Source organism: Desmodus rotundus, chromosome 9 (assembly GCF_022682495.2).
Source record: "Desmodus rotundus isolate HL8 chromosome 9, HLdesRot8A.1, whole genome shotgun sequence".
In the NCBI taxonomy this organism is placed as follows: domain Eukaryota; kingdom Metazoa; phylum Chordata; class Mammalia; order Chiroptera; family Phyllostomidae; genus Desmodus; species Desmodus rotundus.
Window position 1 is genome coordinate 69,165,026 of NC_071395.1, and position 71,430 is coordinate 69,236,455.

The 71,430-nt window shown below is 48.5% G+C and overlaps 2 protein-coding genes and 1 non-coding gene across 4 annotated transcripts in view; all 3 read left to right on the forward strand.

The window, feature by feature from the left end:
* The first annotated feature begins 21,572 nt into the window (after nt 1-21,572).
* LOC112308971 (U6 spliceosomal RNA) lies at nt 21,573-21,679 on the forward strand. The gene has a single exon (XR_002975182.2). It is a non-coding gene; the product is annotated as a U6 spliceosomal RNA (small nuclear RNA).
* A 9,735-nt stretch (nt 21,680-31,414) lies between these two features.
* Nucleotides 31,415-46,849, forward strand: PIRT (phosphoinositide interacting regulator of transient receptor potential channels). 2 transcript variants are annotated; one of them, XM_024565210.3, is made up of 2 exons: nt 31,415-31,541; nt 43,343-46,849. In XM_024565210.3, the coding sequence occupies exon 2, from the start codon at nt 43,485-43,487 to the stop codon at nt 43,893-43,895; it is 411 nt and encodes a 136-aa protein (XP_024420978.1). In that variant the 5' UTR covers nt 31,415-31,541; nt 43,343-43,484; the 3' UTR covers nt 43,896-46,849. The 2 variants fall into 2 exon arrangements, with proteins under 2 accessions (XP_024420978.1, XP_053767918.1); XM_053911943.1 differs by lacking the exon at nt 31,415-31,541 and adding an exon at nt 41,825-41,920.
* A 17,886-nt stretch (nt 46,850-64,735) lies between these two features.
* TMEM238L (transmembrane protein 238 like) overlaps nt 64,736-71,430 on the forward strand; it is a 7,826-nt gene continuing 1,131 nt past the window's right edge. Inside the window, exon 1 of the mRNA XM_045199261.3 lies at nt 64,736-65,306. Within this exon, the coding sequence (XP_045055196.1) occupies nt 64,951-65,190 (240 nt within the window). The 5' untranslated portion in view covers nt 64,736-64,950 and the 3' untranslated portion in view covers nt 65,191-65,306. The remainder of the gene's footprint in view (nt 65,307-71,430) is intronic.

Sequence of the window (71,430 nt, forward strand, 5' to 3'; positions counted from 1 at the left end):
CCCCAGCTCCCTCTGTCCGCAGCTTCTGGGCCTCTCTCCAGTACCTTGGAGAGCTCCTGGACTCCCCAAGTGGGCGATGGGAAACTTCACAATAGGCAAAAGGCCAGAGAATGTTGAGGTCAACATTCAAGCTGGGTGACCTTGGGTAAGTCACTTAATTTCTCTGGGCCTTAATTCCCTTATCAGCAAAAAGGAGGCTGTTAATAATAGCACTTGCCTTATGAGGTTATTGTGAGGGTTGAGTGGGGTTATATGAAGCACCTAGTTTATAACGTATGTTAAACCCTCCATGTATTTATTACCAGCTGTGGTCTGCCAAAGTCCTCTTGGCTCTTCATGAGATCTGGATCCAATTTTGCAGACTTTTAGGCACTTTCTATTATTAAAATTTGGTTCAACCCCATTTAAAACTCCACTGTCATAGAAGATGCGGCCCCCTTTACCTGCCCACTCAGGGCACTGGGAACTGAGGTGAAGATGGAGAAACCTAGTTCACTCTTTTTTTTTTTCCCCCTTGAATTTTCTCCTCCAGCATCCTCTGTGATTCTAAATTCTAAAAGGGCCTCCTCCGGGCCTGTGTTCAGACAGCAAGGACAGAGGAAGGGAGTTTCCACTCACATTCCACCCTGGGTGTGGTCTGACTCCTCTGATGCTGCTGGTCTCTGAGTGAGGATCTTCATAGAGACAGTGTTCCTGCCTTCCATGGGGGGGCAGCTAAACCTCATACCGCCCAAGCCCAACTCCTTCCCAAAGGACGTCTCTGAAGGCAGCCATGCAGCCCTCCGAGCCCCAGTCTGAGCCTCACCTCTGTCTCCACCTCGCCATCCTACCACCCACCCCACTTGCCAGACCATGCAGTCCCCTCAGGTGGGGCTCCTTCACCACTGCGGCAGCATCGCTTCTGGGCCTGGTGCCGGCATACATGGGTCTTCGTGGTGCTTGCCACACTCTTCCCTTCTCAGGAACGAGATGCAGATGATGTTAATATTTGTAACCCCTGTCTGATGTCCTCAGACCAAGTAACCAAAGGGGCCTGCCCACGCTCCACAAGGTGCACTGTGCGTCTCCCAAGGGCAGGAGCACATGCCACCTGCAAGTCCCTGTGCAGGGCTTCAGTGCTCAGAGAGGGTCAGCTGCTCTTTTGATAAATATGCCTCTAAAAATACGGAGAAATTAATTTCTTTGTACCTTGATGAAGCACAGCAAAGTGGACCAGGTTATTAAAATGAGACTTTTCCTGTCACACAGTGCCCACCGAGGGCTCACAACTGAGAACCATGGGTGCCAAGTAGACCCATGCTGAGGTGCAGGCCACTGGTGCAGGCCTGCAAAGGCCTTTGACCACAGCTCCTGCAGCTTCTGTGAGGCCACTGTCCACCATCAAGCTATGTAGGAGAAAGCTGGGGTTGCAGGGGGAGGAGGAAACAAGACATGAGGAGGCCTTTGAGGAGAGGGATTGGTATTCTGTGTGGGTTGCTCTCCACACACTGGTGAGATAAAGGAGAGAGGTGCTTGGTGGCCACCACCTCAAGAAAAACGAAGAGCAAAGGCTTTAGAAAAACAACTAGGGGGCATGGAATACAAGCTCTATGAGGGCTGATAGGAGCCAGGATCATATTTAAAGAGTCTCCAGTTAAGAGGTTAAAGCTGAATCAAGAGGGCTGCCTTCAGAGTAAACTGCACTTCTGCTGAGGGCAAGGCAGCGAGCCTGTGGCCTGTGGTCCAGATGGGAGTCTGGAAGCAGGAGCCAGCTGTGAACCTTCTAGAAGAAGACTCTATAGGAATATGTCAGATGATAAGAATTTTTAATAGTTTTATTCAGATATAATTGACATGAACGAGTGACACATATTTAAAGGATACAATTGGATGTACCCATGAAATCACCTCACAATCAAGGTAATGGATCCATCCGTCATCCATGATTGCTTCCTTCTGCTGCTTTGTAACACACCCCTTACTTCCTGATTGGAAAGAATCGCTGATCCGCTTCCTGTCACTATGAATTAGTTTGTATGTCTGACTATTTTATACAAATGGAACCCCACAGTATGTACTCTTTTGTTGTCTTCTTTCACTTGGCATAATCTGTTTTAGATTCATTCCTGTTGTGTGGGTATCAATGGTTCACTGCTTTTTATTGTTGAGTCTAGTCCAGCATATGGATGTCCCACCATTTGTTTCTTCTTCCATCTATTTATGAATATTTGGGTTGTAGGTGACAGGAATTTGTCTAGTTATCTTCTGCTCCATTATTTTTAGAAATATCCTGTTGTCATGTGTATTGCTTTTATAATTGGGATACAGGTAAATGTGTTTAACAATGAAGAGGAAGACAAGGAAGCTCGGTCGGGCAGGCTTCCCAGCAGGGGTGACGTGATCTCAGCAGAGGGGTTGGGGATGTGCCATTGGGCACACAGGTGTTGAGAGAAACGAATCACAAGTGGCCGGCTGAGATGGCTTCACCCACTTTGGTGACTTCAGCCAGAGGGCTCACAGAGGAGTTCACAGAAGTGCAACGTGGAGAATGTCATCTGTGCACATCCATGACAGCAAATTCAACTGCCAAGAGACCCCTGGCCTATTTGCCCACGCCTCCTCAATACAGGAGAGCCCTACCATGCCTGCCAGAGAGTCAGGGAGGGCGGGGGGTGCGAGAGAAGAAGCAATCACAGCGCCTCCCCCACTGCTGATTCCCGAACCTAAATCTGACCAGAGCGCTGCAAGGAGAGGCTGCAGCTTATATGTCAGACTGGATGAGATTTTCAACATATAGATTCTCAGTATAGAATGGGACAGAAGACCCATAGCTTATCATCCTTCCTCGTCTGATGGCTGCCTCTCCGTCGCAGGACAATCCTGGCACTGTTTGTTAATCCCTTTTGTGTCATCCTTGCGACAGCCCGGTGACGAATCCCATGCCACCAGTGGAGAAATTGGTGTTCGGAAATGTTAAGTTCCACACCCAAGATCATGTAGATAGAAAGCGGCAGAGAAGTAACCAAACCGAGGTCTGTTTGGTGCTGAATCCCAGAATCTCTCCACCACACGATGCTGTCACTACGGGCTGTTACTGAGGGAGATGAAGAGTTCAGTTAGTGCTCCCTCTTCTGAAGTGCCAGCTGGTCATCACTAGAAGGAAAGGCCAGCAGAATGTCTTACGAGATGTCTCAGACAACTATTACTTACCCTGGGGAATTTCCGTGACTTTCGCTCTGATATCTGAAGCTTTCACGAGACCCGTCTCTCAGTACAGACCTTTAACCAAGCACGAGCACTGAGGTATAGAACCTAGACGCCAATTCCTTCATTCACAGGGAGAAATTACCGGCACTGAGACCTAAAATCTCAAGTTCCATTGGATCAGCCCCTTCGACCGCTGTATGTGAACTCCAAGAGAAGCCTTATCACCGGCGGAATGTTTCTGGAGTGCCTGGAAGGAGAACAAGGGGGATTTGTAACCCGGTGCCCAAGGCATCCCACTGAGATAGCCGAGTATTTCTGTTTCCCGAGAAGGACAGTCTTACCAACGGGACCAGAGACATTTAAAGAGTGTGGGCTCCACTCTCGGGCCCCATGGAACGGGGAGCACTTCAGTCTCAGTCGCCCGTGAGGCTTCCTCTTCCCTGGACCACGCTGGGAGGCACTCGGGGCCCTTTCCTCATGGTAACTTATTCTTCTGAGACCGAGGCCTGCCCACCTGGAAACTGTGCCTTTCCTTTCAGCTGCCTGCCTGTTTTTACTGTGCTCCACTGTGTGCTCCTGCAGCTCAACTCCCCAAGGGCGCTCTTCCTTCTTCAGTTTCAAATCCGGAAAGGCACCCAGGTGTCTAGTGCCCCCAGGGAAGAATGATGGAGAAAAAGGTGGGTACCGTCTTTGTCTGAGAAGGACATTCTGTAATTAAATATTAGATTATTAAAAGGGGGAACTAATTCTAATTAAGGCACATACACCCATTGGGTGCAGAGAACCCAAAAAGGAAGAAATGGATATTAATTCCCAAGTGCTTCATCAGGGTCTGATTCTATGCAAGGAGATTTTTAACCAGCACAACAATCCTAGGAAATAGCTCTTAGTAAGCACCCCATTTTACAGTGCAGAGAACTGAAGCTCAGGTTAGGTGACCGCTACTTTCAGGAGAACTGGGATTTACATACTAGCGTATCTGCCTCTGAGATTCTGTGGGAACCCAAGTGTCAGGAAAAAAGCACTAATGCATGGGGTGATGTTTTCTGAGCTGCCAGTGAGGTTCCATGCGGGCTGTGTCTGAAGCGGAAAAGAAAAGAACGCTTAAAAGGAACCATCCTTCCAAGGGAGCAGACTGCTCTTGCAGAGAAAATTCCTTCTAGAATGTTTCATAAAGAGGCTCTGACATTTGCACTGGTTGCATTTCCGGAGGGACACCATTTAAATCCAGCCAGACTGAGTCTTCCTCCCACCAACCAGTTTAACAACTCCCTCACTTCATCCCATCCTGTATCACTAGGGTGAGGAGGCCAAGGCTCTGAAGCTCCTTCAGACATGAAAAAGTGTTCCTGTCAGCAGCCCATGACCATGGTCACAGGCATGTGCAGAGCTCACCCACACTTGTACCGTGCAGCCTTTAAAGAAATAACAACCTGCTCAAAGGGACAGGGAGGAGCTTGCTCTGGGCCAAGGCCTGAGTGCAGGCTGGTGAGGGGGGTGGATTCTCCAGCTCCTGCCATCACGCAGGCCCTGAAAACCACCACCCTGGCAGCTCCTACTTGGCAGCACCCACACATCCCATACTTGGCTCCGTGGCCCTCGTCATTTTGTGTTGCAAGAAAAGAAAGACAAAGAGAAACCCTGTGGGGGTTCACACTCCCAGAGACAAAAAAAAAAAAGTCCAAAATATGGTGGAGAAGAAGCAAGAGAAGATTAAAGAGAAGATTACGGACCAGACCGTCGTCATGGTGTGATGCTGGTTTCACACCCCCGGCAGCAGGTCGCTTCTGGAGCCAGGACAAGCCCTCTCACCCAGAGCAGTGCGGGTGCCCTCGGTCCATGCCTCCAGGCTGTGAGGGCCTGACAGGGAAGAGAGAGGAAAGAAGAAAGGCAAGGAAGTAGGCATTTATCATGTTTTTAAAACGCATATTTGATTTTCATTTAAATCCTCCAAATGGTACAATTATTATCTACATTTTATAGTGAAGGAAACTTAAATGCTACGAGAAGTTTAATGTACCTCAGGTTGTAGCTCACTAAAACGTGGATTCAGGTCTTAAAGTGCCAGTCAGGGAAAGAAAATGTGTGAGCCTATTTATTTTGCTCCGAAGTTTCTGAAGCCAAAATGCCTATTTTTAAAGAACGTACATGTCAATATTTTGTTCTTTCTCCCCTTTAGCAAGGCTACATCTGGTAGGCAGTGTGTTGCCCCCCACCCCCGGCCAAAGATGCCCATCCTCTAATGCCTGGAACCTGTGAATTGTTAGGTTACATGGAAAAGGGGAGTTAAGGTTGCAGATGAAATTAATGTTACTGATCAGCTGGCCTAGAAATGAGGAAATCAGCCTGGCTTATCCAGCTGGGCCCATTGCAATCCCAGGAGGCCTTAAAAGAGGCAGGAGAGGAAGTCGGGGATCAAGAGATGCCAACGGAAAGCTGCTGTGTTGCTGACTTTGAATATGGGAAACAGGGCCCGAGACGTGGAATGTGAGCAGCCCCTAGAAGCTGGAACAGGACCAGAAGGTGGATTCCTCCCTAGGGCCACCAGAAGGAATGCAGCTCAGCCAACCCCTTCATTTCAGCTCCATGAGACCCACATAGAACTTCCGCCCTGTAAAACTGCAAGTAGAAGATTCCTACAGTTTTATACCACTAAAGTGGCATTAATTTGTTTCAGGAGCAATAGAAAACTAATATCGCACAGGGGGAACCAAATCCTGCAACAAGGTGCTAGCGTTCATGGCTCTGGAGGGCAGGGGGAGGCCACGAATTTTAGAGGCAGACCCGGGCTGGCAGCCTCTGTCTGCCTGGGATAGCCTGACCCATCCATCTCATTCACAGTGGGATGAGCTTGCTGAGGAAAACCGAAATAGTCAGGTCTGTTGTAGGGTAAGTGGAGGTAGTCTGGCTTCCTTCCCTTAGTTACCCAGCTACCCATGTGTCTGGGTAACTAAGGGGGGCAGTGTTCCCATAGCCTTGGAGGGCCTGATGACTAGTGTTCTCATAGCCTTGAGGCTGGGTCTGATAAACTGTTCCCATATATGAAGTGGGCTCGCATGTGCAGAATTATGTAATGTAATGTTCTGGAAGTTTTCCAGCTTTGTTCCCCTCTAGTACTTAAACAGGTAGGGTCTCCTGCTGGGGGTGATGATGATGAGAGACATACAAGGGGGCAGGTGCCACGATGGGTGCCACGCTGGGGAGCAGGGGCCATGACATGAGACATGCAGATACACATACTGCTTGTATCATGCGTGGCTTGCCCACCCATGAATAAAGTCATGCCAGACGTCCCAACGGCTCTGTGAATATTTCTGTCTGCATGAATACCATGAACCTGCCTGGCCTTGATCAGTTGCAACACATTTGTTAGCTACAATTCTTTCTGTCTTAGAGATGGTTTAGTTACATGGAACAAACACATACCTACTCACTGAAGTGTAAGGAAAAAAGGAAGGCTGTTTAGAAGCAGAGCAAGACTGAGGAACCAGAAAAACTAGTGCAGCTGCCTCCCTCTCCCTAGCCTCCATTCCCTCCCCTCCTGTTCCTCTCGGCTTTTCCATTGGTCTCATCTATCCTTGTCTTCTTGCAGACGTTGTTTGCTTACTCCTCTGCTTGCACAAGCCTTCAGTGTGGCCACTTGTACATGGTGGCCTCTGTCCCAGAGACCTTCGAACCTTCCAGCATGGTGACCCCCCCACAGCTACCTGACTCAGTCTCCCCATCCCTGATCCAAATACTGAGAGAAACTGATCAGCCAGCCTTCTTCTGCCGTTCACTCCTGACTCTTGGTAGTCCTGGTCGGCATGGAAGTGCTGGGTTGGCATGGAGGGGCACTTGCTACAAAGGCCTGTCACATCTGGGGCTGTGGGTTGGGTGGGATCTTTAGGAAGCTGTCGGGGAGCAGGGAGGAAATGATTGGCATCTCCAGGATGTCTCCATGCCTTGTCTCTGGAAACAGAAGCACATCCCTCCTGCTGGCTGAGCTGCCCTTCTCTCTGCACAGGCCACGTGGAGCCCTCTTTTGCCTCTGTGACAACATTTTCTGTTCCTCCATTCTATGATTGACAGACTCTTTTTTACTATGCTAATATATTCAACCAAGTTGCATTCAAATGTTGCTGGTTTGGAAATCATCCTGTGTATTTCTCGTGACTTTGCATATTTCACAGTTTACCTCTCCAAGGAAAAGGATGCCTGCCTGGCTCCTAAGTGTAGGGCACCTCACTGTGGGCCCCACAGTCTGATGATTATAGCAATCAACAATAATAACAACAACAGCAACTGTACTTAGGATTGTGAAGCTCAGAGAACTCAGTCCTTAAAATAGTTTAATGTGGTCAAGGAGGTAAGTGATGGCATAGATTATTAAAACGAGGCTCATTGAGCTGGAATGAGTCATTCAAGGTCCCATAGCATTGTATAGGTTTTGATCTAAAGAAAATAATGACAGTTTTCATTTATTGAAAAGAAATGCCAGCTATTCTACAGGATATGGCATAAATAATGCCCCTTTTTATTACAAAATCTTTTATTACTAAACCATAAGCATGTAATTCTGTAACATAACAATATCCCACTCAAGCACACCATGTGACATTTTAGGTGAAAATGTTCAAATTAAAACTAGAAATTATTATACCCATATTATTACCCTACCAACCACACTCAAGCAGGCCTTACTTCTGCCAGACCTTGTATATTTGCTATTTCTGATCCTCACACTAGCCCTTTCAAGTAAGATGTTGCATGAAGTCCCACATATATAGGAGCATATTACCTGAAAGCCCAGGTTTGTCCCCACGGACCCTATCCATGTCCCTAAATTGTTGGGAGAGCCTTAGATGAGATCTTCCTGCCTGTCCTTCAAGGCTCAGCTCCAATACCAGCTCCTGAACAAACCTCCACTGGCTCTCTGGGCACTTGGCTTCTCCCTCTCCATGATTCCACCAGAATCAATTCATCCTTAGACAGTTCTGAAGGGCTGTCCATGTGCCAGGTGTGACACCGACAGTAGAGCACACAGCGGGGCTAAAGCGAACATGGCTCCGCCCTCAGGAGCTGAAGTGTGGTGAGAGGGGAGTGCAGGGAATGTCAAAAAGAAATACAGTGCACCCACCAATCGATGAGTGGATAAAAAGCTCTGGTACACACATACAATGGAATATTACTCAGGCATAAGAAAGAATGAAATATTACCATTTGCAACAGCATGGATGGACCTAGAGGATATTTTGCTAAGGGAAATAAGCCAGTCAGAGGAAGATAAGTACTCTATGATCTCACTTATATGTGCAATCAAAAGAATAAACAAAATCAAAACAGACTTATAGGCACAGAAAACAGACTGATGGTGGCCAGAGGGGAGGGGGCTTGGGTGAAAAGGTGAAGGGATTATGTAATTGGTAGTAAATACTGGGGGGAACACTTTGTGAAATATATGATTATCTAACCACTGTGCTGTATACCTGAAACTAATATAAAATGATACTGAATGTAAACTGTTGCCAAAAAATAAAATAAAATAAAATAAACACCAAGTGCCAAGGGAGTGCCCCTTCAGAGGGCGGAAGACCAAGACAGTTGGCTTCCCGAGGAACTGGCATGTACATTGGGACCTGAAGGCAGGGCGAGTGCAGTGTCAGGAGGTGGAGGGGGTCAAAGGGCAGTCTAGAAGGAATGTGGTGAAAGCAGGGACAGAAGACAGGATGGCATGTCTGGGAACTGGAAGTTTTCTGGGGTGACTGGAGCACAGGGACAATGTGGTGAAAGGCCAAAAGGAGGCAAACAAGTTAGGGCCTTTGGGGCTGGACCCTAAAGTCAAGGGGAGCCTGGGGGTGGGGTAGAATTAGTGTGGTCATGCCATGGTGTGAGCCAAAATTATCTGACAATAAGGAATAGAAATCAGCTCAAGAGAGCTTGAGTGAAATGGGGGGATTTCTTATAAGGCTTCCCAGAAATTTAATAAAACCCAAGGGCAGGAATGGCCTAGAGTCAGAATCTGTAAAACCTTCAGAAATCTAAGAGTTGGCCTCTCTCCACATGTTGCTTATGTGGCTGTGTGTCTGCTTCACTTTCTCTTTCTCTCATTGCAAAATTCTCTTTCTCTGCTTCTCCAAGAACAGGGCAGACCATGGTGACCCTGCAGCTCTCAGGTTATGAATGGCAGTTCTAGCCATACAGGGAGACACATGGTGTCTGTGAGTCCCAGATCGAAATTTCTGGACAAGAATTCAATGGAGCTAGCTTGGGTCAGAGAGCTCATCCCTAATTCAGCGACCCATGGACAAGCACACAAAGCTCAGGACCTCATCCCACAAACATGGCTTCCAGGATGGGGCTGGTCTCAGAAAAGGGGGAACATTGGCTCCTAGGCCCAGCAGACCTCAAGTGGTGACTACCGCAGACATGTTAGATCTGAAATGGACACAGGCACCACTTCTCCTGTGGAAGTGTCACAGTAGAGCTAGAGACACTGGAAATTACCTCATCCAGGTGAGAGCAGGTGAGGACTCAGGCTAAGGTGGGTGGTGTCTGTGAGACTGGGGAAATGCCCAAGACGTCTGGAGGAGGTGGAATGAACAAAACTCTGTGGCTTGTTGGATGTGAAGTATAAGGAATAGTAATGCCAGGTGATGGTCAGGATTATGTTTGACTGACCAGTGGACAGCAATGTCATTAATATGATGGGGACATTGTCATACAAGTAGGTGGGGAGGTTCAGAGAACAATGTTTGGGATACATTGAGTTGGAGGCCACCAGTGGGTTGTTGGACGTAGAGGGGTGGAGGAGAGCCCTGCCCCTAAGAGACTGGCCGAGAGGTGGTAATTACAACAACAGAAGTGAAAGGAATGGTCTGAAAAGAGCAGGAAACATGAGAAGAAAAGGTGGCTTAGGACAGATCCCAGGGGATTCCGACTTCTGTCTGAAAAAGAAGCAAGATCTGGAACAGCCCAAGTACCCTCAGTAGGTGAGTGGGGGAAAAAACAGCTGTGGTACATTTACACAATGGAATACTACACAGCCGTGGACTGGCATAGATGGACCTGGAGACTATTATGCTAAGTGAAATAAGCCAGTCAGAGAAAGGCAAATACCATATGATCTCACCGCTATGTGGAATCTAGTGAACAAAATAAACTGACAGACAAAACTGGACCGGAGATGTGGACACGTGGAACAGACTGACAGATCTCCGAGGGGAGTGTGGTGGAAGCAGGGATGGAATTGAGATTTGCCAAAGAACACATATACATACATACATAGCCTATGGACACAGACAACAGGTGGTGAAGGCCAGGGTGGGGGGCAGGAGCTGGGTGGAGGAGGGCAAATGTGGGGGAAAATGGGGGACATTTGTAATGGTATCAACAATTTAAAACAATAAAGAAATTTTTTAAAAAGAAAGAAAAGGAAAAGAAGCCTACAAGTTGAGCGAGACAGAGCAGACTGGGAGATGGGAGGGAACGAGGAGAGTCAGGCTAGGTGGGCATTTCAGAAATAGTGGAAATGTTGTCTTTGACAAACAGGACCAGGAGGCCAGGGGACATGACCGAAAAGTGTCCAACAAAGCGATTTGTTTGCTGTCTTCATGGACACACTTTTTGTTACTGTGTCTGTTTCTCTACTGGACTGGAGGCTCCTTTGGTAAAGATGTTTTGCGATGCCTTCATTCCCAGCAATTAGTTCAGATGCCTGGCACAGAGCAAAGTCTTGATGGCTATTTATTGAATGAATGAGTAAACAGGGCATAGGCATTCAAAGATATTAAACATGGCCTTGGGATGAGACAGAAGACATATTGTGTGTCTTCAGTAATTCACAGTAAGTGAACAGAGATGTCAACAGGGCCTTTGTCCACAGGCATGACAACAAGGATGTGCCTGGCTTTCAGGGACAATCCAGCTGTGATCACTGTCCCCTTGATGGCTGTCATCTAAACAGTGATTTGGGTGCTTGAAAACAATTTTATTTAGGTGTTTTTAGTATTCAAATTGTATTTACATAATTAAACCTAATTATCTCAAAGCCAAGGCCCTCTGCAGTCTAACCCTTGCCTGAATTATCCATTCATGGGATTCTCTTCTATTTATGAAGTACAAGGGCAACTAAGTGTATCTGTCAACACAGCCAGAAATCAGTGCCTGACCCTACTTGGCTAGAAGCAGGGACAAATGGAAAACTCTAAAAATCACTTCTCTTTGCTTGTTGGAAATGAAAATAGCTACTAATTCGTACTGTGGGCAATGCTCTTCCCTGAGTGCATGGCTATCGCCAGGGATAGTAATGAGAACATTTAGCCATAGGCATGTCAGAGCACAAAAGACTCGAAAAGGACCTAACAGTGATGCTGTTGGAAGGCCCTGCGGGACCGGATATTAAACCTTAGTTGATGAATGATGGGGAGATCTAGGTGAAGGAACCTGCAGCCGGAGTAGAAGAGAGACACTGGGCCAGGGGTGTGGGCAAGGGGCTTTGGGTGGCAAATGCCAATCAGTATTTTAATAATTGCAACAGATGTACCTCTGTGTACTTGCTGACTACCAACTCTGGGCAACAGTCAGCTAAGGCTTTTCCAGTCCTCCCTATTTCACAGGTAAAGAAACTGAAGTTTAACGAGACAATGTTTGGATCAAGGCCCATAAGCCAGTGACAGGAGAACTGGTGTTATACCTCAAGTCTCTTTATTCCCCAACCCAGTGTTCAATCCTGTCATCACCCCTAAACTTCACCTGAAACTGCTGTGAAGCACAAACACTGTCACTAACAAGTGTACTAAACCTGAACTGCTTCAGGTATTTCACCATTATAACAACAACCCTATCTTCTTAAATTATGGAAGTAGGGACACATCCTAGCAGAGGCAGTTTCAAAGTTCTCTCAGCAGAGAGACTCTGAAAGATTCTTCTGGGCTGAACCCACTGAAGGAGATCTGTCTGACTGTTTCATGACACCGAGGAGCCTTCTCAGTGACTGTCACATACCAAACACTCTGGGTCTGAGACATGGCGACTGATTGCATGTTCACCCAATCTGGGCGACAGGAAAGCTGAGGCTGCTAAGCACTTCTGAGAACACTCACCTTGTTAGATGTAGTTTTCATATTTGGTGACAATGGTTTGAAAAAGAAGCACATAGTGACTCCTGTGGATGAGGCTCCTGCTAGATATGTTTTAATTATCAACCCAATTCTATGGGTGAAGCACCAGACAGGGAAACTCTGCAGAAGCAACGGAAAGAATTTGCTCAGGAACATAGCCGGCTGCAACAGGTCTTACCACATTGTGTTCCTAGCCTCGTTGACCTGTAACTTCAAGGCAGGAACAGGTTGGAGGGAGGTGGGGAAAAGAGAGGATATGGTTACAGGTCATGACTTGTGTGCACCAGATGCAAAGGACAGGCTGGGTGTGCCAAGCGCAGTGTTCACACGATGCAGTTACCTCGTTCTCAGTTCCAGAAATTTGGGAGGAGGGTGGAAAGGATAAATGATCTGCTTGGACTGGGAGGGTTGTTCTGGACTGCCCACTTAGGAGATGGGAGGGGGGATCCAGGGACTCTATAGTTAATGGTTCTTTCCCTGTTGCCTTTGTAGAGTTTTACATGGTCTTACTTTTCAGCCAGAGCCACTCCTTTTTGCTTAGAATGGTAGTGAAGTCTATGTAACTGTGATAGTTCTCTGACTTACGAGCTCCGAGCTCCTCCCACGTGGGGAGGACCCAGCAGGACGGGAAGGGAAAAAAGGAAAATCATGGGGAGGAGTTGTGACCCTGGGGCTTTTCCCTGAAGCCATGGTTGGGAATGTGGTCAACTTCAAAGGTAATTCAGGGAGCCACATGGGAGCCCATCTTCAAAGCTAGACACTGAAGCCGAGATTGGGAGGTAAGGCTTAATTCTAAACCCAACCAAGTGGAGGTGCTGAAGCTACTGATGTTGTCTATGTTTAATGCCTATGTTTAAAGCTGGTTTTAAAAAATGGGACAGGAAAACATTTGCATCTGTGACTTTTGTAAATATAAACATACACATATGTGTGTCTATTTAGCAAATGTGGATCATTCTGCACTGTCCATTCTTTTGTAAACTGTGTTATTTTTTTTAATTTGACAGTGTATCATGAACCTCTCTCTGTGCTAATGTTTATTTTGTCATTTAGTGGGCACATAGTCTTAAAAGGTACTCTATTAATTTCCCATTGTGGGACATTTGTTTCACAACTTCGCCGTAATAGCAGAGCGGGGCTGAACATGCATCGTCCTCACTGAGCCGATACACTGCTGTGGTCACTACTGCAGTCCCATGTGCACCTGGGTCTGTTCTACTCCACTCACCCCTCAAGCTACGTACCCACCAGTCCCACAATGGTTTCATTATTATGGCTTTCTCAGGTGTGTCTCCACCCCTCCAAACCACTGATTGTATTTTTAACCTTTCTAGGCTTGAGAAGGTCTTTAGCTTGAGAAATTGGATGAAAATTTTGAGGGCTCTTATTGGAATTTCTGTGTATTTATAGGTTAACTTGTCCAGAATTGACCTATTAGCAATATCAGGACTTTCCACCAGGGACATAGCATATCTCTGCATGTTCATGTCTTCCCTTGTGTCCTTCTGAACAATTTTGCAGCTTTTCTTCATACTGAAAGCCTGACATTTTCTAATTGCTTACCCCTAGTATATAAGAATGTCTTGGAATTTTGAATGTTGCTTTTTTGTCATCTCTGTTTTTTTTTTCTATTGGAGTGTTTATCTTCTTCATATTGATTCATGAGTGAATTAGGCTTTCTCAGGCTCCAGAGAAGCAGCCACCTCTGCTGATGGAGTAGGAGGGTCAGAGACAGCCAAAGATTTGGATTTGTGGAAGAAAAGAAACTGACAGAATTCAAAATTCATGGTAACTCAAGTGACGCCATGAAATGGACTTCTCTCAGCGTCAGGTTCAAGCAGTCACAGTCTCACTTGCTGCCACTGTTGGGACTCAGGGGCTCTCTGATGCCACCGGCTCCTCTCTACCTCCAGCACTTGCTACACGTACCTTTAGCTTCCTGTGGCTCTTTCTTCCTACTTAGGCAGGCCCTCCCACTATGATGACTAGGTTTCTCTACGTGTTTTGCATCCATACTCTCAGAGAGTGCTAAGTGTTCTGTTTAATGATGAGTATCCCTTTTAGAGACAGTAGATGCACCACTAGGCTGTTATTCAGCCTACTGATTGGCTGCCCCGAAGCAATCAGCTCTGACCCTTGTACGGGGCTCACGGTATGATGGAGCAGGGCTTCTCAAATGATAAAGCACATACCAATTATCTAGGAATTTTGTGGAAAGGCAGGTTCTGATTGAGTAGGTCCAGCCTGGGGCTTCAGATCCTAAAATTCTCACAAATTCCCAGGCAATGCCTGCAATACTGGTCCAACACCCACACTTTGACTAGCAACACCCACATTTTGAGCTGCTATTGAGTTGAGCAATATTGACACTTGGGACCAGATAATTATTTGTTGTAGGGAGTTGTTTCATGCATTGTAGAATGTTTGTCAGAATCCCTAAACTGTACCCACTAGATGCCAGGAGCACCCCAAGGTGAGACAACTAAAATGTCTCCTGAAATTGCCAAATATCCCCACGGAGCAAAATCACTAATTGGCATAGAGCATAGTGTACCAGAAGTAAGATACACCATAGAAATGGGCTTCAAGCGTGACAGGCATTCTCAGATGACAAAATAGTACCCACCAGACAAGGTGCCTGTCCAGAGTAATCTACTGGAACGCTTTACATGTGCAATATTTTAACTTTGTGTATTACATATACTTCAAATATTTCCCTCTGTTGGATGGTCTGCCTTTCATTTATACAGTGCATTAGTCAAAAGGTTAACAGTTCCTCCCAAAGGCAAGAACAAAATCCCTATTTAACAAGAGATTTTATGGGAAGAAATAGAGATTTATGGGGAAAAATTAACAAATTTATCCCCATAGAACTATCAGTTGTTTGGGAATATAAGGTAGCACAGTGTCTGTAATAGAAAAGCACAACTTTGCCCTGGCTGGTGTAGCTCAGTGGATTGAGCATGGGCCTGAGAACCAAAACATCGCAGGTTAGATTCCCAGTCAGGGCACATGTCTGGGTTGTGGGCCAGGTCCCCAGTAGGGGGTGCTCAGGGCACAATCACACATCGATGTTTCACTCCCCCTCTTTCTCCCTCCATTCCCCTCTCTCTATAAATAAATAAAATATTTTAAATACACACAAATTCTTGCTATTGTCTTTATACAAATTACTGAAAATTACACCCCCTGAGGTAGCCTGGTTGCAGACTATTTTGAAGAGAGATGGGGAACACCCCCTGCAACACAGATTTCAAATCACATGGTGTGCTGGCCACCTGCTGCACCTGCACAGCAGGCAGCTGGAGTGCTGCTTCACCTTTCACCGAATGGCGCTTTCCTCCGTTCCCCTCTCGGAAGGCGGGGAAGCTCAACAGGCACCTGCCTGCTTCATCTACATTGTCCATGCAGTAGGCACTTGGATTAAATAGAAGTTAATGAAAATTAAACAAATGAAAATTTCATATTAGCCACTTTTCAAAGTCCTCATAACCACAGGTGGGTAGTAGCAACGTACTAGACAGCATACGTAAAAGACATTTCTGGTTCCGTAGAAAGTTCTAGGGGCAGCCGTGTTCTCAATGATAAAGCCTGATGCAAATAAACAATGAGTTACATTGTTATTGCCACAGCTGGGTTTGAAACTCATACACACACACAGGAGAGGAATTCCTCACACGTGCCCACACACCAGCATACTTCAGAGTACCGGTCTGCCTAAGAACGCATATTTACCACTGCATCTAATGTAATTACAAAAGCAAGGAAAACATAATTACGTTTTTGAAAAATAGAAGCAAGGGTGAAATAATTATGGCTGCACTGCTTTCAACACATGTCGTTGTCCAGACCACAAATAGATAGTCTCATGAACTTTCTAATTACAGTGGCAAAAATGAGTACTATTTTCCTATAAAATTACTAATTTGGATTAGCCATTTATAAAAAGACATGCTGTCTTCTGGATTCTAATATCCTTTACTCGTCCTGCAAGACTAGGACTCAAGGATGAGAGCAGGAGAGAATGAGAGGCTTCGGGAGCCCTGCTCAGAGATGGGCTGGCTCTGGGTGATGCAAGGAGAGGATGGCTGTGAAGAACATGGACCCCTGAGGACTTGATCAAACAGCAACTGACAGTAATGAGAACAATAGCCAATATTTGTTAAGTGCCAAGACTTACACTCATTGCTTTATATACCTTATTGCCATTACTCTCACCAAAATACCAGTGAAGTAGGTATCTGGCATTATTCCAGCTTTACAGACGCAGAGACTAGACTCAGAGAAGCTAAGTAACATGCCTGAGATTACTCAGTAAATAGGTATCAGAGTCAAGGGTCAAACTTAAGTATGGTAGTGCCCCCTTATTCAGAGGGGATACATTCCAAGACACCCCAGTGGATACCCAGTGAAACCACAGATAGTACTGAACCTTATATGTACTATTTTTTCCTATACATACATATTTATAGTAAAGTTTAATTTATAAATTAGGCACAGTAAAATTAACAATAGCCCTGGCCAGGTGGCTCAGTTGGTTGGAGCATCCTCCCATGTACCAAAAGGTTGCAGGTTCAGTCCCTGGTCAGGGCACATACCTAGGTTTCGGGCTCAATCCCTGGTCGGTGTGTGTATGGGAGGCAACTGATCGATGTTGCTCTCTCACATCAATGTTTCTCTCTCCCTCTCTCTCTCCCTCTCTCTCTCTCTCTCCCTCCCCCACCACCCTTTCCTCTCTAAAATCAATAAATGTATCCTCCGGTGAGGACTAAAAAAAGAGATTAACCATAATAACTAATAGTAAAATAGAGCAGTTATAACAACATACTGTAATATAAGTTTTGTGAATGTGGTCTCTCTCAAAATACAGGGTGAGGCAAAAGTAGGTTTGTTGTGAGTATGCAAAACACAGAGTCTATTCTTGTATTATTTCCCATACGAACAACTGTGGACCTGCTTTTGTCCCACCCTGTACCTTGTACTGTACTCACCTTTTCACCTAAAGGAAGCGCTTTACAGCTTCTCTTCAGCATGTCCGAATGGCCAGCACCACTAGTCTGACACTTTTGAGCCATTATCAAGTAAAATAAGGGTGACTGCGCACAAGCCCCGTGAAACCAAGACAGCCGATACTGAGATGACCCAGAGGGCTTCTGTGACTAGCAGGTAGGGAGTTTCTACAGTGTGCAGACGCTGGACAAGGGTGACTCCTGCCCCAGGCGGCATGCAGCGGGACAGAGGGCTATTTCATCACAGTACTCAGAACTGCATTCAGCAGGAAACACATGAATTGTTTATTTCTGGGATTCTCCATTTAACATTTTCGGACCACAGCTGACCAGGGGTCTCCGGGAAGGTGAAACCACACATAAGGGGGTTTACTGCAAGCCGGCCCCCAGAGCACATGCTCCTTATTGCTTCTGCCCTTGCTCCTGGTCAGGACGGTCCCAAGTGGGGGAAGCAACTCTACCTGCTCCTTTAGGGAAGCAACGTTTGTGCTCTGATCCCAGCCCCTCAGTTCTTCTCAACCCTGGCTCTGTCCCCAGCTGCCAGGGCCTCACACAGTCTATGCATCCATGCATTTGCCTTTTCCGCGCCTCGTGAATAGACGACCTGCAGGCTCTGGAAACCAACTCAAGCTGCTTGGATGAAGAATTCTGAGATCCCAAGTGTGCAGAGCACGGTCTGGGGCAAGGAGGATGGGCCTCTGCCCCACAGACTCTTTGCCTGTGGAGAGGGGCACAACTGGAAGAGGGTCCTCCAAAGAATCATTACTCAAAGGGGTATCCCAGGACCTGCAGCACCAGCACCCCCTGGGAGCTTCTTAAATGTGCAAATCACTGGGCTCCACCCCAGATTGACTGAATCACAAGCTCTGGGCCCATCACCAATGCCCTGTGTTTGAACAAGCCCCGTGGTGATTCTGGAGCTTACGAAGGCTGGAGAACTCGGATCCAGGGCAGCCTTGATAACGCACTGTGGTCCACCGGCCAGCAGCAGCCACCTCCCTGGGAGCTGGGCCCCACACATGCAGGGCTGACTGGACTTGGGGGTTTGCTTCAACCTCCTCTCAGGGCGACTTATGGGCAGGGGAGTTCGAGAAGCATGGCTCTGAGGCAGGGCCTTGGCTCCCTCCCCCACGTCACTGTTGTGTGGTTAGTGAGGGCTGTTTCTGCTCCAAAAGAGGGAAATTCATCTCATGTTGGTTTGAGAGAGAAAAGGGGATTTATTAGCTTACATAACTGAAAAACTTGTGAGTAGATCTGGCACCACTGTATCTAGTGGCAAATTATAGTCCATGGGCCAACCCTGCCCACCGCCTGTTTTTATAAAAAAGAGTGTTATGGAAACAGAGCCTGTCCTTTTCAGATATTGTCTATGGCTGCTCTCACACCACAGCCACTGAGTGGATGGGAGGCCCTGGCACATGTCCCAGTGCCGAGTCCACCTCTGGACCAATGGAACGGGACGGTGTGACAATTGCTGGCTTGGCAAAGGCAGAGATCAGGCTCCCAGACTGTGTCCTCTGTAACTTTAGGGGGGGGGGACCAAGACAATGTACCTATTTAAGTCCATCATTATTCTTAAGTCAGGGGTCCAGGATGCCACAAACACTGGCAGCAATGATGTAATCCAGGTGAGAACCTCATCAGGGAGGGGAATTGAGCACCACAGACCTACAGAGAAATGAGTGCGAAAGGACAAGTGAATGTCATTAAAACAAGCAACTGGTGTCACGGAACTGGGTGGGGGCTGTGTGGCGAGACAGCAAGTGTCCATCCTCTGGGGTAGTAATTCATTGCAACGGTCATCCTCGGAGGTCTTGGTGAAATTCTCAGCAAAACAAATGACCTCATTAATTAAATGCACTGATACTCTTCCCAAGTCTTCCTTAATTGCTATTCTGACTTTTGGGAGAGGCACTTTCAAGCCGAATTGAGTACGCAGAGCCTTCAGAAATCAATGCCAGCATCAGCCCTGTGTGTTTTGAAAGTGGTTACAAACACAACCACGTGGGATGCGCTCCCAGCTTGCCCCCACCTCCTGAGGGCCCTACGTAAGCCCCGTCCCTCAGTGCCCTACCTTGCTCGCTTTGTCTTTCAACCCAACTAGAAATCCGAGAAGTCCATCATCATCTTCTCTCTCCAGGAATTTTCTTTTCATTGGAAGACATGCTTTATTTCCATTTTATGCATTGAAGATTATTATTTGAATACCCTTGGTTCTGTTCTAAGCGCAAGAGATGAAGCAGTAAACGTAAGAGCCCAAACCACGGCTCCATGGGGATTACCTTCTGTTTGTGAGTTTCTCCTGTTACTGTGGGGGAGTGTTGTGTGTTTGTCTGGGGAGCTACCACTTTTCTGTCGCATGCTACCCAGCATTTACCCCTGTCAAACTCGAGGACAGAAATCTTTCCTCATTCCAATTTGTTTCTCCGGTGCCCAGGACAGTACCTGGCGTCAGTTAGCAATTTGGCTGTAATAGAGACACCCCCAGCCCTGCAAATGCACTGGCTCAAAACAGATAATGACTCACTTTTCCCCATTCTTTAGTCCAGAAGTCCAGAAGTCGCAGGCCCGGGGCTGCTGTCACACCTCCACAATATCACCAGAGTTCGAGCTCCTGTTGTTTCTGCCCCAGTCTCTCTCCTGCTCGGTTCTATCCTCACGACACGCTCCTCGCCCCAAGACACAGTGGCAGCCGTCCGCTCACAGTCCAGACAGCCATAACAACAAAGGGGAACTGGCAAACAAGCACATGCGCCTGCCCCTTTAAGAAGCTCTCCTGGAAGTCCTACTACATGTCTTCTCCATATTCATTATCCTGAGCTTTGTCTCGTGACCACACCTTTCTTTTAGGTGTACTAATTTTAAAACACAGGAAGTCCTCACTTAGTGTCATTGAGAGGTCCCGCAGCTTTAAGCAAAATTACATATTTAAAAAAAAAAAACAATCTCAGCATTGGCTAATTGACATACCAATTAAGTTCCTCCGGCACCTCATTGATGTTAAAACAATGTCAAATGAAACAGTGTTATTCAAGGACCTGCTATGTCTACAAATTTTTGGATGCATCTTTTGAGAAAAGAAGCCTGGTTTCTCTTCCCTTGCTTAAGCATGGTCCTTAGGGATTTGTTTAGAATACACAGAACGTGGCAGAAATGAGTGTGGGATTCCTGGGAGGAGGTCATATGTGGGATCCCTCATTGTGGGGGAAGAAAATAGCCCTGTTGTGAGAACACATAAGAGCCCTAAGGAGAGGTCCAAATGTGAAGGAACCAAAGGCTCCAGCCAACACCCAGCATTGCTTTCCCAGATCCTTCAGAGCCAGAAGCAAATCGCTCTGGAAGCGCATCCTCCAGCCTCCGGCAAGCCTTCACCTGACTTGCTGACGTCTTGACCACAGCCTCCTGCAAGGCCTTGAGCCGGAAACATCCAGCTGAACTGTTCCCAAATTCTTGACTCACAGAAACTTTTTATTGTGTTAATCTGCTAGGCTGGGGGATATTTTGTTACCTAGAAATAGATAACTAATACAGAGGGACACCATGAGATAGAGATTTTGGTCAGCACTATAGCAAAGACTGCTTGCGTTCCACTGGAACCTATTTACTACTTCTTTGAGCTCACGGCTAGACTACATTTCTCATCCTTGCGAGCAGTTAGATGCGACTGTGTGACTAAGTGCTCTCCAGCGGAATGTGAAAGGAAGTGATACAAACTTAAGAAGGAAATCTGTCCCAAGGGAATCAATTAATGGAAAGTTTCAGTGGTGTTGTCGCTCGGCAGCCCAGTGAAGCCTGCCCCTGCCACTGCCCTGCAGGATCCAGGGGCCTGGGAGACGGCGGGCACTTTATTTCCACTGAAGTCACAGAAATGCGCTTTTGAATAGCTTAAACAGCAAGGACCTGGAGTGTCTCACAAAAGGAGTCCAGCGGCAGCTTGTCTCCAGGCCAGCATGATCTGCCTCCCTCTCCACGTCTCTGGGAGGCTTGGGCTCTGCTCCTTGGACAAGCTCCTTCTGTGGACACTGACTGGCCCTCACACCTGTAGCACTTTCAAGAGTTACCAAGATCTGAAGTCTTCCCACAGCTAAGATCCTGGTCCGTGGGTTTGTGTGAGTGAAAGAAACTAACACTGTTCCCTTTGCGGATGCAATGCCAGGATGCCCTCAAGTGTGGTGCTGAGGGAGTCTGAGACGAGAGTCCTTGCCATACTCCTACGCGGATGTGCCCTCTTCGACGTGGTGTGTTCATTGTCATTCCTGGTTAAAACCCATCTTGGGTGCTCGCTTCGGCAGCACATATACTAAAATTGGAACGATACAGACAAGATTAGCATGGCCCCTGCGCAAGGACGACGCGCAAATTTGTGAAGCGTTTCATATTTTTAAAGCAGGAGGGATCACAATACCTGATGTCCAACTGTATTACAAGGCCACTGTAATCAAAACAGCCTGGTACTGGCATAAAAACAGGCACATAGACCAATGGAACAGAACAGAGAGCCCAGAAATAAACTCAAGTCTTTACAGTCAATTAATATTTGACGAAGGAGGCAGGAGCATAAAATAGAGCAAAAATAGCCTCTTCAACAAATGATGTTGGGAGATCTGGTCAGCTATGTGCAAAAAAATGAAACTTGATCACCAACTTACACCATACACAAAAATAAATTCAAGGTGGATAAAAGACTTAAATATAAGTCATAACACCATAAAAGTCCTAGAGGAAAACATTGGCAGGAAAATCGCAGACATTCCACACAGCAACATCCTCACAGACATGTCCCCTAAAGCAAGGGACATAAAGGAAAGAATAAACAAATGGGACCTCATCAAAATAAAAAGCTTCTGCATGGCTAAAGAAAACAGCACTAAATTACAAAGAGAACCAACAGTATGGGAAAACATATTTGCCAATGATACCTCAGACAAGGGCCTGATCTCCAAAATATATAAAGAACTCACACGACTCCACTCCAGGAAGACAAACAACCCAATTAAAAAATGGGCAAAGGACTTGAACAGACACTTCTCCAAGGAAGACATACAGCGGGCCCAGAGACATATGAAAAGATGCTCAGCATCACTAGCCATCAGACAGATGCAAATTAAAACCACAGTGAGGTACCATCTCACACCAGTCAGAGTGGCCACCATAAACAAATCCACAAACAAATGTTGGAGAGGATGTGGAGAATAGGGAACCCTAGTGCACTGTTGGTGGGAATGCAGACTACTGCAGCCACTGTGGAAAACAGTATGGAATTTCCTCAGGAAACTAAACATGGAACTGCCCTTTGATCCAGCAATTCCGCTGCTGGGATTATACCCTAAGAACCCTGAAACACCAATCCAAAAGAACCTATGCACCCCAATGTTCATAGCAGCACAATTTACAGTAGCCAAGTACTGGAAGCAACCTAAGTGCCCATCAGCAAGTGAGTGGATCCAAAAACTATGGTATATTTACACAATGGAATTCTACGCAGCAGAGAGAAAGGAGCTTATACCCTTTGCAACAGCATGGATGGAACTGGAGAGCATTATGCTAAGTGAAATAAGCCAGGCGGTGAGGGACAAATACCATATGATCTCACCTTTAACTGGAACATAATCAACAGAAGAAAAAAGGAAACAAAATATAACCAGAGACATTGAAGTTAAGAACAATCTAAGAATAGCCAGAGTGGGGGGGGGGGGGGGGCCGGGGACAGTGGGAAGAGGGGCTTACAGGAACTACTATAAAGGACACATGGACAAAACCAAGGGGGAGGGTGGAGGTGGGGGAGGGAGGTGGGTTTGGCTGGGGTGGGGTGGAGCGGTGGGGAGAAAATGCAGACAACTGTAATTGAACAGCAATTTAAAAAAATCTTTAATTAAAAAAAAACAACCCATCTTGGCTGATCACCTTGGGCCCTGCCTACTGAAAAGCCAGTTTGGACTGGTAGGGGCCTGGTAAGAGCCAAAGGGCATGCCACCTAAATGGTAGAGTTCAGGAGAAATGTCTCCCCCACCCACTGCTATCCACATCACCCGACCACCCCACACTCAATGGCAGAGAAGCATTCCCTGGGTTGAGGGGAAGGAAGAGAATCAAGTGGTGTTATTAGTCTGCTCAGGCTGCCCTAACAAAATACCACAGTGGGGGACTTAAACAACAGATTTTTTTTTTCCTCACAGTTCTGGGGGCTGGATGTCCAAGATCAAGGTCTTGGCAGAGATGGTTTCTTCAGGAAGCCTCTCTTCTTGGCTTGCAGATGGCCGCCTTCTCTCAGTAGCCTCACATGTTCTGTCTTCTGTGTGCAAGTGCTCCTGGTGTCTCCTCCTCTTCTTATGAAGACAACAATCCTATTAGATTAGGGCCCCACCTTTATGACCTCATTTAACCTTTACCTGCTAAAAGGCTCTGTCTCCAAATACAGTCACTCCTGAGGTTAGAGCTTCAACATATGAACTTGGGGATGGGATGGGTACAAGTCAGTTTATAGCACAGGGTAAGGGGGAGAAAACGCAGACATTGATGATTTCCGGGAACAGGAGCCCTGCCCCCCAGTGCCTGGCCTGAGGCCCATGCAGTGGAGAACTCAGCTATGCTGGGGGGGCAGGAAATACAGCAAAGGAGACTGAAGTCCTTCTGCCACATGGAGGTCCAGAGGGCAGGGGGGCGACCAGATGCTAATGAGGGGCGGCTCTTTGTATATCTAGAGGAATATTGCCTCAGACGGCTGCTGGGCAGTTCTTTGTGCCCAGTGGCAGTGTGGAAGCAATAGGCCTTCTGAGGGCCCGAGGGAGAGGAGAAATAGAGATGAGGCCCTGGAACCCAACAGGGCCAAGAAGCTGAACCAGCAAAGGCTCAACAGCGACTTGCTGGGGAGCAGCAGGTCTGGATAAGCTAAATTTCAGATGCCCTCTCTCCAGGCCCTGGCGCCCCCAAACTCAGAGCAACCCCAGGAAAAAATAGAGAGGAAAACTAAATTGACTGAAATTAAATTTCTGTCACCCAAACACAGTAATGGCTCGAAACAGACTTCTGGAACCTATATGTGTATAGTTAATGCTAAAGGCTAACCTGTTTCCAGGGCAGCTGTACCACCTGCACTCCCACCGGCAGTGTTTGCCAGTGCCCACTGCTCTGCATCCTCCTCAGCATTCAGTATGGTCAGCGGCTTCTTCTTTTTTCAGTTTTAGCCAGTCAGACAGGTGCGCAATGGTATCTTCTCATGTTTTTATTTGCATTCCGTCATGGCCAATGATGCTGAATGTCTTTCATGTGGTCATTTGCCATCCGTACATCCTCTTTGGTGAAGTGTCTGCTGATGTCTTGCCCATTTATAAATTGGATGGTTTAGCTTCTCATTGTTGAGTTTTGAGGTTTCTTTATGTATATATTCTGGGTACAAGTCTTTGGTTTGCAAATGTTTTCTTCCAGTTCGTTGCTCACCTTTTTATTCTCTCAAGAAAGTGTTTGTTCTTAAGTCAGGGACAGTGGCCCTCCGTGGTTTTCCATTGCCCATGGACTAATTCCAGCTTCCTTGGCAGGGCATCGAGGACGACCTGTGACTTGCAGCTAATCCACTGGCCTGGGCCTGGACCTCAGTCCTCTCATGGAAGCCAGAGCTATCCCCTCCACCTCTACCACCAAGGCCTCCATCCCCTCCATCTTTTTTTTACTGGATCCTACATCCCTTTTGAGGCTTATCTTTGCCATAACTTTCCTCCACTGCTCTTACCACTCTAGGTCAATCTGTTTTACAATGATCCTCCTTTGTATTCTCAAAGCATAGCACAGACATATCTGTATAGAAGAGTGTTTCCTTCAGGGTGGAAATTGTTAGCTTAGGTGCCTTTCATTTGCCACATGAATTGTACACTTCATAAAGGGCATCACTTTATCCAGTGCCTCGCCTAAAACTGGCTGGCGTTTAATAGATCCACAGTAAATATTTGATGAAGTGATGAATATATGAATTGTTTAAATTATTCAAGAGAATAATTTAATTCTCTGAAATTTTGCAACTGTGGTGACTATTTTTGTGAGATTGTATTTATCAGCAAATATTGTGAAGTTGACTTTTCCAGCTTCAAGTCCAATGTTAATTACCAGGCCAGAGCCCAATTGCTGGGCAAGGAGTGCCCAGGGATAACTGAAGCAACCCCAGATAGCGACACTACCTAAAATTGACCACTAGGTGGCAGCCACACCCAAGGAGCAGGCCATCTCTACCCTGTGACCACACCCCCAGGCCAGGTAGTCTAGGCACTGGACTGAAGACCATCCACCCAGCCCCTGCCCAGCTCCTTTGAGGGACTCAGACCAACTGAAAATGTCCTGGCAGGTATTGCTCACCCTGGGAACCACCCCTCTCAAAGATGTTCCCTCCTCCCCTGCTCCACTCTCATTTGTTCTTGTAAACTCTCCCTGTGCCCAGCTCCCCCACCCCACCCCCACATTATAAGACACCCATCGCCGCCGTAGCACTCCCCATCCCCACGCAGGACCCGGCCCTGCTGCCACCCACACACCCTCCGCTCAATTACTATGTACTGATAGAGAAAGGAGCAGCATCTCCTTGTTGACTCCCCCAAGGAAACTGGCCACCTTGAGAACTGTCATGTCTGTGAAGTAGCAGACAAGGAGGAAGATGGACAGACAGAGATCAGACAAAGAGCATCAGAGAGGTGAGAAGAAGGAGGAAAGCAAAGACTGGAGGCAGCTGGAGGAACTGGCCCTCAGAACCTAGCTGTGGGCCCCACATGGCCTGGAGAGGAACTGCTGGACCCAGCCTGAGAGAACAGGTGGGGGCAGCCCTAATTAACCCAGTTTCTCAAGAGGACCACGTGGCAGACCAGGAGACACTTAGGGCCAGAGAGTCCCATCTCCTTGGCCATGGCACCCTTCCCTGATGGCAAATGAAAGGAAGAGAAGGTGAACACGGGGGAAGAGTGGGTAGAAGGTGGTGTCCCCTCCCTGGGGCTGTCTTACTTGAGTGATTGCTTCACAAGACTCTCCTGGGCCCTGGAAAATAAACAGGCTTCTCATCGCCTCAGAAGGAGCCCAGGCCCTTATGGGCCCAGGGGGCCTCCTCTTGCCCACACCCACTGGAACCAGAGGGGCTGGAGCCCCCCACCCCACAGTCCTGCCTCCCATGATGCTTCTGTCTCTGTACTTTGCCCTGCCCTTGGCTCTGCACAGGCTGGGACAGAAGCATCACTGGGGTGGAAGCAAAGACTCACTCTGAACGTATTCTCCGAGAGTGATGGTGGTTTGGGGCTTTTGTGTTTTATCTTTTGTTTTGGTTTGGTTATTTTTGCTTTTGTTTTTTTAAGATAATGAACTGCCACGGTGGTTTTTAGGCTATGACAGAAAGACATTGGTGCAGATAGCGCGAAAGACCAGGGTGTGGGCACAGACACCTCTTCCTGAGATGCGTAGCCCACGTCCCATAGTGAGGCCTCTACTCACTCCTTTGCTGGCACCCAGCCCCAGACTCCCTCCCCACAGTCAGAACCTACTGCCCCTCCGGGCTGGCCTTGGTGGGAGGAACCCAGGGCCCTGCAGAAACTCCCGCTCAGGGAGGCCTCCTCTGAAGAGGACTCAGAGATCCTAGTTCACCCGGGAGTCCCTGTTTGGGAATCCCCATGGCTTGATGCAGGAGGCTGACAGGGGAGGAGGGGCGTGATCTGCATTTCGGTCCCAGCAGCACAACTGAGAAGCACAGACAAAACGTGGCCCTGCCTATGTCTAACGGCTAGCACGAAGACCAAATGGTGTGCAGGCAAGAGGCCTCTATTCATTGTAAGGTGCCTGGTGGATGTTTACTTGGCAACTTATTCTACATCGACTGGGCACCTCCTCTGGGCAAAGGCACTGCACTAGAATCCCAGGCTACAGCAGAAATCGAGGCCAGACAAGGCCCTTGCAAAAGAGAGAAAATGTGAAATGATCCATGCGCAAGCAGCCAAGTCCAGAATGTGGGAGTTCTCAAGGCAGACATCCTGGCACCACCAAAAACTAAACAGTGTGAACAGAGGCGGGAGTGGCTACTACGGGTAGAATGAAACTTGGCAGACATGGCTACGAAGAGGAAGGGCTGGTACTTGTAAGGATCCTGCTTTATGGGAACTGCCCATAACAAGATGTTTTTGAGACAATAAGGGACATGTGAAAGTGAATGTAGTAACATTGAAGAATGTTAATACCACCACATAATCAGGTAGATTATGCTGGCATTGTGCTTGGTGTCTTTAAAAAGAGAAAAAGAAGAAGAGAAGAAGGAAAAGAGCCCTTATCTGTTAGTGATACAAATCTCCACTGGCAAGGATGAGCTAAAGATGACAGGTCTGGGTTTGTTTTCTGAGGGGAAAAAAGGGACAACTACCAAGGAAGGGCTCCTGATGGCTAACTGGGCTCAATTTTTAAAAACAGAGCCCAGCAGCCATTTCTGCACAGGGCCCTCTCACACAAACTGCGCTTCATGGAAAGACCGGTGTTAAACTGCCCGAAACGCCTACCTCTGCACCAAACTGCTCAACTGCCTGCACTATGTTCCTGCCATCTGAGCCAGCCCTTATAAAGTTTTCCTGGAATCCTATTTCAACCAGTAGGATTGAGGCTTTCCCCATCCAATCACAGCTGTTCAGCTCTGACCAATCAGAGTGGCTCTATTCTAACCAATTAGAACAGTGCCTTTGGGACCAGTCAAACTGTAAGGATCCGGAATCCTCATTTGCATGAGGATAGGCCAATCAGGGACTGGGGGTGGGAGGGGTGGGAAGACTTCTGTCCATATTAGCCAGCTCCCAGTTGGCTAGAAGATCATATTTCCCCTATCCACAGAGTAATGGAGACTGTGTCTCCCTGGCTGAGCTGAAACAGCCCAGAGCAGAATGAAGCAGACCATCAAGGAGCAGGGCAAAGCTGTCTAGCAGGAGAGGTGCCTGGCCCCAGAGCTGTTCTACAGCCATGCTGTTCTCAGAGCTGTGCTGTATCACTATTGAGTTTTTGCACTAAATAAAGTTTCCTTCTTCACTGCACCTTAAATTGGGGATTCCTGTTGGCATTGCATTGGTGCAAATGACCATAGGTTGACACTTGAAAATGCTAAAAAATAAAAATGTGGGAGGCAAACAAACAAGAAAGAATAAGCATTGAGAATTGTTCAAGCTGGACTGTGCCTACATAAAGATTCATTAAGTAATTTGGGAGGCAGTCAGACAATTATCAGGAAGTGCAATAGAGCAGAAGAGCACATGGGAATGACCAGGGAGGAGCACTGAACCCAGCCAGGGCTCCAGGGAGGATGCAGAGGGAGTGAGGCATGATTGGGTGGGCTGGTGAGGCACGCAGGGGGCAGAGAGGGCATTCCAGGCAGGGAGAGCCCGTAAGCCCAGGCACGGAGGCTCCACAGGTTTTTATGAGGGTAGCCAGTTCGTCCACGCCTGCTTGGAACCGGCCTGGTCCTGGCGCTGAAAGTCCTGCATCATGCCCCAGGAAACCCATCAGTCCTGGCCAAGCCTGCGTGGCCAGTCGCCCTATGGCCCCACCGAAGCAACGGGCTAGCCGGTAAGGGGAGCAGAGCTGAGCTGGAGCAGCTGTGGCACTTGGAATAAGAGTGTCTCCCTGGGGGACAGCCTCCCCCAGGCTGTCCTCCTGCTCGCTTACTCCCTTCCAGACTACCACTGCAGCAGTAGCCCTTCCTCCCAGGACATTTAGCATCACTGCCCAGGGACCCAGCTGGCTTCTCATGCCTGCTGCTCAGTGCGGCCCAGGAAGGGGCCTGAAGACACCACAGCTTCTACCCTGGACACTTTCTCCTGGGCCCCAACCCCTAATTTGCATGTATTCTTACATGTCTCCATATAAACACACATGTATACATATGTACATGCATAGTGTATACATACATACATTATATACATAGTTGACCCTTGGTAACCTCCGGGGATTGGCTCCAGGAACCCCTACAGACACAAAAATTCTCAAATGTTCCAGGCCTTTATATAAAGTTGTGTTTACAAATAACCTATATGCATTCTCCTGTATACTTTAAACCCTCTCTAGATTACTTACAATACCTAATGCTATGGAAATGCTATATGAACGTTGTTAAACTGTATCGCTCAGGGAATCATGACAAGGAAAAAAAGTCTGTCCCTGTTCAGCACAGGTGCAATCGTCTGCAAGCATCATAGGCCTAAAGCCACACAGTATGTGTTAGCAACAACGTACCTTTCTTAAAAAATATTTTTCATGTGTGGTTAGATGAATTTACAAATACAGAAAATGTGGATATAAAGGACCAAGTGTATATACTGTATTATGTAATATATAGTATATATACACACTATACATAGCACATGTAATATATATATCACATATACATGTGATGTGTTACGTAATACATAATATATATTACATACATTCATTAAGCACTTGCTATGTGCACTTTATTATTTATTCAATCCTCATAAAAACAATGATCACATCTACTTAATAAAATGAAGAAGCTGAGGTTCAGAGAAGTTACTTTGTTTAAAGCCAAAGTAAATACCACGAGGACAGCAGTATACCTCACACACCTACCTCCCAGAGTTCTCTGGGGAATGAATGAGGTATGATGCACATAACGTACTTAGACCAGGGCCCACCCTGGAGGAAGGGCTACGTAAGGGTTTCTCTTACTGACGATTATTTCTGCACCACACCCTGAAGAGAGTGGGGAAAGTGCAGGGAGGTCTAAACCAAGGGGAAAATAAATGATTTGATTATTTGCATTGCAATAGATTTCACCCCAACTTCACAAGCCAGCCCATTTGGTTTAACTAACTGATAGAGAATAGAAGTGAAGGCAGAGGCACCCACAGTGGAGCAAGCAACACCTCCCAAAGCTTCCAGCCACATTCTCTGGACCTGAGTCCACCGAGCAGAGGACGCTCAGCTCTCACAGAGGAGGACAAAGGGGAAGCCACCAGCTTCACCCCTCATGGCAGCCCCGCGGACAGGCCAGCCCTGTTAGCTGCCTGCTTCCCTAGCCACTTACCACACATCAGCCTCTGCAGAGCTGCCCCAGTCTGGAAGTTTCCTGTTTGTTTCACAAGTACAGAAATCAAGATGCCAGAGATTGGAGAAGCTCCCTCCTTCCTTGGCCCCCAGGGTCCTTGGATCACTCCTGGGAGAGCCTCCCCTGTGGACTGCAGAGGAGGCCCCAGGTAGGTGACCAGCAGCCAGGACCTCCCTCACCCCCTGGCTCACAACCAATGAAAAGCCCAGGGTCTCCCTTTCTCAAGTCACGGTGGAGCAGGGCAGGGTCAGCCTGGCTTTCAGGATCTTGGGCAATTTTGTTGGCATCTTGAGAATGGGCCACTCAACGCCTCACACCCAGCTTCCACGAGCACAATTTGACACCTGCTCATGGAGATAGAAACCCCTTCCCCACCAGTGCGATGGTTTTCATTATTCTCTTATCACCATCATATGAAAAACGACAGGGCCATCATCGGGATAGAAGCGAGAAGCAAGGCTGAGCACACAGCTTTGCCCCCAGTTCAGAGCTGTCTGGGCCTGGTGGGGGCTGGGGCCCTGCATGCTCACCTTACCTTCGACTGTGGGCGCCTTGTATTTTGTCACATGGGGTGCCCACATACAGGCATGGGAAAGTTCTCAGAGGTTGTCATTTCGGAACCGGGGGTGTTAAATACATCTGCACTTGGCCTCTCCAACATCCAGAACAAACAAAATTCCCAGCTCTCATGGTCAAGGCCTGTGCTGGGCAGAGCTAGCATAGCCTCTGAGTAACCCACCCTTCATCAGCCCAACCCCACCACCCTCTCCTTCACACACTCCACCAACCCAGAGACTCTGGGTCTCCTGGTTCCTGCGCCCAGGGTCAGGAAGAGCAGCCCTGTCCAGGCATCGGCCTAATGCACATTCCACCAAAACTCGAAGGCAGACTGCAGAGAAGCTACATTAATTTTTAACAAGATTCATCTAACAGTGGCCGAGCAGAGCTGAGACAAAGCCACATTCCTCGTGCCTGTGCCAGCAGCCTGCAAAGGGTTAACCCATTAGCCCACATCCTGCTGAGCTCATCCCTACTGGAGCCTGCTCAGTGGCTGGGATTCTCAGCACACCAGCTCCCGGACTCTGGCTGGGATGAAGAACTTGGGCACAAACTCATTGCTGGCCTCCTCCCCGCGCAGGCTGTGTGTGACTCCCAGGTCCCCCACCATCCCCCTGGGACCACAGCACAGTAAGTAAAAGGGGATTCATCCCCTCTGCCCTTCCTTCCATCTCCCTGGAGGAACAAGCTGGTTTCAACTTTGCTATGAGTGTGTTGAGTCTTTGAACCAGAGTTGGAAGGCAAAGTGAATGACAGGCAAGGGAGAGGGGGCTGTGCCTTGGGAGGGGGAGAACCAGCTGCCCTCAGGCAGGAGGAGGCTGCCCAGTAACTGTACTGGCAGGGAGTGGTGGCAGGGGAGGGAGGGCTGCTCTGGCTCTGCCCCTGGAAGCAGGGAAGCTGTGTGCCCGTACACCTTCCAGCCTTCACCTTCAGCAGTCATAGGGGGCAAGAGCTGGGCTGGAACACTTCCCCAAACCTGGTCAGAGGTGGGAGCAAAAAAGCCAGACATTAAAGTGCAAGACCACCCTGGCCTCCCAGAGTGCATGGGCGGGACTTCAGACCCAGCCCCTCCCCCTGAGCATCCCCTACCAGACCCCAGCGTCTGCCCGTCCCTCCCCACCGCTTGTGTGACAGCCGCCTGGGGAGGTACGTGGAAAACAGTGCAGCACTCGGGCTGGGGCACTCTTCACCTCAGGAAGGGGAAACGTGTGGGTGACTATGCCTCCGGGCACAGGGTAAGCACAGACCTCATCACCTGAGCTATTCTCCCACCTTGTTACCAAGCAGGGCCTGGGCTCCAGCTGCAGCAGTTGGAGGTGAGTGGTGCTGTCTAGGCTGAGCATGACCTCCAGAGAACTCCCCTTCCAAGGAGGTCTGTGAGCAGGTGACAGATGGTGGCTGTGCCCTGGTGACAGAGGCAGTGTACTCCGAAGTGCTCTGGCCTCTGCTTTATCAGCTCATGCACTGGGCCCCACTCACCTTTATCAGAGAGTGGCGGTCGCCAACTCTGTCCTGTTGAGGGGAGGGCAGAGACCCACACTGGCAGTGTGGTGGGGTGTGGGGCTACAATGGGGAAAGAGCAAGACCCTCCTTGTCTCAGGAATTAGAAAAGAAACACACCTTGGGTCTTTCTCAAGAATAGTAAACCATGGTATTTCCACTTTGCGGACTGTTCCCCACCCCCCCCCCCCACCCAGCTGTCCCTGCTCTCTGAGGCCCAGGCTCCCTTTGGGAGCAGTGCCTACCCTCCCTCTCCTGGGCTCCAGTCCGTGCAATTCCCAGAATAGTGTGCTCCTGTCAGGGAGGAGAAGCCTGGAAGGGGCAGATAACACCAGGCCCAAGCACAGCGGGGCTCTTAGAATATCGGGGTTGCCAGACATGTTACAAAGATGCCAATTAAACTTGAGCTTCTCCTAAACAATAAATAAATGCTTAATATAAGTATGTCCCATGCAACATTTGGAACATTCTTATATGGGAAAAAGCACCTGTTGTTTATCTGAAATGCAAATGTAACCGGGCATCTTGTCATTTTATTGATAAGTCTGGCAACCTATTAATATCGATGGTGTTTTATCAGCTTTCAAGGAGGATGGGGCCGGGGAGGGGCTGGGGAACAGGTGCCAAGGTAAAGGTGTGCAGACAGAGGGGAGGTGGGACAGTGGGTGGGGGGCAGGGAATGAAAACACAGGGGAACCAGCAGAGCGCCATCCTGATGCAGCATGTTAGAAATGGTCTGTAAAAGACCCGGGTTTGGGGTCCAGCTACTCTGAGCCCCGGTTTCCTTATCTCTGAAATGGGGATGATACTGAGAGTACCGCCCCCTTGGAGCCATGAGGATTGAAAGAGACGTTCACATGAAGAAGGCTGCATGGATCAGGCCTTTCGTGCTCCATTGGATGATGATGGGCTGACTTTGTGGCCACTCTGTCACCGGCCTTTTGCTGCTCTTCTGGCCTTGGCCCCGGGCCCCAGGCCCCAGCTGGAGCCCTCATGTCCTCAGAAGCTGCACTTAGCAGTTCTGGGCCTTCCCCGCCCCCCCCCCCCCCCCCCCCCCCCCCCCCCCCCCCGCAACGGCAGCTGCGCTGAGGCTCTGTTCACTGCCAGGGCCCCTTTGCTAGCGTTCTCTCCACTCACTGACTCCCCAGTTTGAACCGAAAATCAAAACTGTCCTTAAGGTGAACTGGATAAACTAGAACAGACAGGCTCCAAACTCCCCTTCAGATCCCAGTTCGCTACGCACTTGCTGAGTAACTTTGGGCAAGTCACTTAAGCTCTGTGATCCTTAATTTCCTCCCTGGCATAATGGGGTACTAATCATCCCTTTCTCAGCACTTCACCTGGAAGAGTAGCCGAGGCCATGCAGGAAAAAGCATGCAGCATGGTCCCCAGCCCATAGTAAGAGCCTGGTAAATGGCAGCTATAATTATTGTGTGAAAAGTGTCAGCCCTCCCCAACACACAGTCTCTTCTGCTTCGGAGAAGCTGCTTGGGGTGGCTTGGTGACTTCAAGAACATCAGCCAGAAGGCAGCCAGCAGCCAGTCTCGGCAAGGCCTTAGAGGCCAAGAAGGAGAAGAGGAGGGGGCTGGCTCCTTATAGCTGCCTCTCATGTCCCCTTGTTGGCTAGTTGCATCCTACCAACTCACTCCATCACCAAAGGGTATCGTTGACAATTGGGTGAGAAGAAACAGGCAGGGTGACTTTGGACAGTTGCCATGATGAACCCTCCTGCTGTGGCTCCATTACTTATTGAATCATTTAACAAGTGCTTGCTGAGCCCTGGCCTCAGAAAGGCACCAAGCTACCTGCGGAGAGCACTGGAATTTGAGGGCCCCAGCCCAGGCCGTCATGGAATCTGGGAGGGGATGAAGGGCTTCTGGTGCTGTGCAGACGCATATGTGGTCTCCTCCAGGGTAGTACTTCACTTGCTTCACTTTCAGCTGCCGGTCCCATTAAGTGGTGCATTTCAGACACTCAAGAATCCATCAGAGGGAAAGTGTTCTGTCCTTATTATTGTGGACACTCATCACTCACCAGCTTGCGTACTCCACACACCACCAAATCCTGTGTTGGGGGTGAGTGTATGAGTGCCTGAGGAAAACCCAAAATTTCTCTGCCAGTTCTCTTCCCTCTCATTTGAAACATCTCTTCACCTCATTTCTCAGAGACACCAGGGAGTGAGTGAATGTGTGTGCTGAGCAAGGAAGCGGGCGTGCCTGGAGCTCCTCTGTGGGGAAGAACACTGTCTTAGTGTCTGTAACTCCCCACCTAGTGGAGGGTGGCACACAGGAGTCACTTGAAAAGTGTTTGTTGCAGTGTTGGTGAATGCTGCTAGCTGAGAGCTGATTAACAAGCTGGTGGATGGAAGGTCAACACAAACACTGAAACAACATAAGGAGGCAGAGTCTCCAAGAAAGCAGCAAATACAAACGTACAGTAGATAAGTGGACCAATGCTAACAGCATTAAGAGACAGTCCCATGGGCTCCTCTTTTGGGATGATATGTTCCTTTGCCTACCAAACCCAGTCTTTGCTCTGCCCAGCCTTTGGCTCCCTGAAAGTCTATGTTTTCCTTCAAGAGATGGCATCTTTCCAAAAACATGGTAGAAAAGGTAAAATTCTTATTATTCTAGCCCCTCCTTCCTCCCTCCTTCTCTCCATTTCCATTCCATCCCCATCCCCATCTCCACCTTATTCCCATCCCCATCTCTCTCTCTATCTCCATCTTTATCCTCTGTCCCCAGTTCACAATTTCTCTAAGAACCACCTTCTCTTTTTTCAAGATCTCTCTTCCTTAGAATCAGTTATACAGCCTTTCCCATAAGAGTCAGGTGACTCCTCACCCTACAGATTTCCCTTTAATGCCTTTACCCTATTCTGGGTCACTTCACCCCTGCCCACACCCTTATTTTGCTTTTCTGGGGTAATGTGTTTCTTGCCCATACCCCTACCCTGGGTCCCTATGTTTCATCATATGGGTTCAACCATTATCAACATTTTGCTATCCTTGGCTTAGCTATACTTCCACCTGCTCCCCACCCTGACTCACTCAACTATTATTAAGATTTTTACAGTTATTTTTTCTTGGCATATAATTTACACACATAGAAATGCAGAAATTTTAGTGTACCATTACTAACAAATGGATCCCTCATATACTCCCCATCAATACCAGGAGATAGAACATTTTTGTCGACCTCAGAAAATCCTGGTGGGTTCCTCCCCACACTTACAATCACTATTTGAGTTTTGTCATCTTAGATTAGTTCTTAGAATATTCTAGAATGGGCAACATGCACTGTATGTACTCCTTTATGTCTCACTTCTTCCATGCAGCATATTTGTGATGCTCACCCACATTATGTATGTCAGAAATCCGTTCCTTTTCGTTGCTTAGTCATATTCCATTGCGTTGTCTTTTCTTTTGCTCATGGACATTTGGGTTGTTTTCTAGTTTGGGCTATTATGGATGAAGCTGCTATGAATATTCATAAACAAGTCACGTATGGATATGGGTTTTCATTTCTCTTGGGCAAAAAGAAATCTAGGAGTGGAATTGCTGGATTAAAGGATAGGTATATGATTAACTTCATAGGAAACTAGCAAACCTTCTTCCAAAGTGGCAGCATCATTACACACTCACACCAATAGTGTATGGGAGCCCTTCTACCACATCTCACTGCTTGGCATTATGAGGTCTTTACATTTTAATCATTCCAGTGGATGTGTGGCTGTATCTATTGTAGTTTTGATTAGCACTTTTTTATGTTGAATATCAACTTCAAGCACTTTTTCATGGGTTTTTTTTTAAAGAAAGATTTTATTTATTTATTTTTTAGAGAAAGTGGAAGGAAGGAAGAAAGAGAGGGAGAGAAACATCAACCTGTGGTTGCTTCTAATGCACCCCCAACTGGGGACCTGGCATGTGCCCTGACTGGGAATTGAACCAGCAACTTTTTGGTTCACAGGCCAGCACTCAATCCACTGACCCACACCAGCTCATGGGTTTCTTGTTCATTATTTGTCTTCCTTTGAAATGGGTCTGTCCAAATCATTTGCCCATTTTTTAAATAAGACTGTTTGTGTTTTTATTAATCAAATGTAATAGTTCATATATATTCCAGGTATGAATCCTTTAACAAATACATATTTTGAAAGTTTTCTCTCAGTCCATAGCTTGCCTATTCATTTTCTTCTTAGTAGGTTTAATGAGCAGGAGTTTTCAGTTATAATGAAATCTAGTTTATTGATTTATTTCTTCTTTCTTGGTTATTGCCTTCTCTGTCCTAAGAAATTTTGCCTGCCTTCAAGTCAACAAAGATATTCTCCTCTATTTTTTTCCTAACAGCTTTATAGTTTCATGTTTATGTTCAAGTTATGTCCACAATTCGTGTTGAATTTATGTTTGCTGATGGTGTGAGGTGGAGTAAAGTCTCATTTTGTTCCCATGTGAACACCCAGTTGTTCTATCACCATTTGTTGAAATGACTTTCCAGTCACCATTAAATCTCTTCGGTGCATTTGTCAAAAGGGAGTTGTCCTTGGTTATTGTCTGGCTTACTGGCAGGTCGGTAGAGATAGCAGTCTGACTCCCTGCAAGTCTGGCTTACAAATAGCTGGTGGGCTTCCTGCTCCAGTAACTGTACAGTGGGAGTTGGTTTCCTGGGCTGGTTGCTGCCAATTGTGGGTTGGACACCCGCTTTTATATATAGTCTGGCCATTGTCTACCTGCATATTCAGCCTTTCACTTATTATATACGTTCACAAACATACATAAAGGCAGAGATAGTAATATAATGAACTTCCATATATCCATCCTCTAGGCACAATAATTTTTATTTTGTCATGTTTGATTTAAAGTTTGATATTTTCCTGTGGATCATGGCATCACAACATTTCATCCCTGGATGTTGTTTCAAGATGCATCTCAATGTCTATAAAGATGTTTTCTTATGTGTCCACAGTATCATTATCATACTAGATACAAATTTCGAATCCTTAATGTCATCGAATACCTGACCCATATTCAAACTTCCCTAAGAATATCCCAAAATGTCTTTGTGCTAATGGTTTGTTCTAGTCAGAATCTAAAGAAAGGAACATAGTGTAGTTATGTAGTTATAACTTTTAATCATCTTTGTTTAAACATTTTACTGATGTTTAATATACACATAGGGAAGTAGTAACATCAAAAGTATGCAGCTCAAGTAGTGCACACCCACACCACCAGGTGTAGTCAGGTCGAGAGCCGGAATACCACCTGCACCCCAAACGTCTCTGTGCACCCCTGCTTTCAGACGCTTCCCCCACCCACCAACGGTAACCACGATCCTAACCACCAATACCATCAGTCGTCTTGCAGGTTTTTGAACTTCATTTAAAGAAGTCTCACTTTATGTGAAAGGAATTCTATGTAAATGAAAATGCACCTGGGTTGTGTCGTCCAGGCTCCTGTGTGGAGATTTGTGCATGTTTTTCTGTGTGCGGTTGTCATTCTTCTCATGGCTACACTGTCTCAGCTGCAGCCCGCCCACTCCTAGAAGTTGTGTGCTACAGATAAGCTCCACCCACTAAATCTGCCCCCTGACACTCCAGACTTGGCCTCCAGGAGAGAAACCTATTGAGTCTCCTTTCTGAAACTGCTTCCCAAAAGGCTGAGCCAACATTCAAATTCATGGTTAGTCCAAGAGGCCCAACGTCTCTGTCTTTCCACTGTCTCTCACCTGGAGATCCTTACCTTAATCACACCTGCAAAGATCCTTATTTTAAATTCAGGTCACACCCTGAGGTTCTGGGTGGGCAACTCAACCCAGACCCGGGGGTTAGGAACACTCTGACACATTCAAACCAACCCCCCAGCAACTGAACCCAAACATGAAATAGTGGCTCTTCTCATGGGACAGGCTCCCCAGGTGTTGCCAGGCCCCTCACAGAGCTGCAACATGCAGGCCAAGTCCTTGGAGCACCTGCTAAGTGCCGGGCTGTGCACCATGGGACACTACTGACTGAAGAGGAGTAAACCCAGCCTGTGCCCAGAGGCAGTTTGCAAGCAAGAAGGGTGGGTAAGGCCAATGTGCAGCAAGGTTCTTCACCAGAATGAGTTTGTCCCCCAGGGCACATTAGGCAATGTCTGGAGACATTTTTTTAAATTATTTTTTTTAATTTTCTTTTCAATTAATTTATTTATTTTTATTCAGTTACAATTGTCTGTATTTTCTCCCCCAGTAGCCACAGGGGAGTGGGGAGGCGATAGTGGGGAGAGGAGTCTATAGGACTGGCTGGGGTGGAGACATTTTTGATAATTAAGACTGAAAGTGAGGAAGTGCTAGTGGTGTCTGGTGGGCAGAGGCCAGGAATGTTACTCAGTATCCAACAATGCACAGGATGGCCCCTATTACAAAGAGCTATTGGGCCCAAAACGTCAACAGTGCCACTACCGAGAAACCCTGGAATCAGAAGAATAGGACCTTAGGATTTTAATTAAAAGTTATAAAACTCATACTGTCCCCTACTTGGGGATTTTCAGGAAGCCTGGAGTCTCAGAATTCACGTTTGATTCACTACCCATAAGCCTATCTAAAACAGCTTTAGAAGTCCCTTAGCCCAACTTCTTTATTCTATAGGTGAGAAAACAGGGACCGAGAAAAAAAACTACCTATAATAGCAACCGGAGCCATTCCTTGAACACCTACAATGTGCCACACAATGCAGTGGTGTTTTGTGGACTTTGATAGTCACTGCAGCCCTGTGAGACAGGTACTCTCTGATCCTCACTTTGTGCGTGGTGCTGGTAGGTCTCGGGGGTGGGTAGGAACCTGCCCAAAGCCCCAGAGCTTAGAGGAGGCAAACTGGGTTCAAACAGCCATCTCTCTCATGTCACAGACCTGCTGTACCTGTAACAGAAGGTGATTTTTCCCACCACAGTGTTCATTCCAAGGCCCTACCCTGCCCGCTCGTTCACTATTCTAAGGACACACCTCTTCCTAAGTAAGTCAACTAAATTAAAGCTTCCCATTCTGTAGGATTTCATAGGCCATTACAATTCAGATGATAGGTTAAATAAACGTAGGTAGATAGGTAGATAGCAGGTAGGTAGGTAGACAGTAGGTAGGTAGACATCTACCCAGGATGGCCAGCCTTTTATCTAAGCAAATACAGAGACTAACAAAACCGATGATCAGCTTCCATCGTGGCCATTTCATAAAAGGAAGCGGTGCCAAGCAAGGAAGGAAGGACATAATCTCAGAGTAAAAATAGTCCTTTAAATAAACAAATGTAACACTATAAAAAACTTTAAAAAATGTTCTTATTTCCCTACTGAGCAATTTTCAACCTTTTTCATTTCATGGCACACATTAATTACTAAAAATCTGCTGCACAGCAAAAAAAATATATTGTATTTTTTGCCAATCTGACAAAAATAGGTATAATTTTGACTCATTCACATCAGATGGCTATTGTTGTGTTGTCTGTTGTCATTTTTTTTTTTGGACAGTCTAAGGGAAAAGAGGTCACTGCCCCTGACTAAATGGTCATGTACTACATGTTTTAAAAATTCTTGCAGCACACCGTTTGAAAATCGCTGCCCCACTGTACTGTGAGCCACTATGCAATTACTTATCTAGGTCATCCCATACACAGTAAGAGGTCAGTTAACTGCAGAATGAAACCCGAAACGTGAAAAATTCGGACATTCTCCTAGCTGACAGACCCTGGGGACTCATCAAAACCAGTGTGCTCTGTGCAAGGAGCTCTGTGTCCAAAGAACTTGGCCTGAACCCCAGCCCAGTAGCATAGGAAACGGGGCGCTTCAGCCCACTCCCAAATCTCCCCAGGCTTCAGTCTCTGTCCTTATAAAACGGGAATAGATGGACGACCTCCTCACAGGACCAAAGAGGTGCTTCCAGAGAGACCCGGTCAGTCCCACCTCGCTCGCTGGCAGTCCAGGAATCCGTGGTCCCTGCAGAGGTCCCGCCGCCTGGGGAACACCTCCTGTCGGTGATGCTGTGGCCACCCACCCCCAGAGGGTAGCTCCGGGCAGCATTCCCTCCTGACTCAGCCCAGCCCTCCTCTGGCACAGCTGCGAACTGACCCCCGCGCCTCCTCCCCACTTCCCCCTGGCAACGCCTGCCAGGTCTGGTCTGGGTCTTCACAGCAAAGCGGTGGAAACGGCGTCCCAGAGACGACCAACGGAAGACGTCCCAACGCCCACCTGAGAAACGTGGCAATAACCCACACCAATTCCGGCTACCCCAGCCCACAGGAGGAAAGGTCACTTTAAAATGACTACTTAGCTTATGCAAATATACCGCAGGCTGAACGGGAGGTGAGCACCTGGTGTGTGTATTCACAAAGCACATCCGTCATATTTTCCAGTCTTCGGAAGCAGAAACCCGAGGGTCCTCTCCGTCTGAGTGTACACGAATGTGAGTATCTGCATTCTGAAAGCAGAGCAGCCTGATAATTCCTGCTTCCTCCCCATCAAATGGGAGGGCCCCATTTCTAACTGCAGTTCTAGGAACGGGAGCAACGTGCTTTGGGGAGGGTGGGAGCACCATCTCTGCTGGTTCAGGCCCGAGTTCCTGGGAGGGTGGCAGGGGTCGGCATTGGGGGGATTGGTTTGAAATTCACATTGTAGGAAGTGTTGAAGGAGAACCCGTTCACTAAAGGAAATTTCTAGGTGTGGAAGGGCCTTGGTGAAGAAGAAATTGCAGGTTCAGAGGGTGGGGGCTTGGGGGCCACCAGCTGCAGACCCTCCTCCTTCATCCAAGCTGTCTTTTCACTCAGGGCTGGCAGGGTAGTATCCAAAAATGCTCCCCCTCCATATTTGGGTCTGGCTCTCACTGTTTTGGGGATGTGCAATGGAGATCCCTTGTGACTGGGAAGAATAGCTTAACTGTGTTCCCCAATAAACTTTTTGCCATGGCAAGAAATCTCTCCCACCCCACTCACAGGAGGGATGTTAGTAAATGCTGACTTGAGTGGGGCCTGAGATAGCCCAGTAGGAAATGTGAAAGAGAGGTCAGAGGAAGAAGCTGGGAAACCTGGAGTAGGGAAGGGAGTAGCAGCCAGGGCCAAGGACCATCAGTGTTAGGAGGGAGAGAGGAGCAGAGCCTGGAGAGGGCGATGCTTGGGGCACATTCCCCCAGGTAGGCAGGGGCCCTGCAGAACAGTGAGAGAGTTGGTGGATTCGGAAGACAGGGGAACAGGGTGGCCAGCGTGACCCCAAACACAGCAACTCCCTGAGCATACAGGGGAGGCTGCAGGCTCCCTCTAGAGGGGACTGAGTTTGTGTGAGCAGTGTTGTAAGGAAAGCTGGATTTATTGTTAGTGACCAGCAGGAGGGAAGGAGGGAGGGAGGGAGAGAGAGAGAGGAGAGAGGGAGGGGTGTAGTGGGAGAGGCAGAGGGCAGAAAGGAAGTGATCCATTTACTTACTCATTTGCTTAAAGCCGTACAGAATCCCCGGGGCACAAAGCACTGCCCCAGACCCTCTGGAGACAACTTCAAGGTGAGTCAGGGTGATGGCTTGGTGCTGACCTCCCCTTGCCTCCCCTTCCTCCCCCACACAGAAGGTATCTAGTATCAGGAGAGTATCTAAAATCATTTACCTCTTATTGCCTCATTGCAAATATATAGACATTTGCACTTGAACCTACAATGTCTGATTGTGGAATGAAAGGTTTTAATCCCACCGGCATGGTTCTGGGGGAAGATTTGGCAGGTGAGTGGTGCTTCTCAGCAGCTCTAAAATTGCTCTGCACGGGGGACCGCCAGCCTCCCTGTAGGACTAGGGCGGGAGAGGGCTCTGGTGACTGAGAGGCACATAGGTGGGCTCTGGGCGAGAAACTGGAACAGGCAGGTGGGCTTGATTCCGTACTATTACAGGCTTAAGAACGAGAAGGTGGGACTCTGATGTAATTCACATGGGCAATGGGAAAAGGGGTCATTTAGATATTAGACGGTCACACTCTGAGCTGACAAAGATGTGCTGACAAAGCACATAAAATCCCAGGCTTCACTGAAAGATGTTCTCCAGTCCTGGCTGGTGTGGCACAGTTGGTTGGAGCATCATCCCATAAACCAAAAGGTCACAGGTTCTATTCCTGGTCAGGGCACACGCCTACCAAGGTTTCAGGTTCAGTCCCCAGTCGGGGCAGTAGGGGGGCAGGCAGCTGATTGATGTTTCTCTCTTACATCAATGTTTCTCTCCCTCTCTATCTCCCTCCCTCCCTTCCCCTCTCTCTAAGATCAGTGGGCTTCTCCTTGGGTGAGGATAAAAAAGAAAAAAGTGCTCTCCAGCCCCTATGTAGCCTGGTGTTTTAAGAGAAGAGCAGCTGGTTCAATCCGATCTCTGGCAGTTCCTTACCTTGTGGTAAATGGCTTCGCCTCTCTGAGCCTTAACTTTCTCCTCTGTGAAGGAGGATGAATGCCTAACCCACAGGGGTATTGTGAGGTTCAAATTTGACTAAAGAAGTGTTTAGTGCCATGCCTGGCACACAGCAGACACTACCCATGTGCACACACACAGGATTATGTAGCAGGTACTACTATAATGGACAATGACACAATTTACGGAGTGCTTGCAATATGCTAGATATTGTTGCAATGCATCACATGTCTTAATTCATTGAACCCTTTTGAAAGCCCTATAGGTAGTGGTACTATACCAATTTATAGATAAGAAAATTGAGGCACAGAGATATTAAGTAACTCACTGAAGATCACAGAGCTAGAAAGTGATTGAGTCTGAAGATGCCAGTGAATAAACTGTTGATTTTGGGTACTTAATGGGCACCACTGTACCCTGTTTTGAATACTAAAAGCAGTTGATTAGAATGATATAGTATTTATCTTTCACAAGAAAACAACAAAGTGGCTTGAGTGGTTTCTTTTGTATGTGGCTCTCATCTAATTTTCCTTCTGGCTTCAGCACCAAAACCCTGAATAGCCCTCCACCAAGAGCCGGGCTGGAGACGGATGCTGGGAGCAGGAAGGGGACGTGAGGAACCCTTTGGCTTGGCTCTTCTTCCTAATTGTTGCAAGTCCCAGGTGTTGGGTCCTGAGGAGCTGTGATGATGGAGGATCTCCCCAAAGCCCCAGAGGTTGATGAGAAGTCTCCAGAATCCAAGGACCTGCTGCCCAGCCAGACTGCCAGCTCCCTGTGCATAAGCTCCCGAAGTGAGTCTGTCTGGACCACTGCCCCCAGGAGTAAGTGGGAGATATACCGCAAGCCCATCGTCACCATGTCCGTGGGTGGTGCCATCCTCCTCTTTGGCGTGGTCATCACCTGCTTGGCCTATACCCTGAAGCTGGTTGAAAAGTACCTGACGGCCCTTAAGATGATAGGGCCTGCCTTCCTGTCCCTGGGACTCATGATGCTGGTGTGCGGGCTAGTGTGGGTGCCCATCATCAAAAAGAAACAGAAGCAGAGACAGAAGTCTATGTTCTTCCAGAGCCTCAAGTCCTTCTTCTTAAATCGCTGATGGCGACCTCCCTTTCTGTCCTCCCCATCATCCTGCCACCTCAACCCGGAGAAGGAGGTCTGATGACCAACATCCAACACCCCATCTCCTTGGTGGTGGGCTTTGCTATAAAAATGATCCAGGCTGGCCACCTTCCTGGTTCTGGGGGAAGGAGAGAGCTCAGGGCTCCCCTTCTGTATAGCTGGGGCACATTGCTGGACTAATCTCATTCAGTGTCTGTTATTACTGAGGCTTCCCTCGGACTGTGCCTGCAGCCATCCCTTTCACGGCCCCCATGCCCTGCCATGCATTCAGGAGTCACTCATATAGCTCTCTCTGCCACGTGCTATGCATGTTGGGAAATTCCTGGGGTGGGCTGTGCCCCAAGGAGGACCTCATGTTTACGTATCTGAGTACCTGAGCTGGATTCCACATTTGCATCCTTCTAGAACCAAACTGACCAACAAACAGGAGTGGTCCTTCACAAAGGGGAGGGAGGGCTGGCTCTCAACCCCTGGGTTTGCCAGGCCAGCTTCCTTGATGGGCAAGATACTGACTTGCATTTCAAGAGATCAGACAAGTCACAAGTATCAAACATTCCAAAGAGTGAACAGTGAAGAGGGTGGGGAAGGCACGTTTTTCCTGGACAAGGCTCAGGAGCCAGCCAGCCAAGGAAGTCCAATTCTCAGTTACATAGTATTTTTGGAGGCAGTGGGGCATGCTCGGGGGTGTCAGAGTTTCCCCTTGACCTTCTAACTCCTTCTCTTTGGCTGTCCTCCCCTCTGAACTTGCCAGCTAGTCGAGGACAAGTGCATGCTGCCTTAACGTCCTCTTGGCCCCACCCTGGATTCCTCAGGGCTCCCCTTCTGTATAGCTGGGGCACATTGCTGGACTAATCTCATTCAGTGTCTGTTATTACTGAGGCTTCCCTTGGACCTTGCCTGCAGCCATCCCTTTCACTCCCCCCATGCCCTGCCATGCATTGCCCTGCCAACCTGGAGAACTGCAGAGGGTTCTATAGGATTGCTCTCTCCTTCACCTGTGCTGAGAATCCAAACCAAGAAGGTGGCATTCCACCCTTGAATGGTCTGTAGGTATCCATAGATGAAATCCAGTTTCAAATGTCTCCCTGCCTCCACCCACCAAACAAGCAAACGTATCTCAAGTGCCCTTCTCTGGGCCAGGCCTTTGGTTGGAAGCAAGACAGACACATTCTCTGCTCTAATTTTTCCCAAGTGGGAGATACAGCCCAGCCAGTGGGCATTGGAATACCCTGTGCTGGCCTTCGATGGGGAAATGGGGTGGTGTGGGAGCACACAGGGGTCATTGAAGCTGGACCTGAATGAGGACAGAGAGATTGCTGAGCTGTGTCATTCCAACAGAGAACAGGAAAGATGAGAGCTAACAAAGAGAAGGGAGAAACATTTGGAGCAGCAGGAACTGTCTGTGTAAAATCTGGGGAGGTGGGGAGCATGATAAAATTCAGGAAACTGCATAGCAACTTTCCTAACCCCTCAAATGTCATGTTTACTCCTTTCTTGTGGGCTCTTCTTCACTGTGATTCCCCAAGTGCCTCAGGGCAGCTTCTCCTGGGAGACACTGAGGGCCTCCTGGGTGTATGGGAGAGACTGGAAGGGGGTTTCCAGAGGGTCCACCCAACAGAGAGCACCCATATGATAGGTGCTCCCAAAACCTGGGTTTTTTCTGTAGTAGTCAGAGACCTTTAGGTGACAGACTGGGCAGGGTACCTGTGAGAGAGCTTGCCTCCATGCTGCCCCAGGCCAGGCCCAGGGGACAGCATTTGCTAATAAGCTGTGAGTGAAAGATGTCCTGTACTGCCATCACCCTTGGCTTGAGCTGACTCCCTTCACTCCTTAGTCTTCTGGCCTCCCAGTCACTATGGCAACCCCTCTGTCTAACAGGGCTCCACATTTCTCCATCCTTCATGGTGTTTCTATATGCAGAGTCAGAACCTCACCTTGTTCCCTCTGCATCATGGGAAATTCCATAAAGGTAGGACATGCGGACACCCCCTAACCCTCCTACCTAAGAACCAGAGTTGCGGAAGCAAGTGGCCTTTGAGCTTCACCCAGAATGACCGTGTTTCATTTATTCAGTGTGGCTGGGGCCTTTTGCCCACCGGTCCCCTGCACACAGGTGGTCAGGACCAATATCCTGGTGGTGTTGCAAGTACTATGTCTCTAAATGTAGTTCCAATGCCTCGGGTGACCAGGCTTGCAGATCATTTCCTTTCTCTGACATGAAGGCAGAGTCGGTATTGGGTCTGTAATATCACTCCCAAATTCCCTGGTGCTTTCTTACAGCAGAGCCAATGAGCTGGTCTCCTAGTTAGTTCTTGAGAAATCCACACTCCCTGTATCTCAGTTCATCTGTCCAAACGCTGGCTGTCTGGCCTTGGCTGTCGGTGTTACTACCCCCTATGTCTTAGAGGCAGGAAGTTTGGGGCCCTCCAGGACTCTAGAAAGTGTTCCCAGTCCTGGACTCATCTTGCAGTCTGCAGCAGTTCTTGCCCACATTCACTGCTCCTCAAGCTAGTTTCTCAGCCAGGACAGTTAGGAAAGTGCTCTGAGGAATTATTCCCAAGCATCAGTCAACCCCACTGAGATCCCCCACTTGAATGTGAGCCCAGGAGCATGCCAGTGTCACACTAAGGGGCTTTTGTCAAAGACCATCACCCCATGGAAGTCTAAGGGTTAGGGTTAGGGTGTGCCTTATGTGGAGTGCAGGTCACCTGCCACGTTCTGGACCAAAGCATCACCACCGTGACTCCTCTTATACTCATGGGTTGGAGCACAGGGCCAGTATCCACATGTTCAGCTACCTGGATTGTGTTACCACTTCCCCCACCCCTCCATAGCTATTCTGTTTGGGAGAGTTCAATTTAACTTGCAGCCTAAAGGAATTGATGTTCTGTTGAATTGTACTCAACATTCTATTTGTCAGTAAACTCTACTTATTCTATTTCACAGGGCTTGCTGTGTTTTCATTCTATTCCATCAGAAATTCCAAGATTATATCCCCTAATTCATTCCTCTAAACTGCCCCTCCCTCTCATCACTACACATTCTCAGGCCTTGCCCTGGGGAGCTGTCCAGAAGAAAGGGGTCAGTATGGGTTCCACGCATGGTTCCTCGGGTGCCTCACAGCAGCTGATGACCCTGTTCTCCATAAGTAACAGCCCATAAGCAACAGATCAGGAATTCAGGTCCACAGCTGCCTCCAGAGTCCCTGTGTTCTCATTCCCTGAACTCCTGGTTTTATGCCATGTGAATGGCCAGAGGCAGGAGTGGAGGGTCTCCAACCACTAGCAGGAGTGATGCTGTCATAGCAGGGTGGCCTTGGTCCATCCAGCCTTTGCCCCACAGGCCAGACTCTCCTGCTGACCAGTAGGAGGCTTTGAAACTGCCTGGCACTGGTTATTGAGACTTCTCGTCACATTGGAGGCCAAGTGCATAAACCCCTCAAAAGTTCAAGATCACCCTCCATGGGAGTACTCAGAATCAGAGCAGCAGCCAAGACCCAGTATCATTTCTCAAGGGCTTGGAGCTGCTGAACCGCAGGTCTTCCCACAGGGAGAGGGGCTGTGTGCCATTTGCCCTGCTCCCCATTTCTCAAAAGACCCTACCTGTCTCATTCAAGACCACAGAGGAGTCACTGATGAGCCTTGGACCTGGTTCCTCCTTGGTCCTGCTAAACCAGGTCGCACATGGCCAGGTCATACCTCCTACGCCATCGCACCCCTGAGCCTGTGTGCTCCGGCACCCATGGGGAGTGGCCAGTTCTTGTCTGAGGTTTCCACCTGTGCAGGCTGCACACAGCTCCAGGGGCCCCACTGGCCCCACCAGCCCCTGACCCTGCAGTCGGCTCCCTCAGGTCTCCCAGGGGACCTGCTATTCCCGAGGAAACATGCTCACAGAAAGGGGGACCCAGGCCATCACCCAGTCCAGCTCTCCTGCTCCGAAGAGAAAGAAGGCTTGGCAAGGGTCACCCCCAGAATGACGACCACCTCCTACTGCCCAGCAGGGCCCTCTGGCAAAAGCACAAGAGTGACTGCGCAAAATTGGCAGAGCAGTTGCCATAGGCCCTCTGATGATTATGTAGACCAGGTTGGGCTTCTCTCTGATTAGGAAGGAAACGTGGCCATAAATAATGGCCACTTCCCGTGGGGTTACAGGAAACGTGACTCTATTAAGAGAGCAGTTTGCCCAGCTCATTCGTAGGACCCTGCCCCATAGTCCTTCTCTCTCTCCGACCCTGTTCTCAGACACCATCTCCGGATCCACCCCTCAGAGTAGCCATGAGCACGGCACTTCAGTCCCTGAGCTCCGACCTCGCACCAACAAGAGAAAAAGATGTTCAGGTCACTTCCCCCACCAGACGGCACTTCTTCCCTGAGACCCTGCCATGTAGGAGCAGCGGTGGGAATCTGTCCTTCCTGGAAAGTCGTTTCCCTGAGACTCCTCCCTAGGCCTCACCTTTCCTCACTGTAGTCCTTCTCTGAATAATATTCCCCACAACCATGGCTTCAGCTAGTCTCTGTGGGCAGTGACTCCCCAAATCTAACCTTATATGTCTAAACGCCTTTTGGAAAATATGTTAGCTTCCTATTGCTGCTGTAAAAATAAAATCATCATAAATTTAGTGGTTTCAATGGAAAAATAAATTTTAAAAGTTTTAAAAAACAGTAGTTTAAAATAATCAAATTTATTATCTTATCACTCTGCAAGTCAGAAGTACAAATCAAATCTCACAAGATTCACTCAAATTGAAATGTGGGTGGCACTGCATTCCTTCTGGGGGCTCATGGGGAAAATCCATTCCATGCCTTTTCCAGCTTCCAGAAGGCGCCCCATTCCTTGGCTTGTGGCCCTCTCCTCCATGCTCAGAGCCAGCGATCACATCGGTCTGACCTCTACTTGTCACTGCATCTCCTTCTCTGGCTCTCCTGCTTCCCTCTTTCACTTACAAGGGCCCTTGTGGTCCCATTGGGCCCACATACATAGTCCAGGACAATCTCTGCATCTTAAGAGCCTTGTATTAGTTAGCTCCGGCAGCCATAACAAGGTATCACAGACTGGGGCAGCAGGGGCTTCAACAGCAAATATTATCGCACAGTTCTAGAGGCTGGAAGTCCAAGGTCAAGGTGTCAGCAGGGCGTGTAGATGGCTGCTTTCTCTCTGTGTCTTCTACACAGCCTCCACTCTGTACATGTGTGTCCTAATTGTCTCTTCATGTAAGAACACCAGTCACATAAATCAGTGCCCATCCCAATGGTCTCACTGTAACCTAGTTAGCTCTTTAGAGACCCCACCTCCAAACACAGTCACATTCTAAAGTACTTGGGGTTAGCAGTTCAATATCAGTTGGGGGGGACACAATTCACCCCTTAACTTAATTACACCTGCAGATTCCCTTTTGCCATGTGAGGCAACCTGGTCACAAGTTTCAGGGATTAGGGCATAGACATCTTGGAGGGGGGTATTATTTTGCTTGCCACAAAAACCTTCACCTTCACACCTCCAGCAGCTTCCACTCAACCTGCCCCCAAAAAGAATTCGTCCCCCTGCTCCTCCTACATCACCTGTCTCAGGGAGTGACACTCCCGTTCGCTACCATTTAGCAAGGCCCCCAAGCCAGAAATCTAGAGTTCTGGGGAAAGTATCAGAGATTACTACTTCCCCAACCAATATCCTTTTCCCCATCCTCCCTGGCAGTAAAGCCTCCATTTTACTGGAGGCAGCAACATGCTCAGCTAAATTACGATATTCCTCGGGCTCCCATGTGACAGGAGTTGAGCAATGAGATGTAAGTGAAAATCACTGGGTGGGGGCAAGACCAGCTCTTCCTCTGCCGGCTCTTTCCCCATCACCCTCCCTTCCCTGAACAGACCCAATGGGCAGGGCCATCTTGGGCCATGAACTGATCTCTAGACCAGAAGCCACTGCCCAGGAGAGCAGAGCAGGAAGTTGGAAGATTCCCGCGACACGGTGACATCTGGGAGATGCTGGACTGCCTAGCCCATCTCCTACAGGAGCTGTAAGTGCAACCTTATGTTAAGTCACCAGTATTTAGGGTCCATTACTCACAGCCAAATATAATTCTTATGTAAGTGACAGGTCTGGGCAAAGAGCTAATTTTTTCCTCTAACCCAAATACCACTGGAACTCCTATACCTAGAACAAAGACTGTCATAAATCTAAGTTCCAAATCAGAGCAATTGTTTTGTTCTCCAACACAAAGCAGTCTCTGAGCCTCTAAGGAGAGAGGAAAGAGGGTGGGGCTGGTAGGAGCAGTATGACCATGAGGGTCTCAGGCTTCTTGCCCTCCTCTCTCTGATGCAGCAGGGACCTTGCTCAGACTGGGCCTCCGGCTGGTGCACAGGGAAAAGTGTGGTATTCCCACAGGGCACCCATGGTTCTCTGTGACCTGCCGGGCTGTCCCACCTGTTCCAAGAGCTGAGGCAGAGGTGGGTGGGAGAGAGTGGCAGAAAAGGACTGAGAGTATAAAACTAGCAACCATGACTTGGAGGAGACACCTGGATGCTCAGCTCTCTCCCAGGTTTCTGTCTTTACAGCTGTCAATGGCAAGGTAACGGAAACTTCCTGAACATATGGTATTCTGTCTTGGTTGAGTATGTAGGATCTGGAGAGAGCCTCCTGGGCTCACATCTCACCTTGGCCCAGACACCTTACCTCACTTGTCCAGAGTCCTGCCTTCACAGTTGGTGTTAGTGAGAGTGCCTGCCTCCTTCCCAGCGTTTGCTGAAATCATCTACATTAGGTTTTTCTGTATTAAGCCCTGAATATAGGTTTTTATTAATGGAACAGATGATACACAGCAGTCTAGGCAAGATTTGGGCATTCTTGTCAATGATTGTAGATGAAGAAAGAATGCAAATCTGTACAATTGGGTGTAAGACGATTGGAGGGAAAAGAGAATTGCTGAGGACAGGGTTACTATATACTGCACTCTCTGGCGAATAGGAGCCTGACACTAGCCATTGACCTTATTTTGATATGTTTGACCCTTCCTCCCACTCTGCCTCTCAATCCCCCTTAATCAATCAAGGCCTGAGGTGCCACATTAATATCTCTCAAGGATGGCAATTCCTCCTGGGGCCGAGGAAACTCATTCATATTCCGGCAAAATTCATATTTCTCCTCCATAGTGAAGAATGAAGTCGCTCTCCCAGCAGGTCCACATGCCCAGAACTCCTTGCATCCAGGCGTGACCATGGGACTGACCCGCTCGAGGGGACAGCAGCACCATGGGACCCCAGGGCTGGGCCTTGCAAGGAGTTCTTCTCCACACATGTTTCCCCTAGCTCTGTGCTGAGCCACAGGGCACCAGGAGCCTGGGTCTGAGTCACCCAGGTGAGTGTTTGTGTCCCTCCACAATTCCTTTGTGGAAGCCACAACCCCCAATGCACATGGTGGTGGGAGCTTCGGGATGTGATCAGGCTTAGAGGTGGCCACAAGGGTGGAGCCCCAGTGATGGGATTAGTGTTCTTAGAAGAAGAGGAAGAAACACAAGATCACTCTCTCTCTCTCTCCGCCCCACCACCCATATAGCAAGGAAAGGCCATGTGAGCCCCCAGGGAGAATTTGGTGCCACCAGACACTGAATCTATGGGTCTTTCCAGCCTCCAAAACTATGTGAACTGTCTGTCTTTTAAGCCACCCTGTCGGTGGTGTGTAGTTAGTTACAGCAGCCCAAGCAGACTAGGACAGTCAGGAGGCCCCGTGAGGACCAGGGACACCACACTGGACTAGTGTATAAACTAGAAGTAAACTTCGATGTTGTTTAGCTACTGTACTGTTGGGGTTTGCTCCTTACAGCAACTATTCGAGGAGCCTGCCAACGGCACTGCTCTGCTGCAAGCCGAGTCATCTGCCTTCCTGGCGATGTTCCAGCTCTCTGACCTGCACCCATCCCTCTATCCCATTCTCCTCTAACCTTCTGTACCCCATACCAAGAGGACCTTTTCCCAAATGCGAAGTCTTAACAAGCTCCTTCCTTCCACATTGTCCCTTCGCACAGTCTGAGCTCCATTCTCCTGAGAAGGACTCACTCCTCCCCTGCCTGCCCGCCTGCCTGCAGGTCCCAGCAGCAAGCAGGCCCAGTCCCACTGTGGGTCTTTCAGCTGCCCCCCAACCTCGGCCGTTCTGTCTGCCCCTCACGCAGCTCTGTCCTCGCCTCTTGGTTTGTCTGGCTCCCTCTCACTCACACTTCTCTTTCCCATAGCACTTTTTTCCTTCTGCTAATCTGCTTATGACTCTACATCACAACTGGCACATCAGCTCCCGCTTGGAAAGTAAGCACTTATTGGTTAAACACAGTTACAGTCCTGAAAAACTCATAGGCTTTGGCACTGAACAAACTTGGATTCAAAATCAGTCTGTACGAGCTCATTTGTATACTACGTGAATTTTTTGTATTTCTACCTCGGATTTCCAGTTATGCGTGAGAATGATCATTACCTCATCAGACCCTTCTCAGGATTAAATAAGTAATAGTGCTAATAGTACACAGTAGTCGTTCAGAGCGTTGTTCACCAGCTGTTCACAATTAGTTATTCCAAGTGCTAATAGAATACCGTAGAACATAGTTCACTAAAAGGCAGATAGTGTATTACCTTTGTCACAGGAAGAGAAAAGTTTAGGCTATAGGCACAACATGGGAATTCCCAAATCCTCAGTTAGAATAATTTATGCTTGAGTGTTTAAAGCCATAAATAGAATCTTCCAGGTAGGACATAGAGAGCTGATTTTGAACAAAGAAATGCAGTGTTTTTGCAACCAAGTGCAAGCTCTTCCTGTTGCATTACTGTAATTATATGAGAGAGCCTCTTCCCAGACTAGTTCACATGTGCACATTTCACTTAGAGCCCAGGTAGGAACCTCATAAAATTCAGGTAAGAACCCCAAGTGAATAAATAGTTCTGGGAACAGTTGCCAAACACTCCCCTGGAGCCCATTCCCTGGGAAAGAAGAAACGCCCTATGTCACAGCCTGCGGTGATTGTCCATCGGGGAGAGGATGCAGCTGCTTTCAGGGACGGCTCACAGGAGCCAGACTGAGGAGTAGCTCCAAGTACAAGTGCCATAGTTAAGGCTAGAGCAGCTATTTGCAAGTTCACCCCAACGAAAGGATGAAAGGGGGTGAGGCTGGCTCCCAATGAGGCGGGTGTGGTGAGAAGAGACAGCCCGGACTGGGTGTGGCCAAGTATGGCCATACCAGCTGCTGCAGTGAGTGGGTGGTGGAAGGGATGTCCAGAGGCTGAGGCCAACCGGGAAGGCATGGGATGGCTTGCATGACCTGTTCCCACATGGGCTGTGAAAGACAACATTGTTTATTCATTCACTCAACAAACAGCTATACCAAGCGCTGGGGAGAAGGGACTAACAGAACAGACACAAATTCCTACTCTCTGCAGCTTCCCTTCTAGGAGGGGCAGACAGGTCCTACATCGCATGGACAAGATGGTGTCAGAGCACGATGAGGGCCGTGGGATGAGGAAACAGGGTGAGAGACAGTCATACTTGGAAGTGTAGTTAGTTGTAGGAGGGCAATCTGGCCAAACACTCCAGCAGCGATGGGAAAGCAAGGGCAGACGAGGGAAGAAGCTGGTGTGCTGGAAATGCCATCTTTCTTCTTTCCCCCGCCTCTCTGCTCCCCACTCTGGTGTGACTTCCAGGCCCACCCACCTTGAACTGGGAACACCATGCTGCCTGGCCTGTACCTTGTTGGTGGTGCCTCTCTTCTGCTCATCTTGCTGCAATTCTCCCAGTTCCTCCACCACACGGGCCCTTCTAGGACCCTCTTCCTCTGTGTGCCCATTCAGCCCTCCATCCCTCTGCACCAATCACACTTTGCAGTCGCCCCACAGCCACCCCCACTGCCCACATCCAGCCCTGTCTTCAATCCATGTCCCCCCAGTCAGCCGCTGCTGCTGAAACCTGTGCTGAGCTCTGGACAACACGTCCCAACCTGGGTGGTCCTGCATCTCCATTCGGATGGTCCTCAACTTACATACAATCCGTGTCAAAAGAAATTCATTGTATTTCCCCACGTTGCCTTTTAAATCCACCTGTGTCCCCAGTGTCCGTGGAGGGTAATACCACTGGTCCATCCAGAACTCTGGGCTAGTCTCCCTCTTCCACACCCTCCCTGTGCAGTCTGTCTGCTGAACACCTCGCCTACTCTTTCCACTTTGCTCCATCTCCAGTGCTCCTGGGCTGGGTCACCAGTTTCCACATGGGTCTCTCTGCCTTCAGATTTGACCAGCTCCATCCAGTCTCCATATTTTGACCACCTCTGCCTGATGCTCTCCTAGAATTGTTACCTGCTCCATCCTAGAGCAAGGTGAAACTCACACTCCTTCATCAGCATAGACTTTTCTAGGGCTTCCCACTCCTGTCCCAGCCTCACCCACACACCTGACTCTCACCCTTCACCCAGGACCTACAGCTTACTTAGTACATCCCACTATGTCAGACTTCTGCAGCTTTCCCTATGCTCCATCCTCAGCCTGGACTGTTCTGATCTCCTTTTCATCCAGCTAGCTCCTAGCTCCAGCATCACCTCTTCCAGGAAGTCTTCCTTGAAGCACCCTGCAGTTACCTTCCTAGTACAGGCCTTGCCGGTTCCGTCTGCTCTGCATTTAGTGCATCCTCTCATTGAAGAACTCTATGGTATGCAGTGCTTGTCAAATGAATGAATGGTGGCAGTTTGTCCTTACAACTACTCTGCTCCCATTTTACAGGTGAAGAAATTGAGAATCAGAAATACTCAGCAACTTGCCCGAGGTTATGAGCCGTCATGCACAGAGGGAAAATGGATCCAGGGAGAAACCTGCTTCAGCCTGCACCTTCGCCCACCCTCATGCTCCTTCCTTCTCCAGTAAGTAAAGCAGCAGTTTGGCTCAGTGAGGACAAACCTTGGTGAGAACAAAGTAAGAAGAGACATTCCACAATTCTGCGTGGGTTTCGAGAGTGGGTCCCAAAGAAGCCAATGCAAGAGCAAGTGTCCTGAGCCCCAAGCCTCCTGTCCAGGGTCTGGCACAGGTGCCCAGGGAAGCCGAGGATCCACCCCTAGCTGGGTGGATAGTAGCCTGCCCTGTAGGTGCCACTACAGACAGGTCCGAGCAAAGACCCTGGTCCCCTTGTGCTTCCCACTGTTCCCTCCTCCTACTTCCCCAACTTCCTCCTCAAGTAACTGTCTACCCTTAGACATCATCACTGGGGGAGAGCCCAGTGGCCTCCCAGAACCCACAGGCACCATCACGGTGTGAAAGCCATGGGACTGGAGGCTGATCTCTTGGCTAACAGAGGGCAAAATTGGGCTTGAAACTGGGCCTCTGAATCCTAATGCCGAAGCACCCTGTTTGGGTCCCCAGGGTGCTCAGGTGAGCCAGTGTGAACATGGCCAACGAGGGGAGGCCCCACCTTCTCAAGCGATGGATTGTCCTCTCCAATATGGTAGCCATATCTGACTGCTTCTGTTCAGATTAAATTAACCAAAGTGAAATATAACTAAATATTCAGTTACTTAATGACACCAGCCACATTCCAGAAGCTCAATAGCCATGTGTACTGGTTGCTACCATGTCGGACAGCAGAGATAACAGAGCATTTCCATCCATGCTGGCCAGTGCTGGTCCATCCTGACACGGCTGAGGCCCCACGCAGGTGCGCGGCTCTTGAGACCGACTCTCCTCCTACGTTGCACAAGACTACACATGGCTTCCATCCCACGTCCTTACTGCTTTCCTGAACTGGAAAAGTAAAATTCTTTCTCCTGGTTTTCTATTTCTGTTTATTTTCAGCATTTATCTTTAGTGTCTTCCTTCTTGCTACTTTCTTTAATTCCTATTACTTTTTTTCTAATTTCTTAGGATACATAGTGTACAAATTAAAATATTGTAACATTTCAGTTATGTGTATGCCCCAGGGGTCTGCTGAGCAATGCTGTGCCTGAAGTTAACGAGGCTACATTGCACACTTAAAAATTTGTTACAAGGGTAGTTCTCATGTTGTGTGCTCTCACCATACTAAAAAGATTGACAATTTAAATTTTAATTAATTAAAACATTATTTAGCTTTTCTAAGTCCTTAAATAAATATACTTGGCTATAATATGTGAAATTCTGAGATTTAAGTGGGATTTTAAATATCCCACTGCAATGATATTTTTTTTCAAATCATCCAACCATGGCATTAGCCTCCAGTTGGATGTCCCCACTCCGAGGATAAGTCCTCCCTCAAGGCCAGCTCCCCAGATCTCTGAGAACCAGGCTCTTCACAGGCTCTCTGAGGTTCTTCACCTTGTCCTGGACTATCCATCATTGACTCCCCATCTTCCAGGCAAAAACTACCCAGCCAGTTTCCTCTGGTCAGTCTCAGAAGAATCAAGATACTTGCTCAACCCCCCTGGGCCTGTCTGCCTGAAGTCCTCACAGCCACAGGCTCAGAGGGGCAATGAGCAGGCACATTGCAGAAGGGAAGGGAAGACAAGGCCCTTTTCTGAGAGCCCGGCCCCACCTTGCTCTAGCCCTGGGAAGATATCTTAGCAGGCTGGATCTTTCAATAGCACTGAACACAACTGACCACTCATTTCTTTTTGAAACGTTCTCTCTCTTCCTTTGGATTCAAGATATAACCAGATCATGGTTTCCTCCTCTCTGTGGATGTTCCTCTTCTGTCTCTCTTGCCAGCTCATCCTGCTCTGCCCAGCTGAGACATGTGGGAGACCTCAGGGACCTGTTTCAGGTCCTCTTCTCTTGTTGCGCTCTGTTCAACACGTGAGCAATTTCATCCTTTCCACCAATTTGTTGCTGACTCACAAGTTCATGTCTCTAGTTCCAAACAATGTATCCAAACCCATTATGTCCAATTTAAACTCGGGGTTTTCCATCACACCAGGCTCTCTTCCAGTGTTTTGTCTCAGCAGGCACCATTAGCATCCAGATTTGCAAAACACAAACCTGGCACCCAATAAGGAACCCTTACCTTCCCCTCATCTTCACACTGAATTTGTCACCACGTCCTGTCAGTTTCATTAAGCCCCTGTTTATCTCTCCAATCACCCACTTCCTTTCATCACAACTGTCACCAGTTCTGACTCCCCAGGCTTACTGCTTGCCACCTGCCAATTCTTACCCCTCCAGTCTGTTCTTACACAGCAGCCACGATCCTCTTTAAAAATATGGATCACATCACCTTCCGCTTGAAACTCTCCAACAGCCTCCCAGTGCTCTTAGGGGGAGGACACAAACACAGCTCCTCTCCTCCTTTCTTCCTCTTGTCTCAGCCATGCCTGCAGGGCCACCTGCCACCACACAGCTTTCACACATGCTCCTGCCTCTGGATAAAAAGCTGTCACCTCCTCCTCACCCCTCCTCATCTGGCCTCACCTGCACATTCTTTGGATCACAACTCAAACGTCGTTCCTCAGGAAGCCTTGAACTACATCCTCTTTTTTATGTTCTTGTAGGATAACAGCTTTTTATCATGGGCCACTAAAGCCTGTCACATTCAGACATTAATCTTTTTGATTGATTGCCTCTTTCTGCTTTTCACAAAGGTAAGCTCTCTGAGGGCAAACAATGTATTTCTCTTGCTCACTTATAGCTGACTTTGCACCTAAAGATGTCTCAGCAGCTCAAGATTGCTGAGCCCTGGCCCCCAGCGGAGCACACGGGTGGAAGTGGTCAGGGCTGTAGTTCAGTCCAGAGGCCTGCATTGTGGGACCAAGCAGACACCCTGGGGCTTAGCCCTGGCCTGGCTGGGAGAGGAAGAGGGTCCCTGATAGTCGAGCCTTGAGCAACTTAACCCTGGGACCTTGCAAAAAGGCTTTGCAGCTGAGTTCTCCTGAGGCAGGTGAGTGGCAGAAAGAGAAGTGGTGAGAAACAGATTGATCTAGCACCAAAACCAGTAGCTATGCTGGTGGTAATGCCTTGGGAGCTGAAGCTCTGACATCTCTCATGGCGTGCCCAGCAGTGAATTTAGAGCTGAGTGCCAGCAGAAACAGGTGACAAAACCAAACAGGCATTGCAAAAACACCTAGAAGTGCAGCAGACCATTTCCCTGAGAGATAAGACCTCAAGGTATTACTGTGGAAGCACTTTGCTTTGGAGCAGGAGCTGTAGGGAGCTACTTCCTCAGGAACAAGAGGAAAGAAGGAACGGAAGACATAGAGGGACATTGAATGTATCTGGGCAGAGGAGGGGAAACACTGGTGAAACAGCCTGAGCTCTCCCAATAAGCTGGGAGTGCCCCGGAGTTAGCAAGTGAATCTAGTGAGTAAACACAGGGGACTGGGTTACAAGGAGAAGACAGAGCTGCTCCCTGTCTGAAATCAAGGCCCAGACTAGTGAACTCAAAAAATTACTGCTGGAGATAGCTGGAGATAGAGAACTCAAAAAATTACTTCCATAAACATAACAAGTCCTGTTGTAAAAGTAACTATCAAATTAAATAGGAATCCATTTCTTATTCATTAGGATGGCTATTACCAAAAGGAGGTAAAACAAGCGTGGGCGAGGCTGTGGAGAGATCGGAACCTCTTTGTGTCCTGCTGGTGTGAATGCAAAATGGTGCAGCTGCTGTGGAAGCTGGATGGCCGTTCCTAAAGAATTAAACCTAGAATTAGCACATGATCTAGCAATTCCACTGCGGTTATATACCCAAAAGAATTGAAACCAGGGACACATATGTGCAGGTATGTGTACACCCATGTCCATGGCAGCACTATTTGTAGTAGCTGAAAAGTAGAAGCACCCCAACTGTCTGTGGATGGGTGGATTGATAAGCAGAATATAGTATATGATGATACAATGGAATATTATTGAAAAGGAAGGAAATTATGACACATGCTACAATATGGACAAAACTTGAGGACATGATGCTGAGTGAAATGAGGAACTTTCCAAGGGAGTAAATACTGTGTGATTGCACTGATATAAGGTACGTAGAGCAGTCAGATTCACAGAGACAGAAAAGAGAACGGAGGTTGCCAGGGAGAGCTGGGGGAGGAGGAGGACGAGAAGACGCCCTTCAGCGGGGACAAAGTTTCATTGAAAGAAGATGAAAAAGTTCTGATGGTGGGTGTGGTGATCGCTACACAACAGTGTGAATGTACTTTGTGCCACTAAACTGCACGCTTAAAAATGGTTAAAGTGACATATTTACATTTTGTATATTTTACCACAATTAAATAAAAAAATTTTAAATTTAACAGGAATAAGAAAGACACTAACTGATTCTCCAAGGATGTCAGGAAAAGCGTTGGCATGGGATTGGAGCAGAAAAAGAGGGAGAGTGGTACTTGCAGGGAGCGTACTCCTACCAGCAGGACCAGGTCATAACCAAGGCTCCGCTACTTAATGGGTGGATGGAGGCGAATCTCTCGATTGTTCTCAATGCTGGAGCAGGAACAAGGCTGCTGGGAGCACAGCTGAGGCTCAGTGTGGATGGATGCCTGTTGTACGTGAAAGTGCAACACAAGTGCGTGGAAATAAGGTTCTCTGCTGAACGGGAGGCAATGTCATTAACCTGCTGAGAGCGAAGGTGATGAGCAAGGAGGAGGTGGCCATGGGGGATGCTCTTGAGGTCCAGAGAAGAGTAATGAAAGTTCAGATCAGCCCTGTGAGAGAGAAGAAGACCAGGGAAGAGGGCTAAAGGGTGTGCTGAGCAGCAGGGAGGGCCCCTGAACTGCAGACAGATGGACACTTTGGGGACCTCGCAAAAGCCCCCTGATAGCTTAACAGAGAAAGAACAAAGAGTTGAAAATTGTCAGATGCTCCTAAGAAAAGAGTGAATATATTTCTTAAAATATTGACCCTGGGCCCCAGCCTGGGAAAGGGGGAGGGAGAGTACATCAAGACTGATCGGACAACATCGATTAGGGTTAATGATTTTCCAAATTCTGGCACTGTACTCCTAGGGGTATGAGAAACAAATTTGGTTAGCACATGGGCTTACATTAAAACACATAGCCACCTTAATTCTCATCCAGTCCTTCACATGACTCCCAAACAAAAACTCCCATTGGTGCTGTGACTCTACTCCCTCTGGAATCTGTGAAACTCACACCTTTATTTCAGAAAGAGAGGATAGGTGTCAGGTTCAGCAACTTCAATAGACAATAGTGTCTAGGTCAGAAGTTGCCAAGTCTGGCCCACTGCTTGGTTTTGTAAATAAAGTTTTATTGGAACACAGCCATTTATTTACATATTGTCAATAGCAGAAATGAATGGTTGTAACAGAGACCTTATGGCCCACAAAGTCTAAAGTCTGGCTTGTTATTGAAAAAGTTTGAGGATCTCTGGTCTAGTTTACATTGTTTTGTTTTCAGTGTATATATTCTTAAATACTTGCTGCCTATTATGGAAGCTATATCAGTTTTCCACTGATGATGACAATAATTAATTGACTAAAAATCCATTTAAAGAAAAAATTAACAAAGTATTGTAATATTAACAAATTACTATATATGATAGAAGTCTAGTGCAGTGTGACAGGATTCTGGGGCAATGCATACCTGACAGAGCTTGATAAACACTGGATTCTGAGACTGGGGAGTCAAGAGATTTGAGAGTGACGAAGATTTGAGATGAGGGACTGGAGACTGGAAAAGCATTTTATGAGGGAAGAAAAGGGCTTGTATGTATCAAGGGATGATCTGAGCCCATTAGGGATGGAGAGAGGGTGTGGCCTGTCCAACTTGGACCTGGGGGTCAGGTGAGGAGGGGGTGGGGAGGGAGCTACAACCAGGTGAAGCCAAGACTGATAAAGGGGAGAAAATGATGGTGCAGGGGAATCCAAGGCTGATCCTTTCCGACCTGAGGTTTCCCTGTGGAAGAAGCATTGTGGTGAAAGAGGGGAAAGAGATCAGTGACAACCACAACAGTAACGTTCGTCTATGTTGCAGAGTGCAGGTTCTAAGCACTTCACACTTACGACCTCAGTTACCTCCACAGTAACCCTGTGAAGTAACGGGTTATTTTCCACTGAGGAAATTGAGGCACGGGGAGGGCAAGTGACTTGCCCAAGGTCACACAACAAGTGAGTAGCACTGGTAGTGGCTAGACTCACCCCATACCTCAGCCCCACAGCTCAGGTGGGACTTAGTCATTCATAGAGTCGGGCCTGAGAATTGGACTCTCTGTCAGCTGAGCCCCTGACTGGACTGACCCCATCTCAGTCTCAGCCTGACCTTTAGGATATAGGTCACAGAGAAGCTGTCAAACTTGTGACATCACAGGGAGATGACACATCATGATGATTTTGCAAAGGAGGTGACTAAGTCTAAACTGCCAAGAGGAAGCAGAACCGTGAGGTGGCAGCGGAGGGACAAGCCTTTCTGAGCCTCAGGGGTGGGCACAACCCAAGCAGCCCCTCGAAGTCTCAGAAGCAGAGGGGCAGGGGGGCCCTACAGGACTAAACCTGGAAGTCACAAGCCAGGGGCTGGGCCTTCAGCTGCGCCCTGCACACTGTGTTCGTGGTTCAAAAAGCATAACAGATGCCTACTGTCTTACAGTTCCTTGTTTTTGTATTTTCCATTTCATTTATGGAAACACATGATCTGAATATACAATATCACTTGAAATTATATCACTTATGTCATAATTATTTGTCTCCCCCCTTCAAAGATGATCTCTGTGATGTCAGGTTCCGTACTTGATCCTATTCCCTGCTGCCTGAGATATATAAGAGGTGCTCAAGTACATTGGTCTAATTTATCCCTCTTTGGCTCTAAAGTCCAAATATATCGGGGTAACTCAGCATTACTCGCTTGCGGAGGTTAAGCTCCTTGCTCTGATGAACAGGGAGAGAGCTGGCCAGAGCCAGGCCAAGAGAAGGTCCTGCCTCCTCAGCTCAGAGGAGCCAATCACAGGCATCTCAGGGGCTCAGGGGCTGAAGCACTCTTCCTGGTGCCTGGTGGCTTGGCGGGCCACCTTTAACGGGGTGCTGGCTTTGTAATTATGTTGTTTCTGAAAACTTGGTTTAAGAGCCTAAATTTTCTGTCTGTACTATAGCGGAAAATGAAGGATATTCAAAAACAAGAAAATAGAAAAATAACCCTTTTAGTTATTGTTATGGGTTGAATTGTGTCCCCAAAATTCAGACATTGAAATCCTAACCCCTAGTACCTCAAAGGTGACCTTATTTGGAAATAGGATCATTGCAGATGTAATTAGTAAGACGAAGTTGTACTGGAGCAGGGTGGGCTCCTCCTGGCACACTCCATGACTGACATCCTTACAAAAAGGAAAAGTTTGGGCACAGAGATATGCACACCAAGAGAATGACGCTTGATCATGAAGGTCACACAACTTTGCCAGGCAAGGAAGGACAAAGATGACCAGCAAACCACCAGAAGCTAAGGGACAGGCTTGGAGCCTATTCTGCCTCCCAGCCAACACATGGACCCCATGCTGTTGAGGTCTGATCTCAGACCTCTGTCCTCCAGAACTGGGACTCAAATCACATTCTGTTGTTCAAGCCACCCAGTTTGGGGCGCTGTGCCACAGCAGCCCCAGAAACCTCATGCATCTATTCCCAGGCATGGGTGCCAGCCTTGACAAGTGGACCCGTCATGAAGGCCTTCTGAGGGAGGAGGAGGGTGGTGGCATCATTCTTGTTAAAACTGGGGACAGCACACTGCCCTCTGTCAAGTCAAGTGAAGGTTTTTGCTAATGACCAGCCTTTGGTCTGGGCAAGCCTTCACCCCAGGCTGCATCTGTTTCCCACACCTGTAGTTGCTCTCCCCTGCTGCCCTTGTCTCCCATCTCCTACTCCAGCCTGACTGCACCCAGGGCTGAGTCTCACCTGGCTTTTCATCAGCCATCCCTGTCCCTCTCTGCCAGCTGTGTAAGTACCTAGGCCACCTCAACACTCAGGAGCTGGAACGTCAGGAAGGAGAGCAGGGAAGACTCACCAGGCAGGTGTGCAGGGCTCCTGCAGCCTGGATTGCCTCCTCGTGGGGGCCTTGGTTAGCTGTACCCAAACACGGCACATGTTGTTGAAGGGAACACAGGCTCAGGCCACAGTACCCTCTGTGGCCCGTTTCTGTCAGACAGAGGGATGTGTATGGTTCTGGAGCACAGACACCTAGAAGTGGATGCTGATCAGCTCTGGAGACCGAAATCGAGAGTGCTTCCCACCGTGTTCCTTTCCCTGGTAAACACGTCACCATATTTTCATCTGGAAACCCGTGTGTGTATGTGTGTAAATAGTAGACATACAAATGTTGAGGAGATGCAGAATCTGGGGGACTGGTGTTCCCCTGGACACTAGGGGTCTGTGTTGAGGGAAGCTGACCTGCACTGGGTGGACAGGAAAGAACTCCCTATTCCCAGCTTCTCTTGACCCATCACCTGATGTCAGATGGAAGCAGGGTGACCAGCCATCCCACCTGGCCCAGGACCCTGAGGCTTCCTGGCACACAGAAATTTTAACACTAAAATTGTTGTTCATACATACACACACAGGTCTCTGCAAAAGACCCCGAGACACTATAGCCAGCCAGCCGGGACACGCAAGCCTGCACAGCCTCAGCCAGGGGCTCAGTCCCCCCCTGCAGAGCAATTGCTACCCATCAGCTGTTCTTCCCAGGAAACCCTGCCAGTCAACACTGGGCTGAGACATCTGAAGAGCCATGGCTTCTCCAGCCCTGGGAGGGGTCCCCAGATATGTATCTAACCGCCTCTGAGGACACACTAGGAAAAGGATGTTAATACTGGGTGGGAGACTGGCCTCAGCCACTCCTCACTTTGAGATGCTCCAGGCTGTCTACCTGGCTTGAGTCAAGTCTCGTGGTGTTTCAGATCCTATAGTTTGTAACTCTCACCTTCCCCACTACTTTTATCTGCAAGTTAAAGTTCATCCTGGCTTATTTTATGCATAGAAAACTACATTTGAATCACCTCTTTATTCTCATCCACTGGGGAAGGTAAAAGAAAGAGTGGAAATTATTTTTTCAGTTGTGTGGGGAAAGTGAGTCCCAGAGAGGTTTGGCGTTCAGTGCAAAGCAGCTAATCAGGGCCAGGGAGGGGGTCTGTAGCCCTGTGGAGATGGCTGAGGACTGTCACTGCATTTTCCTCAGTTGATGTTCATTCTGAACACCCTGTGAGTGGCATGGTGATAAGACAATTTGTTTTATACATAACCCTCGGAGACGCGTGGAGTGTCCCTGAGACAGAGTGCAAACACGAACTTAGTCCATCTAAAAAATGCAGAGAACCAGGTAAACATTCGTTGACTTTTGCCTAGAGTTGCTTTCAGTCGGCACCCAGCTGACCACAGACAGAAGCCAAGTCCCTTCTCTCCCTGTCGTACCTGCTCTATCATCCCAGTCTTTCTCATCGTGGGGATGAGCCTCAGTGGAAGAAAGAAGCACAGGTCCTCAGGGCTCCAGAGCAGAGAAGCTACAAGACACATGAAACTTCTTTAGCTAATACTGACCAATTCTTACAGCACATTTCAAAATCTCTTTATGTATGTAAACCCTCTTCCATGCCTTCCACAAAAATCCTCTGGTCCCCACCAGAAAAAATAGGGCAGAAGTGGGGAGGGGGATGAGAAGCCCACCCTATCACATGAGCTGAAGAAACTGTGTCGTAGTCACTTAGCAGGACTTGCCCAGGACCTGAGAGGCAGAGCAGAGGTCACAGGGCAGCCCCTCTGCCAGCCCACAGCTTCAATGTTTCTAGTCCCCGGACTTTGCAAATCCACCCAAGGGCACGCTGACTCCTCCTCTGCCGGGTAACCTGGTTGCCCCAGCAATGCACTCCCATGAGCACTGATGTCGGGCTGTTTTGATCAGGATCATTGCTGAGCCGTGAAACAGTTAAGAACTAACCTGCCCCACCGGCTGCCGTGCTCATAAAGGTAGATCCACGTGTACTTCCTCGTGGCTCCAGACAGACGGCTCACTCATTTGCTCACACCCAGAGGAGAGAGAAGGCAGTGGAAGGCAAGCCTGCCACCCTCCCATCCACATCAGCCCTGGGCGTGCAGCTGGGCTCCTCCCGCTGCCCCTGCTCCGGGGCAATGCTCCTGGGAGGGCCCTGGGGAAGATGCAACCCTGGGCGGTGTGCCCTCCTCCTCCTCTTGGCCCTCCTACTGGACACCCTGGGACTGGTGCTTTTGCTCGTGGGCATCTTCGCCTCACTTGATTACTGGGACTTCTTGGTCTACACAGGATCTCTGACCCTGGCTTTCAGCCTACTGTTCTGGACCACCTGGTATTCCTTCAATATCGAGCTGCCTCTTGAGAAACTGGACTTGTAGTTTGGCTGTCGGCTGAAGAGAAGGGTCGCAGGCTTCCTGTGAACCTGGGGCTGCTGGCAGTTGGAGGAACAGGGACATGTTGTCACTCTCACCCAAAATGCCCAGACAGGGACCAGGTAAGTGCACACGAGACCTCCCTGGTAGAGTGGCTGGGCAGGCTCAAATGAGGAGGTTCAGGTCTTTGGAGGCTGAATGGGCAAGCAGCAGGAAGACTCCACCCAACAGGGGTTCTGTCAGCCTGGGCTCAGGCTGACCAAAAAAATGCAGGGCAGGTATTTTCTCCCCTGAGGATCCTTTTCCTTATGGAAACTGGAAAGAGAGACTCCAGAGCCCATCCCATTTCTGATACTTCATGGAGGGTTCTGCCATGCAGAACAGGAAGGTCTCCCTTTAACTTAGCACTTGGAAGAAAAGGGACCATCTGGACTGTCTATTGGGGAGAATCCTGCTGGAGAGAAAAGCCTCTAGCACTGGGAGAAGTTTCCTGTCAGCCGAAGTGCCCTGGCAGGGGTGTGATCTGACCTGAGTGGGAGGGAACAGAGCAGAGCCCCCAGAATGGCCCTTCTTGCTTGCTTCTTCCTTGCACCTGCCCTGACAGGACGTGCAGGAGGGGGCCAGGACCTGCCTACACATCCGCTCTAGTGCCTCTGCCTCCTCGCCCAGCACACCCCCCTCAGACACCCTCCATGAGGTCAACATCTTCCCCAGCCACCCTGGAAGACCTCAAAGTCGAGAGGTCAGGGCTGACTATTTCCTTGGTCGAGCTGCACTGTCCAGCCAGGCCAGTAGCTCGGTTGACCACGTGTAACTAAGGAGGCAGATAAGTGTAAGACTTTCCACAGGGACTTGGAACCGAAAAGGTAGAGCTGCTCTGGCCCCCAAACCGTGACTTAGAGGTGAGCAGCTCTTCCCAAGGGACTGAGATCCAAGCCCTGGTGTGTGTGAGATTGTTATCTACCCCACCCCAGGTGGGCAGGGACCTTCGCGCAAGCACAGTTGGCACTCCTTTTTGAGTTAGGATGTAAGAGCAAAGGTCATTGCTGGGCTGGAAGGAGGAAATGATTATTGTGTCTTCTCTGGAGAATTCCATGTGACCCTCAGAACTGAGAGAGGAAACCAGCAATCTGAAGAAGGTTTAGAAGGATGGGGTGAAGTGGCCCCGGGCCTGTGAAAGAAAGAGAGATGAGAAGTCACAATGCCTGCGTCCGGCTCTGAGCAGGACTTGTCCACTGGGTGACGTTGAACAGGCTGTGTGATGCCCTGAGCCTCAGCATCCTCATCTGCAAAATGAGGATAATATTACCTGCCCTTTTTGTTGCAAGGATCAAAAATAGGGAAGGCAGGCTAAGGCTGTTTGCAAACTATGTAGTTTCTACCCATGTCAAATGTTAGTAAACATTTACTCTAGGGTGAATAAACTCACCTAGAGGAGTACCTTGGTGTACCCCAAGTTGGTAATTGTGGGGGTCATTTCACGGTTAGGATCATGAAACATCAAGGCACGAAGGGACCCCTAATTTGTTTGCTCACTCACAAGGGTGTGTCAGGCACTGTGCAGGGTCCTGGGGGTGCCCTGAAGAATAAGACACACAAGGTCTCTACCCTCGGGGGAGTTTCCCATCAGGGGAGAGGTGGACATTAACCAAATACTCTCACTAACGGATACAGTGAAGGGTCGGGTGAGGGCTAGGAAGATCAGGAGCACCTCTCTACTGGAACGCTCCAGAGACACTGACACAGAAGGTGGAATCTGTCAGGAAGAGGCAGTGGCTTGAGCAAAGGTCCTGGGTTAGCAGTAAATCAACGACAGCAGGATGATTGAAGGGCAGAGGGCAAGTGCAAAAGAGGGTGTGGGCCCTTCTGTAGGCAGACGCCAGATCAGGCAGAGCTTTGAAGCCCCCTGAAGGATGTCGCCCATTATTTTAAGAACAATAAGAAGCTATTAGAGACGTAAGCAGGATGACAATGATGATGATGATGATATCACCAGTTCCAGCTCACTTGGGGAGCTAAGTCACTTGTCCCAACAACAAGGGGTCACAGTATGGGGCTCCTTGCCCTGCATGCCCTTCTCTCATTGAAAAGACAGAAGCTCAGTCGCCCTTCGGCGAAGAGCACAGGCAGAGACCCAGACTGCCTGGTTTGAATTCAGTTTTGTTCCTTCCTAGCTATGTGACCTGGGGCAAGTTCCTTTACCTTTCTATGCCCTCATTTCCAAATCTGCAAGATGGAGATGGTATTAATAATAACCCTTATTTCAGAGAGGGTGTTACTAATAGCATGTAACTCTTAAGGATATTGCCCACAGCACTGTACCAGTGGTGATTAAGTGAACCTCTGTTGCGATGCAGGTAGCTGGTACGTCATTACAGAGGGGTGGGACCTTTCTCCGAGACTGATGTCCCTGAAACATTATGACCATTCTTAAGACAGTGTATAGCATGAATATTTTTCAGCAGGTGTGAGAGTGAGAGCAGCCCCCGAACACCAGGCTTCTGTCCAGGCCCAAGAGGACTTCACAGTTGTGAGACCACTGCGTTCTCCATGGGATGCAATCAGGCAAATTTCACTTTCACCTTTTCAGTCCCCAAGCTCCATGTTCCACGGGACTCTCAAAGCCAGCCTGCCCATTCATCTCACCTCCCTCAGACCCTCCATCCCTTGCACTGTCTGAGGCTGGCTTAGAGTGATAGGTTGATAGGGGCTGGGACCTGCCATTCAGCAGCCTGCTCACTTACGGGAATTGCCCACCACACCCCTGAGTGACCCTGGGCAAGTCATTTTACTTCCCTTTAGAGAAGGAGATTTGGTCCCCAGAGGAGGTTTCAAACTGTGCTCTGGCAAGGACCTTCGGGGGCTGGAAGGTGAGAAGGCAGAAATTCAGCTCCCCGCCCACCCCCCAGCACATATGTGCGCCCAACACAGTCATTCATACTGGGTTTGTCACATTTTACCCACTGAGCTTTCACTAGAGGCTTCAGGTGAACGCAAGTTCTGACGCTCAAAGATATTTCTGATAATGGCTGTCCCAATCCCCTTACATTGTGACCTTTGTCCTGGATGTAATCTCTGACCACGTTCATGATTTACCGGCAATTTGTAACTGGTTCTGCAGGTCCGCGATCCTCAGACTGGACTCAAAGGAAGAGTGCAGGCTCCTTGAACTCAGAGCTGATGCTGCCCTCCTGAGCTCGTCCTTCAGAGTCTCAGAGTCTCAGAGTCTAGTCGGCTAAGATACTCCCTCCACCCTACCCCCAGTGTGAGGTGTGGGACAGACTGCCAGTGAGGACCAGGCAGGGTCTGGCCCCCCTGCAGCCCTCGGCCTGCTGCTTGAAGGGTTCTCTGGAGACCATGTGGCCACTAAACCTCAAAGGGCCCCTCAGGAGCGTCAGGGACAAGTGGCTTGTTTTAATAGCCCAACTGTATACCAAGCAAAACATCTTGCCATCTGATTTTGTCACTTGGTTACTGAAGTTCCTGAAGCTTTGTTTGCCCTTTGTTCCACTTCCTGGGCATTTCTCGTAGGTAATTTCTCATAGATAAAGTCAGGTGAGGACTCTTGTCTTTTAGAAGAGGGTATAAGTTTACAAACATTCCCTCACAAATACATGCACACATACCACACAACCAAACCAACACCTCCTCCTCCACACTCACTTCCCCTCATGTGCATGCACCCATGTTCCCCTCATATAGGCCTCACAAACACACGCACACCTCCCTCTCCCATTGCCCACACACACCTCCACGTGTACACTCCTGTACATAGATTGGCTCTAGCCACACCCCATATTCTCCTCACCTACACCTTACATACAGAGCAACACCCACACACTGCATACGCATCCCCCCACTGCCAATGAATACACACCAACTCACACCCCCACACACCTCACACTCACATAGCCTCCATACCACACCCACCCTATTCACACACACCCAGCCCTGCACACCTGCCACACACACATGTACACACCACTCCCCAGCAACCAAAGCTGGAATGCGTGGAAGGCTCGCAGCCCCGAGCTGTGGAAAAGGAGGCCTGCTCCTCAGCATCGACTTCCGCCACACAGACTTGGAGCTGCCAGGGTGACTCAGAGCAGAGCCAGGTGAAAGGGCTGTGTGCTGGGGCCATGCAGAGAGCCAAACACTCCCCTGCCCCGGAGGAATCTGTAATCTAGAGGGAGAGATAAAACAGGTATGCAACACCTCACAAAAGCACACAGAAAATGGAAAATGCATGCCATGAGATAAGCATGGGCTTGCACAGCCTCTGGGAGCCAAGGTGAGGGAAAAATCTTCCCTGCTGGGTGGGAAAGGGGACTGGGTGGCTTCAGACCACTGGCCTGAGTCCTGGGGGACAGGTAAGAATTCAGCAGACAGAGAGGGCGTTTGGGGAGAGCCAGAAGGAGGGGCTGAAGAACGGGGAGAATTGTCACGGAAAGAGTGAGCAGGCCTGTGACCGGGGTTAGGGTGAAAGCCAGATGAGGATTCTGACACCTGGGGAGCCACCAATAACTTCAGGGACCACAGAGTGGCACAGCTAGGCGGGTCCTGAGCAAGAGTAACTTGGTGTCATGTGCAGAATGGGTTGGCAACCAGAGGCATGGAGAAAGGGAGACCACTGAGAAAGGTCAGAAGGCAGGCCATGAGAGTAAACTGCAGAGACAGCTGTGCAAAGGACAGGAGGTGGCCAGATAGGACCAGTAGGGCATGGTGGTGTCAACAGCTTCAGAAAGCATTGCCACACCCTGAACGAGGGAGGCCGGGAGAAGGCACAGGTTCAGTTAAGGTGATGCGTTGTGCTTCGCACATTCAGAGTCTATGGTGGAAATGGTTTCTATGAACAGAACGGCCTGACTGGCACTGAATGTGCAGATTTTAAATTCAGAAGGGACATCAGGCATGGAGATGGATGTAGGGGCTGCAGGCATGAGTGTGGATGAGATTGTAGAGTGTGGGGAAGTAGGGAGAAATGGGAAGAAAGCATGGTGTGGGGAGTGAGGAATGGACGGAAGGAAGCAAGGAAGGTACAGGGAGGAAACTTGAGATTCACTGAAAGAGGCACATTATCGCAGTTCACCCTTCAACAACACATTGAAAAAAGTTTATTATTATTAGTATTTCCCTTTTACAATAAGCGCATTAATGAGCATAGAGACTAAAACTCATGTCCAACATAATGGAACTAGTGAGTGATGGAGCCAGATTGTGAAACCAGGTATATGGGACCCTATTGTTCATACTCTTTATGCTGGACTCAGGGTTGGCAAGCTGCCACCCGTGGGCCAGAGCTGGCCCTTCTGCTTCGTAAGTAGGGTTTTTTGGGAACACAGTCAGGGTCACTCATTCCTGTAAGGCTGCTTAATGCTATCATGACAGAGTTGAGGAAGTGCAATGGAGACTGTTCGGCCTGCAGTGCCTAAAATACTTACTATCTGGCCTTTTACAGAAACAGTTTGCTGCCCTGAGGTAGTTGTGGTTACTTTCCATAGGAGCTGAAGACAAAACCCTGAGCCATGTTTGCTTTTGGGGAGTGGGAGGCAGGAATGGGAAGAAAGGCAGGTTGGGAAGCCCAAAGAGAAGTTCCCAGTAGTAATAAGGCAGCAACACTGGGCATGTGACAAAGAGGGGGAAGGGGGACATGATACCAAGAGTAGGGGGCCTGACCATCCAGCACCTTGGAGCTGTCAAAAAGTATGTGTCCTCAGGAAAGGTGATTGGACTTGGCAATGAGTCTTTATCAGTAAATGGGGGAGGAGGGCGCAAAAATGAGACTTGTGCTGCCTACAGAGCAGCTGCTAAGATGTAGATGGACTGAGTGCAGATTAGTCTTCAAAATATTTGGCAATGAAATGACAGGGGTAAGGCTGTGATGGCGCAGCTGGTCTGAAGTGTGATGTTTTCAGAGGAGGGGTTGGTAAGCAGAGGAGAGGAGCCAGTAGAGAGGAAAAGAGGACATTGAAGTTACAAACAAAAATGACAGATGCCTGGCCATGTCCAAGGTGGAGTGGGGGAGAACCCAGAGAGAGAGAGATGAGCTTTGCCTGTAAGGAAAGGCAGGGAGAGGGAGCTAAGATGTGATGAGTGCCTCAATACTTATTGGACCAAACATCTACTTTATTTCATGGTCTCATTGGATGTTCATATGTCTTGAGTTGGGATCAAAATCCCCAATATCCAGTTAGGAAACTGAGTCTCAATGTGGTTCCATGACTCACCCAGAGAATGGTGCTGCTG

What these genes read in the sequence shown, in the direction of transcription:
- PIRT (XM_024565210.3), top strand. Translation starts at nt 43,485, where the DNA reads ATGATGGAGGATCTCCCCAAAGCCCCAGAGGTTGATGAGAAGTCTCCA.